This window comes from Brassica napus, chromosome A6, assembly GCF_020379485.1.
Source record: "Brassica napus cultivar Da-Ae chromosome A6, Da-Ae, whole genome shotgun sequence".
NCBI lineage: Eukaryota > Viridiplantae > Streptophyta > Magnoliopsida > Brassicales > Brassicaceae > Brassica > Brassica napus.
The window spans coordinates 13,977,145-14,049,233 of record NC_063439.1 but is presented as its reverse complement, the minus strand read 5'-3'; the positions used below and the strand labels follow the sequence as shown (position 1 = coordinate 14,049,233).

At 38.0% G+C, this 72,089-nt stretch overlaps 1 protein-coding gene and 1 long non-coding RNA gene across 2 annotated transcripts; one reads left to right on the top strand and one right to left on the bottom strand.

Moving 5' to 3' along the window:
• Positions 1 to 15,235: 15,235 nt before the first annotated feature.
• LOC106385349 (aspartic proteinase 39-like) lies at positions 15,236 to 18,499 on the bottom strand. Its single transcript, XM_013825282.3, has 10 exons — positions 18,107 to 18,499; positions 17,675 to 17,804; positions 17,351 to 17,592; positions 16,952 to 17,176; positions 16,470 to 16,623; positions 16,328 to 16,398; positions 16,156 to 16,246; positions 16,017 to 16,092; positions 15,822 to 15,893; positions 15,236 to 15,727 (listed from the first exon to the last, which is right to left on the bottom strand). Exons 1-10 carry the CDS (start codon positions 18,319 to 18,321, stop codon positions 15,585 to 15,587), a joined length of 1,419 nt encoding a protein of 472 aa, XP_013680736.2. The 5' UTR covers positions 18,322 to 18,499; the 3' UTR covers positions 15,236 to 15,584.
• Positions 18,500 to 46,312: 27,813 nt separating this feature from the next.
• LOC125575762 lies at positions 46,313 to 51,049 on the top strand. Its single transcript, XR_007314337.1, has 2 exons — positions 46,313 to 49,571; positions 49,694 to 51,049. It is a non-coding gene; the product is annotated as an uncharacterized LOC125575762 (long non-coding RNA).
• Positions 51,050 to 72,089: the final 21,040 nt, after the last annotated feature.

Here is a 72,089-nt window from a genome sequence, read left to right as displayed (position 1 = left end):
GCACAATTCTTGTCAACTGCGGTCTACATACTTTTTCTAACAATCCTGTATCTGTAGACTATCACTTCTCAACCTTTTCTATCTGGCTCTCCCCCATAACAACAACATGAAATTTGGAACGTGAGGTGATGTGCCATACGTGAATGTAACATCTCCAGTCTGGTCAATTTTAACTTGATTAACCGTGCAATAATCAAACAAGAACATGCACGATCAATCACGCCAACATGATTCGGACCAGAGGTGCTACTCTCAAATAAACACACTCACCCATTCCAAGAATGATTTCACTTACAATATTCTTTACACTTCTGATCTATCAAATACGCTCTTCATAATATTCTAACTACTACTAGAACTCGGCAAGAACCACTTGGTGAGATCCCTAGGCTATTGCAGCAAATCCAGGTTCAACAAGAATAGTGAACATGTTACTTTTAGATGTCAACCATCCTTTCAATGCCTTAACCACATCTTCATCTTTCTTGATTATCAGACTGTCTTCTACTCTGCACCTTTTCATCTTTTACAATTTAAACAATCAAGTTACTAGAGTACACTTCTTCACCTTTTTCCCAAAAGGTTTTCAACTTGCCAAACTGTTATGAGGGATGCTCAAACACTTGGTAGAGTATCATTGTAGGCCATCAGTGACGGGTCTTCTTCCTAATACTTCTTTCCTCGACATCCTAATTGAGCTCGGTAACTAGATAGCAAATCTCACTCTGCAATCGCAAATGCATCGGATGTCGAAACTCAACACGAGTCCGAAGCTGACTCTACAACTCAACCGGAACATCCGGAAAATAGCGTTGACCCGGCCATGATCGACACGGTCAAGGCGATCAGCGCAACGTCTACCGCCGAGTAAAAACGCTCGCGGCATGAAACAGAACTACGAGATGGCTTGATCCTCGAAAGGGGTACGTAGGCAGCTCGTCGAAAGACGAGTTCAGCTATTAACCTCTCTAAAAAGGGGGGGGGGGGGAGTGGGTGCGTATACTCGTATACTCCCACTTAAAAAAAATAAAAACTAAATTCATTATTATAATCGAGTTTTTAGAAACTTCAAAAACTTTTACTACAATCTACGTTCCTCCTTTTTATCGAAAACGTTTACGCTTCAGTTAAACGCAAAAACTTTCAGGACACTCCTGGAAACGTTAAGACTCTTGTCTGCGGCCTCATCCGGCCCAAAATCGCAAAATTATCATCTTTCAACACTTAAAGATACACGTATAATCCTCGAAACAACTGCGAGACATCGCAAAGTTGAAATTTGAAGATAATACGAACAAATTGTCCGAACGCGACGACCAAAACCTTACACCCCGTTCGTCGATTGGCCCCGACAAACACGCCAGCCGTTTTATTCAAACACAATTCGATCACTCTTTTTGATCTTCAAAACGTCCAACACAAGGACGAAAGCGCGCTACAACAAAAATCCGAAATTTTGGTTTAGCACTTCCAGTTGGCTTAAAAATTGCCTCTGAGAAGATGCTCGATTCGTACCATACAAGTCATATAAGCCGAGAACGTATCACGGACTTTAAATCGGTACGAGTCAGGAAGAAATAGCAACAGAAAAAACGATAGTCGGCTAGTCACCGCACAAACCTTAAACCGAAAGTAAACCTAGGTCTTGCCCTAAACCCAACGCTCTGGTCTCTAACAATTCAAGGCATGATATCTAAAAATTGATACGAGATCTTAAAACCATGTCTCGCCGTTCGTTTCTAAACGTTCACAAAATTCTGCATCTTTTACGAACAGACGAAAGAACGCTACACTATGAGTTAGGTATGAGACGACAACTCATATTCCTTTCTCTCGACAATTTAAAAACATACGCAAACTGAAATTCTTGAAACATCCATCATATATATAACCGCGTAAAGCGGTAAGGGATTCAAAGCCACCAACGGCCAGTCCCGATAAGCAATAAAAACGGCCAAAACAGGCCCATACAATCTCTGAAATGAAGGCCACATTCGGCCACAAACATAGAATGGAAAGACAAGCATCTCCCTCTGAATAATCACTCCACCTCTCATGGCCCAAAGTCAAAGTTCCCGGACAACGAAGCACCGAACGCATCCGCAGGACGATCCACTTCCTCGCCACCATCACGAAACCCGGTCGGAACCTCTTCAGTATCAGGGGAAACCGTGATGGAATCCCAGAACCCTTGGATCCTCTCGTCGATCGAGGGAATGAGCACCTCAGCGTGGGCACGTTCGTTCATGCCGCTCTTCATCAAGCTTATTTCCTTCTCAAACACATAGTCATCGGCATGCGTCCTCCAAAGACTTCCGACTGAACCGCGACACTCACGGAAATCGCCCACCGAGGTAAAGGCATCCTTGAGGTTCCCATTCGCGACCTGGAACTGAGAGGCACGAGTCTTCATCACCTCGACAATTTCCCTTTTTTCCTTCCTTTCCGCCTTACGGATAGCCCGCGCATGATCGCGAGCAAGTTGCGCTTCTCGCTCCAACACCTCGCCTTGCACGCGAGCGAGATCTCATTCCGCTTTCTCCGCTTTAAAACGATAGACCATAGCTTCCCTATGGCTCGCCTCAATGGCCGAGCCAAGCAAGTTTAGGCCCTGCGAAACCAATTAACGCGTTATAAGCAGAAAAAGAAACACCTAGGCAATCACAAATATATTCGAAAAAATCATACCCCGTTGATAATACGAGACCCTTCCGCGACAACCTTCGGCCTCCCTGTTTCATTCGTTGGTGGAGGAGCATCGAAGCCCGAGGGTAGACCAGCGAAGAAATCGTCGAAGTCCGGAATAGGAATCTCGCTAGAACCGCTTCCATCGCCATAAGCAAGGCTTGGATCCCATCCCGGAAGCATAGAATCATCCATCAAAAACTCTATGTCGCCAAGATCGATATCCTTCCCCTTTGAAGAGTTCCACCCCGTCGCAGCAGCGGGGGCAGCGTCGGGACTCTGATCATCGGGCTCGGAGTCGTTCCCCGCTTCTGCAGGATCGGGACACACAAACCTTAGCGCCTTCCGAACTCGATTCGGCGTAAAGGAAGCCCAGAAAAACGGACCATTCCTAAGAAGGTCCCTCACTTCAATGATATCCTCGGGGAACGGGGCCAGCGGGTTGATAAAGGGACGATCGTTCGGCAACCTCCGGAGTACTGGGATACAACTCTCTTCGACAGACGCAGCGTCTATACGAACAAAGAAGAAAAATTTCTTCCACGAGTTGAAGTTGGAGCTGAACCTCTTAACCACCGACATGAAGCTCCGAGGGACCAGCCTATACTTGTCCTTATCCTTAACAAGCTGTAGCCTCAAAAGCGCTTCAAAGTGATCAACGGAAAGGGAGAGACCATGCTCATAGCTCAGACTCAGGATTCCAATAAGGTGCTGAATGGCAAGAGGATTCAGCTGGTTTATCGCCACCTCGAAACGATCCAATACTCGGACGACGATTTTGGGAATCGGGAACCACAGGCGACAACGCACTACGAACACTTCGTAGCAAGTAAAGTAACCCTCCGGGGGGTTATCAGCACGTTCACCTCGACGAGGAACCCAGAACTCCACCGTACTCGGGATGCGGTAGAACGATCGCATGATCTCGAGGAACTCGCCGGTACTCCTGCTCGGTGCCCCTTCCTCGATCCCACGATGGGTCAGGACCGGGAACGACTTCTCTTTGGGAGGAGTCATCGAACCGTAATGCGCAACCCACCACGCCTCATTCTCGGCGGGATCTACCGAGTGAGACATGAACTCCATCTTCGGAACAAGGAGCTCTTCATGAGCACTCGCGGACGAAGATCCTTTTCTCGCAATCTTTTTCTTGCTCGACATTTTATACGTCTCTTTTGGGAAAATAGAGGGAAAGGATGGAGGGAAAGAAAGAAAGTTTTTCTTAAGAGAAATCTTAGAGAAAACAAGAAAGTGAAAAAAATTGTGAAACAAGTTACCTCCCTTCTTATAGGCATGAGAATTTACTATTCAAGCTCGGACTTTCGGATATTAATTCCATCCAACACGCCTAACTTGCCAAACATGCCTAACCGCACGCTAGGACCCTACAATGCATGGTCCTAACAGACTGGGGGCTAACTGTTGGGGTTAAAAACGGTCATAACAGAATTAACACCCGAAAACCCTCGGAAATCGTATTTCTGAAAAGATAGTAAAAGAAAAATATGATCTTCGTACAAAAATAACCAATACGAAGTTTTTACGAAGAAGTATCCTTGAAAGCTCAAAGTGGACAAACCAAGCTCGGTCATTGCGGAACTACCGTACATGCACGCTATCCGGTCGCTACATAGCAACCAAGTCCGAGCCAAAGCTCGGTCGCTACGTAGCGACCGAGCGTCCGTCCCGCTCGGTTGCTACGTAGCGACCGAGCGTCCGTCCCGCTCGGTCGCTACGTAGCGACTGAGCGTCCATCCCGCTCGGTCGCTACGTAGCAATCGAGCTCGAGCCAAAGCTCAGTCGCTACATAGCGACCGAGCGTCCGTCCCGCTTGGTCGCTACGTAGCGACCGAGCTTCGCCGAGCTCAGTCGCTACGTAGCGACCGAGCTTCGCCGAGCTCAGTCGCTACGTAGCGACCGAGCTCGAGCCAAAGCTTGGTTTCCACGTAGCGACCGAGCGTCCGTCCCGCTCGGTCACTACGTAGCGACCAAGCGTCTGTTCCGCTCAATCGCTACAAAGCGACAGAGCCCTTCCGAAACCTTCGATGCTATCTCCCGAAGACCGTAGCGAGCTCGGTTCATGTTTTCCACTATTCTAAAATCATCGATCAAACTTTGCGGATTTAAACCGCGGAAAGTTCGTTCTTTATCAAAAGAAGTCGCAGTAAATGCTTCGAGTCGGAAGACGGCCCAAAGGGACCTAAAACACGACTCAAGGCCCATTCTAAGATTTCTGAACCAAAAACCCGTAAACCGTAGCACGGTTTATGCTTGGCGCGCAAGGAAAGATAAATGTAAAGTTTCCGCGGATAAATACGAAATTTTGAGGATAATTACGAGGATCGGAAAAAATGGAATATCTCCATTTTATGCTATGACGGCTTAAGGGCAGAAGAGTAAAAGCGTAAACCGACCTTGGAGAAAGTATATAAGGAGTCCTAGGCGAGAGGCATGGGGAGAGACTTTTTTCAGAAAAAACTTAGCACTTAGAGCATTTAGGCAATTTTCCGTTTTTGTTATTTCGAGCTGCGACTCAATTAGGTTTAGCCGTCTTAGGGTTGCTAGAACTAGGAATCTCGCCGACAGCTCTCGAGCCCAGGCTTATACCTTGTTGTAAACGCTCATACGCAAATTCGGAATAAGATCTTCTTTGCTCTCTTTTCGATTTCTTATACTTTATCGTTGTTATTCTCATGTTCTGATTGCTTGACGTGTGGTAATTAGCAGATATCCGGGTCCTCTGGGAAATTAGGGTTTTCCTAGTTTCTTTATTTAAACGGAAATCGACAGTGCGAATTTCGGTTCCCACACTCATCCTCAAACAAAATTACTATCGACTTAGAAATCAACCTTGCTTGCAACCCACTCGATTCTGAGTCAGATTCTCCCGGAGGAAGAAGTTTGAATCGAGGGGTGCATGCGATAGATATAAAATCTCAAATAGACATTGGTAAGATGATATAGTAAATTATCTCGCTTCTGACACAGAGCCAGAATCATTTGAAGGATATACAAAGAAAAAGTTTCTGCGAGAAATCCAGAGATACTATTGGGATGTGCCATACCTCTACAAGCATTGTTAAGATGGGATATATAGACGGCGCGTCGCGGAAATCGAGTTCCAGATATTTTATTCCACTGCTATGGGTCCGACTATGCTAGACCCTTCGCAACCTTTAAGACAATATAAAATATTCTACATGCAGGTTTTTGGTGGCCAACAATATTTCACGATGCTCATGCATATATTGCACACGGCGACAGATGCCAACAAAGAGGAAAAATCAGCAAAAGCCACGAAATGAACACAAAATTTCATCCTGGAAGTAGAAGTCTTTAATTGCTGGGGCATCGATTTCATGGGCCCCTTTCCCTCTTCGTATGAGGACAAATACATACTGGTTGCTGTAGATTACGTCCAAATGAGATGAATCCGTAGCTTCCCCGACAAATGATGCAACAGTAGTTATCAAAGTTTTCATGAGCATTATTTTTCCAAGATTTGGAATTTCTCAAGTAGTAATAAGCGATGGTGGCACCCATTTTATAAATAAATATTTCGATAGATTGCTCAAAAAGCACAATTTTCACCATCGGGTGGCCACACCTTACCAACCATAGATAAGTGGACAAATGGAAGTTTCCAATCGCCAAATCAAAGAAATCTTAGAAAAACTATAGGAACCACTAGAAAAAAACTGGTCTAAAAATTTAGATCACGCGCTTTGGGCCTATAGAACAGAGTTCAAAACACCACTAGGTACCACATAATTCCATTTACTGTATGGGAAAGCTTGTCACCTGTTAGTTGAGTTAGAACATAAAGCAGTTTGGGCAGTAAAAGTGACCAACTTCGACATTAAACCAGCTGCTGAGAGGAGACTGAAAATTCAAACCTGTATAAGGAAAGGACGAAAGCCTATCATGATAAGAAGCTCATCTCCAGACACTTCGAGCCGAATGACCAAGTGCTCCTATATAACTCCCGACTGACACTATTTCCTGGGAAACTCCGTTCTCGCTGGTCACGACCCTTCACAGTTAAAGAAGTTAACCCTTACGGAGCTGTTACTCTGATCAGCAATGAAGGAAATTAATTCATGGTGAATGGAACAAGAGTTAAACATTATTGGGTCAAAGTTCTTATACCGAACAGTCAAACTCTAGTTGCATCTGAAAGTAAAGCTCAAGACTTAAAATAAGCGCTGAGTGGGAGGCAACCCACCACTAGTTTTAATATTTTAGGATTAGATTTCAATTTACAATAAAATAAAATAATAACTAAAATAAATTTTTGGAAAATCGATCGACACCAGGTCTCGAGTAGCGGACTATAAAACTTAACATTTAACAAAAAAATAAAAATCTTTAGAAACCCAAAAACCCTTAGAAACAATCGCATGTCGATTTCTCTCCTGTCCCTTGACCGATTTCGGTGATTCTTTCGCCTAACCAACTTGTTTTTCACTCATCTATCTGTTAGCTCACTATAACAACCAGATTTCAAGGTATGAGCTCTAAATTTTCTACATTTTGCATACTTTAGGGTGGATATGAAAATTGAGATAAGAATAATGATTGTGTGTGCTTTAGAACGAATTAGGTTGATAGAACGATAAAAGAAAGATTTTCAAGAGCTCTTATTAATATATATACTTTACATTATTGGAATTTCTATGTTTGGGTTTGATATCACTCAAATTATCCTAAAGAGTGTTACTCTCATCAAAAGAGATTCAGATGTAGTACTTAGGGATCAAATCCACAGAGACTCTAGGATTACTCAACAGACTTAAATAATTAGAAATGAAGATAGACTAAAAGGTTTTAATACTTTTAAAAGAAGTAAATGATAAATCAAAAATAATAGTGATTCAATACATTGAATTGAAGTGGTTTCAAGAATGGGAAAGCAGCTAGATTCAGGTAATTCTCAGGTATGAAATGTATGCACTTAGTTTAGACTAAAGGGTTTGATGGTTTTTGAACTAAACAATGATTTAACCGGATAGGTTATCTTCGCTAGATCTCGGATATCAACTGTCGTATTTTGATCTCGAGAGAGTGTCGATCGATGTGACTTGAAGTACATCGACCGATACACCTTTGTAACGATCGACCAACAGAACGATAGTTGCGTCGATCGATAGTTATTCTAACGAGCCTTGCGAACAGGTTTAACTTGTTCTCTAACCTTCTCAGACCAACTGTCGTTGCGCCTGAGTTGGTTAGATCACGCAAGTGGGTTCAGGTATTGAGGGGAAACGGTTAGTTGGACTCAATTAATCCTAAGATCTAAAATGAAGGTGATCAATCTCAATTTTAGCATTAAGTTCACAAGCAATGAAAGAACAATCAAAACACCTTTTATATAGTCATATTAGCAGTACATAATTTCAACCATGGTGAGAAACCTAAATCTAACAATTGGTTTACTCAAACATATTCATGAGAGACAAAGTCATGATGGTGTGAAATAAACTTAAATGAAACATAGAACACAAATAGATAGAGTAATAGAAATAAAGGAGTTCAAGATCTTCTCTGTTTTGCAGTCTCAGATCTATCTCTCCAATCCTAAGCTCTCCTAATGGTAGCCAAAATGCTCCTTTTCCAAAGTAGGTCTTTTTGCAAGTGTCTCCTAAAAATGATACAAAACCCTAGTACATATAGCCTAACAGACGGCTAGGGACTTAAGTTGCAAATAATAGATCTTCTGGGAAATGAAATCTTTTAATTTGCGATTTCATTCGTGTGACTGGGCATCGATCGATGCACATGTATGTATGTCGATCGATGGTAAGTGATTATGATCGACCGATGTTGCTCTTCAAGCGTCGATCGATTTTCCTTGCGTAAAAGCATTCCAAAATGTCCCAAAAGTATCTTTTCCTTCCATCAGGTGAATAAACCTGTATTTGCTTTGAAAAGACTCTAAAACATAATTAATACATCTTAAAACCTTTATATACCATGTATAAAAATGGGTGAAAATCATGGTATATCAGGGTTTTTGCAGGTTTCGCGAACAACCATCATTTGACGAAACAACATCAACGTCGATCGAGGAGTTTGATACACTGACGATCGATGTCAACATTATTTATCGATCGACATCGACCACTACATCATTGTCCGCGCTGATCTCGTGTTTTCTTGTTCCACCGAAGCAACTTAGCGCTTTGAGAGAGAGCTTGGCGCAATGCAACGTTCGTCGTGACACCACCATAAGGCCTAAAGTGTTACCTCTATGTCCCATACACCGGGGCTGGTGTGATTGGTCCTTCATCATCAGCATCACTAGGACGAGCTGCTCGAGAAGAACTGGCCCTGGTCTTCTTCTTGCGCGGTTTCGTGATGTTCTCAAGTGCACCAAAATCTGCTGGAATTAGCTCATGAGCAGCTGGGGTGAAAGCCACATGCTGAGGATCAGATAACGTCGTCAACCTCTCACAAGGGAGGAATATCTGTAACGGTTCAGGCTCTTCATCACGTGACCAGAAAGGATAAGCATACTGATCTCCTGATTGTCCGGCAAGGAAATGAGTCTTCTTCAAGTAAGGAAGATCAATGGAGGCTGGAGCATGATCCTGAGGTCCAAAATCAATCCCCAATGCTTCCAAGATAGGGGTAATGAGGCTCCCAATAAACAGCTTTGGTTTTTCATTCGGAGTGGTCCTAGCCAAATCTTGATAGTGCTCAAAGAGTTTTGGCCACATGGCCATCAGATCATACGACCTTTACCCTGAGCTGGTCAGACAGTTCATGGCCATGGTACATGTTTACTACACACACGAGAGGGTGAAGAGAGCCAATGAAGGGACTCTGACTTTCTTCATCTGAGGCATCAGATACAGGCTCCCTCTCACTACACTCTGTGATATCTACCGGTTTGAGAACCCTGAGTACTGACGCTGCATCGTTCCCGATTTTCCTGAGCAGTCACAATTTTGGGGACTATTGTGTTCAGGATACTTCGATTCAGGCACAGCCACCCAGACCGACATCTGTCACCCAACTCTGCGCTATTTCAGCAAGGTACTTGCCAACACACTGTTGTGCAAGATGGAACCAAACAAGGTGCAAATGCAGGAGCTCACATTGCTTTACTATGCGATGCAGGATTTCTTTGACTTGGGTGATCTGTAGGGACCAGCAGATGAAAAGTGGCTCAACCTTAGCGCTGTTTTTGCTGAGCATTTGGTTAAGCTGAAGATGAAGCCATTCATAGGGACGGGTACAAAGAAAGAGACAGTGGGGAGTATGCTTACACTGATTTTCATGCACCTCAGGATTCCTTTGGATCAGGCCACGGTCATCAGAGACCGAAGCTTCATGGATGCTTTCGTACTTGACAAGCACGCAATGGCTCAAGGAGGGTTGTATTTGGAGCTTCAGGGATGCCGCAGGTAAACGCTCGCTACAGTTGCCTCAGCTGATAGCTACAGATTTTTAGGGAGTGCTCACCAGGCTCGAGTTCCATCCAGAACCGCTTCTCCTTCGCGACCCAGCCAACAGACCTCGCAGACGTGCCATGCTCCGAGCTGCCAGAGCACCACACGAGCACCGAGAGGGCCCACTCCCTGATTTCCCGATCATGCAAGACATACCCATGCGCGATCATGGCAATTTCCAGCGTATTATAGTTGACGCTCTCCATGCCAAATGGGCTAGAGTGTCAAGATGCCGTTGTACGAGCAGAGGGAGCGTCAGAGCGAGATCACCATCAGCTGCATGACCCTCACGCCAGCCAGAGGATTACACCGCTGAGGACTAGTCTTCATCTTTCTATCCATTAGGTGCTCGTGTTTCATTTTTATTTTTATTTTTTAAAATATTAGGATTTATGCTCGAACCTATTTTATTATGCTATGACTTGAGACTATTTTCTGATTATGACGTGTTTGTATTGTCTAACAGAGCTAAACTTGCTGACTGATCTGATGAGTTAGGCTATGTGACACATATCTTAGGTGCTGCCTTCGCGTCACGATCAACACCAAGGTCGTGGTGGCGTTCGACACGGTGGCGATCGACGCTCGAGACAGAAAGGTAGGAAACTTCTTCTCATTGTCTGGTATTTAATTAGTACTTATAATTTATTCCCTAACCAATCTTAGACCAGATAACACTGAGGACAATGTTGTTTAAGTCTGGGGGATGTAGTTGCTTATATCATGTTTTATTTTGAGTCTTACAAAAAATAAATAAAAAAATAAAAAAATTACAAAGAGTTTTTAATAAAAGGTTTTATTGAGTTAAGAGAGAGATTATGATCTTCTACAATTTAATTACTACTCTAACCACTCTCTAGCACCATTTAGGTTTATTAACTGCGAGATGTATTAGATGGAAACACTGCAGTGTATCACGTGTTACTCACGTCCACACTTACTGATAATGCCTCGAGAAACCAAAGCTGACTTCCAACCTTAATCTACTCTACTTGCTTAATTTGGGACTTGGTATACATTGGATCGGAATCCTAATGCAAGTCTGGAAGGTATTAGTCTTAGTATCCCTGGTTCTCTTTCCACCTCTCATTGGCATCCATATTTAAAAAAGATTGAAATGATTTTTTGCGGTTTAGAGGGGTAGGAATGTTTTCTGCGACCCCATTATTCTACTCTAATAGAATGATCACACATTGTTTGGAAGCGAGGGTATCGCTGACCCCACTATTCGCCTACAACTTTGCCTAGTAATACTATATGTATTAAAAATAAAAACGGATTCAGAAAAGAGAGAAGATAGAGGGGAAACCATAAAGGGTTACATGTAGGTCCAGATACTTGCTTGAGTTGATTCCATGTGTTCCTTGATCGATACTCCCAGGATGTAGCCTACACATTTACATTATGCAGGAATGAGGTCAGTAGAGGAGTATGTCAGCCGCTATCAGTGGAGTTATTTGATATATGGTTATCGTGACTAAGCTACAGTGTAGTACATTGAATCATCCAAGGTTAGTAATGATTCATTTCCACCTATCATATTTGCAGAAGTGAGAGTAGCTTGAGGACAAGCAAAAGGATGAGTCTAGGGGAGTTGATATGCCATGGATTTTACGCACTTTTACCCATGATTTATATATGTATTTAGAGTCTTTTATATGCATTTTGGAATTTTTTTAGAGTATTTACAGGTTCAGATACCCATTAGAATAAAGTGGTGATTTTGTGGCATTTTGGAGCTTTTATGAAAGGATTGCTGAAAATATGAAGACGGAGTCGATTATTGAAGAAAAATATCGATCGACGGATCACTATCAACGTCGATTGATGGTGAGCCATCCGCGAAGTTTACTGATGATTTAAGGAAATTACGAATTTTACCTAGAAGTTCAAAGATTTGCACTATGAGTCATTGGCCGCTTGTTAGGCTATTTAATAGGATTTTTTATGTTTTACCTAGATACAGACTTTTAGAGAGAGGATACTTTTGGAGGCAGACATCTCTACACTTAGAGAAGAGAGCTTAGGATTAAAAAGAGAAATCTGAACTTTATACCAGAGAAGATCTTGAACTCCCTTTATTTCTTAGTCTACTTTGTTTGCTTTTCATCTTTATTTTATTTAAGTATTATTCAGACCATCATAATGTTTCTATATGTTTGAGCAGTCTTATTGTTAGATTTAGGGTTTTCTATAAATACTAGAAAGACTATAAATAAACTTCTAGTCTAGGGTTTTCTATAACCTAAGAACCCTATATATTAATTCTGGAGCATTACAACTTTTAAGTGTAGCTACGTGTCATCACTATGATGATTCTCAGAATTCTTAAAAAAATAAGTTGGTCCATTTATATATAGCTTATACTTCTTATTAAATTAACTATCAAATTGATTAGTAGTGTATAAAATAATATTCTCCTTTCTTTTCTTAAATAAAATATATGGAATTACCTAATATGATTAACATATATATGACAATTAATAATTTTGAATAATAAAGATTTGATAATACTTTTTGTATGGGTCCTTTTTGTATCCTCCATCATTTTTTAAAAAATTATATTACTAAAAATTAAACAATCACATTAACCATATAATAAAAAATCTAGATTTTTTTCATATATGTTATATTTTTATTTTTTCAAATGACTATAAATTACTAAAACTGTTAAAAGTATTGCAATAGAACCTTTGTGAACAATGGTTTGCTTTTTTGTTATAAAAAGGAGAAATTCCCACAAATACCACATTCATAGTACCACTTTTCATGTTTACAATAACTACTTTTACTCTCACTTTTAATGAAGGGTAAAAGAAACTTATAGCCCTAAGATTAACTAATCTAGACTTAGGGCTTAGAGTTGAGTGGTGAGGTAGGGTTTTAAAATGTGAAATTTAGGATTCTAATAAATATATAAATAAATACTTAAAAAAAAATTAAAAATAGTTTCAAACATAATTTTTTATTTTCAAAAAAGAAATTTTGAAAAAAAAATTCCAATAAAAATTATTAAAAAAGTTTGAATTTGAAAAAGTATCATTTGAAAACATATTTTATTAATTAAATAATAATTTATTATAGAGAAATTCTCTAGGATAGCCCTTTTTAAGTTTTTGTCAAAAAAATAGCCTTCAATGAGAAAAATGACTAAAAGAAATTTTATTAAAGAGTAAAAATACATTTATACCCTAAGGTTAGCTAATCTAGACTTAGGGTTTAGAGTGAAGGGGTGGGGTTTTGAGGATAGGGTTTCAAATTTTTAAAAATATAAAATAAATATTGAAATTTTCAAAATAAAAAGAGGCTATTTTGGTCATTTTCTTTATTGAAGGCTATTTTTATGACAAAAAATTAAAAAGGGTTATTCGAAAGAATTGCCCTTCGTTATATATACAGAGAACAATGATATAATAGTCTTTTTCCCTTAATGAAGAAGGTATTTTTGAAAATGTCCATTTAGTGCTGGTAAATATGAAAAGTGGTATCATAAAAGTGGTAAACATGAAATTTCCCCTATAAAAAGATACAAATGATCATAAAATCATATGAACATGAAGTATCATTTAATAGGTATTCATATTAAATATATATACTTTAATATCACTTAAATTAACTATATACCATATAAAAATACGTATATGTTAATTTTGAAATTTCACTGAAAAGGTATTACGACCTGAATATTTTAATTTTGTACTTTGCATCATATTTTTAAAATGATTATAAATTACTTAAACAATAAAAAATCTCACACTGAGAATTTTGATTAATGGTTTTACTTTTTGTTACAAAAATATATAATTTTAATAAAATCATATGAGTAGAAATAAGAAGTTTCAATTAAATATTCATATTAAAATATACTATGTATCTATGTAAATATCATTTAAATTTAATTATATATTATATAAAATAAATAGAATGATTGTTTTGATTTATTTACTTAAATCTATGTGCTTACTCTGTTTAATTGTATACATAATTTTTATTCGCTTCTCAACTATTCATATATTTATTATTTGATAATACATAAATGAACATAAAATATATAATAATAGGTAAAAATAATTTGTATACATAATGATCATTTTCCGCGATGAGCGGATCTCTGTTGATGTATTACAGTTGGAAGTTTCTCTCAATCGATCGAAGCTCATATTTTCCGAAAAAGCTTATGTGAAATTAAAACAAAGACAAAACATATGTGAATTAAAGAAACGCTATCTTAAGCACACATATTATAGATCTAAACAAAAAAATGCCTGTGGAGAGTCAAAAAGTCTTAAATCGACCAAAACCCTAAGTACCTTTTCGATTGTAAGTCAGCACTTTCAATGTTTTTTCCTTTATATATATGGTAAAAGAGTAGACCATAGATGGATTTTTCTTATGTATTGTTTCAGCCCCAACGTTTAATTAATAGGGCTATTTCGAAACCAGTTCATCAACATGTTGGCCCGATACGCATCACATTATAGTATATGTCCACAAATGGTAACACTTTTTAGACTTATGACACGATGTAACATACAGCGATCATTAGTAAATAAAACTCACCCCGCACATCCGCGCAGGTTATCAACTAGTATAAAATAAAAGTAAAATAGCAATTTAGTAGAAAAAATAGAAAACTATTAAAATCCTAAAACTTAATTGTATTATCTCTTTTTCTTGTTGTCAAAGCATAATGCTGATGCGTCACTTTATCGTATTATCTCTTTTCTCGTTGTCAAAACTATTAAAGATAATGTTCTAGTGATAAAGTATTTCCAAAGAGACGATATTAGTGATGATCTAACTCACACCCAAAAGCTAGCTAAAGAGTGAAGGATTGTCCATACACTTATATATTGCCCAAAGACCACAATCACCACCAGTGTGGGATGTTAATAGCCCCTCTCGAGATGTGGGTGGAAACAGTCCAAGGGAAACAGCTCAAGCCCAACATCTCGAAAATACCACAGCAATATGGACCACCTGTATATGCTACATAGGTAGGAAACTGTTATGTGGAAAATCATATGCTGAACTTTTACCATGTACTCTGATACCATATTAGTGTTGGGCCTAACTCACACTTAAAAATTAGCTCAAGGGTGAAGGATTGTCTATACATTTATATATTGCCCAAAGACCACAACCACCACCAATGTAGGATGTAAATAGACGACAACACTTGGAGGGAGATTCATATCAGATTGCATTGTTTCTGGCAGTTGTCTATATTATTGTACAGTTCTTGAGGAACACTCTATAATTACCCCTCTCTCATATATGTGTACCAAATCATGTAGATCTCTATATATTATTGTATATGTTCTGTATAAAAACAGAAACAAGAAAAATAGATGTGTTGTGTGTGTTGAGAAGACTTTTTAACATTATACATCTTCTTACGGCATCCATCACCAAAACAATGCTCATATAATTATGAGTGGTGAGCTAATTAAAAGCCACTGCGACGAATGTTGACAAAATTGCAAGAAGCTTTCCGATCAGCAACAGAGGAGGAGCTGATGAGAGATTGTCTGCTCCGACCGAGAATACTCCTCCTGATCCGTCTTTTACTTTGATACTTGATGAACCTTATAGCATAAACCCATTTTTTTACATGAGCAAAGAACAGAATGAAGAGTGAGTTTGGTTTGTTTTGTTTTGTTCGGTTCTGGAGATACTTACAATTATGATCTGTCCATCCAATCACCTCGTTCTCCAGATCGTATACAACTAACTTGTTCGAGAGCACCATATCTACAAAATGATAAGTCAATAATTACGCTACTTGCGTTGTATGTAACACAATAGAGACTAAAAAAACCACTTATTGTATTGTCTAGCATATTCAATTTTATGCGTGCCGTTTGGAAATTTTACCTCCCAAGAGAATCACTTCTGATCTATCCTCAGTTGTCATTCCACCAACTTGCCAACCAAAGCAATACATTTCTGACTGTTGGCAAATGGACAATCAGAGTTACGTTCCTAATCCAACATTAATGCTGCTGTTACTTACCTCAAGTGAGAAAAGATAATCATGGGGATAAACGGTCAGTTTGAGAGAGTCCTCAAAATGAAAGTTTACTGGTGGGAAGGCCTGATTCACACTGCAAATTATAGGAAGAATATAGCATATAAACACAAGAGGTTCAAGCTAGTCCCAGAGCAGCTTATCTAGTTCGTCTTACTCTTTAGTGAAGGTGAAACATTGGAAGGTTTCTTCTACTATGTGAAGCTTCACTGATTGACGAGAAGTAATCTACACAGCAAAAAAATCATTTTATGATGCACAAACTATAAATCAATACTGCTATGAGTAGAGAAAATTACAGTTTCTATTAGGGAATCGTATAGAGCCTGTGGTAAGTAAGCCAAAGTTGTACCACTGTCGATAATGGTCCCTCCTTTCCTGACAATACTTGGTGGAAGATCAAGAGAAGCACCATCCACATCCATTTCCATCAACATAACATTGTAATGCATCCTAAAAATTGTTGAGCAGCGCATATTGTTATTACAAGATTCATGATTCAGTAGCATCCTAATAGATATAACCATGTCTTAGTCTTGAGATTGACTAAAGGTTACATCTCAGTGGAAACTCCGCACCATTGATTCACTTCTGAAGATATTTCTAACTGATTTTGGAGTCAAACAAGAATCATCTGGACATACCAGACAGGTATGAAATTGTAGCATAGATTGAAAAAAAGCTATTCAATCGAAAGGATATATTATTATGGACATTCTCCTACTCTAAGCTTATTGCGTGAAAAGAACAAAAGAAGAATGCTTGAGAAGGCATCACGTACTGATTAGGTACCATAGGGGTCGTTTTAACTGCTGGAGAGTCCACTACACCAATAGCAAAAATCCCACCTCCTTTGACATTATCCAAGCAATGGGAAAAAACTCTTTTCGCATCACCAGCGGCAGCAAGTTGTGAAAGGACAGAGGTATTTGCTTGTCCAAATCCCATAACGCCATCAACTGCTGACTCGGATTTCCCAAGTTGTCCAGACTGATCACTCCCACACCTGTCTCAAAAGAAGAGTCTTCATGAGACGGCAAAAGAGGAATTAAAATATTCATACTTTCTTACAATGCAAGTACCAATTCTGAACGGACATGAGCATAGGTGTCAACATGAAACATAAAAAGTATTGTTCCAAATGTTAATGTACCATAGAATCAAGATATTAATTTCTCACCCAAATACAACTTCTTGCGCAAGTGGTCCGGTTAGAAGATTTCCAGTAACTTGGTCGAGTGATAAGTTGTCTCTTATAAAGTTCCCCTCACTTGTACTTTGGTCCGCATAGACAATATGATAGCTACATCCAAGATCGGGTTGACAGCTGTCCGAATTCGATATAAAAGAGCAAAAATCATCGTCACAGCCAACCTTCTTAGAGGTCGAGGAAGCGTTCACGTCATATAATGATAAACTAAACTGCATTGCCAAAAAAAAAGGATGATCGAGGCTTAGAGTTGTCTTAACGATAGACATTTATTTTTATAAAATGAAGTATTACACCCAAATTCGTTTTGGATGGACATTTTGGACAGGGAGAGCAGTTGATCCATAGTATATCACTTCCTGTATCAACTTGAACATGATATTCCTTTGGTGGCGTTCCGAGCTTGATTTTAGTGAAGTATAATCTGAAACAATATCAACCAAACGGAAACTTTCTCACTGTCTTCCTAGATGATTCAATTTCATACATCAACTATGTCCTAGAGAAGAAAAAAAAAAAGAGTACAAAACGAATCATGCAACTTTTTTTCTTTTTTTTTTTTTGAATAATGTAACTTCGCGTCGAGATCATAAAAATTATAGATTTTAGGAATCATGTGCGTCCTAGTGGAAACGTTTACAGGTTCATTAGATACAACATTTTCGCTGTAAAGATAGATCCTCAGAAATCGAGAGAGGGACGAATGAGAGGGAGAAAGAACAAAACCCGACAGAATCTACGCGGCTGTCCCCGCCCAGAGGAAGATCAACGGACGCGAGCATGCGAGAGTGGCGTCGTGTATCATGAGACTTGAAGTGAGCAAGATTCTTCCCCTTCCCTGCGAATTTGTGTTGTACCTCAAACACGAAATGGCATGACGCAATTTCAGTCACAATTATGAAAACTGCCACCGCAACACAAAACTTTATCCTCGATTCCATCGCTACAACGTCCAGATTTTTTCTCTCCAGGCAGAAAAACTTGTAGACTATTTTGAATTATAATATTAAACTCTGGTGATTTTTGTTCATATTCAGACAAGGGGAGGATACAGTTAACGGCAAAGGAAACACAGAGACGCGTTTCCAAAGGCGTATTTAGCAAATTGCCAAATGTGATGTTTGAAGGTTTAAAAGGAAACAGCTAAATCTTTTTCATTGATTTCAAACCAATCCTTTTTCGTTCATCTTAAACCAATGCTTAGATTAGTAAAGAAAATAGTGTTTTTGTGTTTCCGTGGGTTCATCGGCCAATAATAATTTGATACCTTGTATTTAAGTATTTTTTTTTGGTAGGAGGTAGGAGACATGTGTCTCCTACTTTTTATTCAAAAACTGAAAACAAATTACAAGCAAATTCGCCGAGGTCTAGACACCTCATGACAATCCTCCAACGAAACAGAAACAACACTCTCTCGAACAACCTCAAATAAATGAAAACCAAAAAGGTAAAGAAAAAGTTAGCTAATCCATCTGCTAGATGATTAGCCTCCCTATATATGTGAGAAATTTTGACTGTCCAGTCTCTTGATATGAAGCCATAGCACAGACGTACTAGGAACGACAGAGGATTCGAATCTTGGATCCATGTCTTGAGAAAGCCCACAACGCTTTCAGAATCAACTTCCACTTCCACTCTACGAATCCCACGATCCCAAGCTATAAACAGTTCATAGTATTCTCCCCACAACTCCGCTAAAGCGGCTGAACAAATGCCAATGTTGAGCGCAAAACCTCCCTGCCACATCCCGCTCTCATCTCTTACAACCCCACCCGCCGTACACTACAAGAAAACAAAGAGATTCTGATGGCCAAAATCGTCGGAAGTTCGTCGGAAAAGGCCTATTCCGACGCATTTCTGACGAAGGCGTTCGTCGGTATCATTTCGTCGGAAAAAAAGAATTCGTCGGAATTTCGTCAGAATTTCCGACGACTTTCTGACGAATACCGAGAAATAACATTCTGACGAACTTCCGACAATATTCCGATGCGGACACACGAGACTAGAGTTCATCGGAAAAACTATATACCGACGGAGACGGATCCTCCGAAGATTCCGACGAACTAAGTTCTCGGTAAATACCGACGGAGTCTGATTCGTCGGTAAATACCGACGGAATATGACTCGTCGGTAAATACCGACGGATTACGATTCGTCGGTAAATTCCGACGACTCACCATTCGTCGGTATGTTCCGACGAATCATAGTCCGTCGGTATTTACCGACGAGTCATACTCCGTCGGTATTTACCGAGAACTTAGTTCGTCGGAAAATGTCAATTTTAATAATACGAATTAATTTTGCATTTTTATATATATTTTTTATATGAAAAATTAATTAATAAATAAATAAAATCTGAAATTTAAAACTAATAATATTATAGAATTTAAATTCATACAAACCGAAATAGAAAAAAAACATTCAGAAAATTTAAAATTCATGCAAAACGAAAGAAAAAAACATTCAGACAGTTTTAAAAAGCTGAAAAAAACTAAGAACTCGAAGACATCAAACGATCTAGCTTCTGCATTATCTCGGCGTTGAACTTCTTCTGGGATGCCAGCTCAGCAAGGATAGTGGCATTCTCCGAACGGATAGTGGCATTCTCCGAAAGGATAGTGGTGTTCTGCTCCTCCAATGCCCCAATCCGTTCATCTTTGTCATGTAGCTCCTCGAGAATCATGGGATCGGCATACGGAGCTTGCGAAGAAGACGCCGGATACGAAGAAGCACGGCGGGCCAACCCAACTAAACGGCCTCCTTTCCTTTTAGGAACCGCCTACAAAAATATTTAAAGTTAGTAAATATAGACAAATTAGTAATCGACATTATAAAAAAATATATTAATAAAAAAAATTACCTTTTCAACCATCTCATTTATTTGCAATAGGGACAAGTTGGTTGAAGCTCCCGTAGAATCGCCGTCATCAGAGAGAGGCTGAGATTGAGTTGCTATTTCAGCTTCCACCAAATCAACGACACCTTTGATCACGGGATCCTGAATTTGAATTTTAATCTATATCCGTTCTAGGTTCTTCTAACCTAATATCAGGCTGAAGTTCACTAACAGGCTGAGGTTCGCTAGTACTACCATATTCATAACCAGTTTCCCCATGAAGGTACCAAACTTTATAATTACGTGAAAACCCTTTCATATACAAATGAGTCCAAACATCAAATTCTTTTATAACCTTATTATTATTGCAAGTAGAGCAGGGACATCTTAACATACCACTTTTTGCATCCGGTTGCTGTTGAACAAGCCTCATGAATTCTCCAATTCCTTGAACGTATTCTTCCGTAAGCAAATTAGTGTTGGGATCCAAATGAGGTTTATCCATCCACGAACGATAATAAGCTCCTGAAGACATGATTTTCACGGAATTGTTATGACTAAAGAGAAAGAAGAGAGAATGAGGTGTGAATGAGATGAATGAGGAGGGGTTGCATTTATAGGAAATTGCTTACGGATATCCGACGACTTTCCGACGGAATACCGACAGATATTAAGCATTCCGTCGGAATTCCGTCAGTATTTTCCAATCTCGAACGGCTATAAAACGGTCATATTTATTTGTCGGCAACGGTCACTTGGTTCGTCGGAAATTCGTCGGAAAATACCGACGGAATACCGACGACCGTAACGGTTATATCTTTTCATCGGCATATCGTCGGAAATTTGACGGAATATTCCGACGACTTTTCGACGACTACAACGGTTATATTGTTTATCGGAATATCGTCGAAAAGTCGTCGGAATATTCCGACGACCCATGTTTTCTCGGAAATTCGTCGGAATTAGCCGACGGAATTCCGACGACTTCAGATTTTTTGTTTTCGTCGGAAATCGGTCAGAATTCCGTCCAAAGTGTCCGACGGCTGTGTCGTCCGTCGGAATCTCCGTCGGAATTCGGCGTGTTTTCTTGTAGTGGTAGCAAAACCGGGATTCCCTCTAGATGCTCCATCAGTATTCAGTTTAAACCAACCATTAACGGGCCTCAACCATGAGATATGTTTCTTCACACGTTCCCGGACCACCACGTGCTTTCTAAGCTTCACATTAGCACTTATCACTTCCTGAGCTTTATCTTTAAGGAATTGAACTCTATCTCGACATTTTCCTTCCTCGCCAAAGACGTAGCCGCATCTCCATTTCCAGCACCACCAAACGGTTAGAGCAAAAAGCATAGGCCATAAGTGTGACACCTCCGATCGTAGATGACCGGAAATGACACGGTCGATGTTCCTCGATGGTCGATCCGAGGATCTCAGAATACTTCCGATCACCTTAGACCGACAACCAAAGAACACCAACGCTCGTATTGAATATCACGCCAGGCTTTTCAACCCGAAAAAGCAATATCCGATAGTTAGTTCGTCTGTACTTTAAAAACGTTCTTTATATATCATTTAAAAGCATCTTACAAAATTTGTTATAAAATAACCTCGAGCTTTTCGGTCAACAAATCTTATACATAAGAAATATCAAAACGCCTTTGCAAGGATAATAAAACTACCGCTGGCTAATGCTGTTCCTTTCTGTCCTAGAGTAAGGTCTCCCGTCTACTAGTTACCTGCATCACAAATGAGTCATGAGTAACTAGTTTACTCAGTGAGCCTAGTCCCGCACCCCAACGTATATTAGTAATATCTCGAGCAATCAACTCCATTTGTATGCAGTGGAAATATATTCCATAACAAATAAAAATACATATATAAGGCCTATCATTCCATCGATGTGAATCTTATCTTAAACATCATCTCCACGACACCGCCATTCACTCATACTTATAATATTTATATATAGACTAAACCCGGAAAACCACCAAGGCTAACCGAGCCTAGAGGGGAAATAAATATAACTACCATCTCCATTAGATATTCCAAGATCAAACATCTAACGCTGCATCCAGTTACACGGCCTCCAGGGTGCGACCCCATCATCGTGTCTCGTATCGCAGGAACAATTCACGGTAATGCGGGAATTCGGGAGAGTGAGTATACAATAAGACTTCACATGATTTATACTTATATATTTAATACTATACATATGTATTAGTACTTGAGAACAAGTACTAAGGCTTGGAATAAACCTCTATGATCACTCATAAATATTTTATAAGTGTTTACACTAAGTAAACACCTCACCAATTCAATATTTGTTCAAGAGACAAAGCCTATCAATCATCTACATTCAGTATTGATCAACCATCTATCTAGACTCACCTTTGATTCCATGAGATTGGCTAGGGAAGACTAAACTCGAGCTCAACTAATAACACTCCATTTCACTCCTGATTCAGAACGTGTGGATACATGATCAGTAGGTCGATTCCAACATAAACTCTACTCAGCTTAGTTCAAATCAGTTCAGTTCTGTTGAAGGATAATTCAGTTCAGCTAAGCCTTTAAAAAAATATCTAAGCGACATAACTGAACCAAGATCAATCCACATACAGGCTTAAAAACTAATCTAGACAGGAAGCTTAACAAATCAGTCCACTTGTTCCGAACAAAACTTCTCTGAACTAGTAGCTATGGCTTACCGATTTCCTCAAGTTTTAAGATGAACTTGGTTGATATAAACTTCAAGCTGAACACACGTCTAACCTGATCAGGACAAGATATCCATGATAGGTTCAAGATCAGAAACAGACAAAATCGTTTTGTTTACCTAACAAGAACTGAAGCTCAAGCAAAACTGATCTCATCAAACCCATATGTTCTTACGGATAAAATCAAAGGCTAAAGAACTTGGGTGATTCTAAACTCTTGGACGCCAAACCTTCAGCTCTTAACCACACCAGAACACACTGGATAAAGTCACAGGATAGTGAGAAAGGTTCGTCCTTGCTCAATTCTCTTCTCTGAATTTTTTCTGAATTTTCAACTAATTTTCCTCACAGATTTTTCTCTCTTATTTCTCTCTTTCTCTCTGAACTTTTCTCTGGTTTTCTGTCTGTTTCAGGACGTCCAGAGGAGAGAAGAGGGTATTTTATATCATAAGAAGTTGCTTCAGATGAGAGTTTGCTCCCACAAAAGACAAAGATGAGGTTAGACAGCTGGTGACATGCTTCAGCACACCAAGCAGCACAAGCAGCTGAACATTTCCCTTCCATCAAGAAATATACAAGCAGCTGAAGCAAACAACTTGTGACCAGCATGTGACTTCTAATGATCAACCAGGTAAGCAAGTAGGTGCATGTCATGTCACCTAATTACTGAGGAAGCAAGTAGGCTAGAAGGTGCAAGGCATGTGATTGTTCAGAAATAATTTTAAGAGTTTTGTCGATATTTTACAGACTGTTTCGACTAAATATTTTTCATCCTTCGAATCTCGTCCTGCTCTGAATAAACTCGCCCAGCATGAATAAAAATCGACAATAATAATTAACAATCTACCAGAACCATCAGGAGATGGTCTTTCGACCAAAAGACTGCTCCGTCAAGAGATTAATTCACCGTGTCGATTTTTATTTAAATTCTGTATCGACTAATCTTAAAACTGATCTTAAAGAATTTTCTCGACCAAAATTCTATCTGCTCGTGAGGGTTATTACAATAAGTCTCTCTGTTCCGACTCTTCCTCCCTAGATTCTCAAACATCCATTCCATAAGAGTTTGGTTAAAGAATCTTGGTTGTTTAGATAGTGGGACCGTTCGCGTCCATAACCCTGAAGCTGCAAGACAATCGCGAAGAACATGAAGAATAGTTTCCTCACCGCCTTTACACAATGGACACACACTATTCTCACTCATGTGTCGACGTTTGCATTCCATATTTGTCATGATAGCTTGGTGAGCTACCAGCCATAAGAAGACTCGGACCCGTTCTGGAGCAATAACACGCCCCACCTGATTATAAAACTCCTCCATATTCGGTCTCAGCTCAGCATCTCTAGTCAAAAAAGCATAAGCTGACGTCACCGTAAAAGATCCATCTTTGCTTCCTCCCCACGACATTCTATCTCTTGCTCCAGTGACATCATCCACTACTACTGAGGCCAGTCGTAGACAATTATCCATTAACATATATGGTTCAATTGTTTGAAGTGACCAACCATTACCACTCTGCCAAAGATCACGAACCCTTAGCTCTAATATTTCTTCCGGGACATCTACCACACTAGACTCAGCTAATGATTCATTCAGCAGCCAATTGTCTTTCCAAAAATGGACCCGGCGACCTCTCCAATAACCCAAGATAACCCTGGCACTACAACCTCCCGGAGACTCAGCACCAAACTCCTCCAGGTCGGGGACCAATTTCCCCGGACTATCAACCATGATGGATCTTTTACCTCACCTACTTTGAATTTATGTCGCAGTATCTTAACCCTTAAGCCCTCCTGCGTATTCAGTAACCTCCAGCACAACTTTGCTAACAGAGCAATATTCATTTCTTTGGCTAACCGTATTCCAAGTCCCACTTTAGTCTTCGGTTTACAGATTTTCTCCCAAGAAACTAGGTGTTGTTTTCTGTTGCCCTCACTACTTCCCCAGATAAAGGATCGTGCAATCTTGTCTAATTGATCCAAAGGAGCTATCGAGAGGGCTATTGTACTCATAGTATGTATTGGGATAGATGAGAGAACAGACTTAGTAAGCGTTATTCTCCCCGCTAAGCTCAAGAATCTCCTCTTCCATCCAGCAAGTTTGGAAGAAACCTTCTCAGTTACTTCCCCAAAAGTCTCCTTGTTAATCCTCTTCTGCAAGATAGGCATGCCTAAGTATTTGCCCAACTCTTTAGTTCCTTTTATACCACTCTCACTGCTTATCAAGTTTGCTAAATCCCGATGCACGTTCTCAGAGAAAAAGATTAGAGACTTCTCCAGACTAACTTTCTGTCCAGAGGCTCCACAAAGACTCTCAAGAACTTTGCGAATAACCTTAATCTGCGATACTGAGGCTTCTGCAAACAGGATCTGATCATCCGCAAAACAAACATGTGATAATGATGGTCCACCCCTAGAGAGCTTGATCGTTCACCACTCCTTATTGGCAACAGAAAGCTCAATTTGATGACACAATCTCCTCATACAAAGAACAAATAAGTATGGTGACAGTGGATCACCCTGTCAAAGTCCACGTTGAGGTGTGAACGCTTCTGTCTTCTCTCCATTCCACAATAAACGCATTCACGGGTTCATAACGCATTGCATAATCCATCGAATCCATATCTCAGGTAGCTTCGCTGCCCTGAGTGTATCTTCTAAAAAATTCCATCTGATTCGGTCATATGCTTTCTCAAGGTCTAGCTTAAGGAACCTCGTATTTAAGTATTGGCAGATGAATTTGTATAAAGTTAGTGAGTTTTAAGAGTTAATTGATTTTAAAAGTTACGCGGATTGTGAAAATTTATAGAAATTAACTTGTAAAATTTTAATAGTAACTTTTTGTGGAATTTGCGAAATATGACTCAAAACATGATTTTAACTCCAAAAATATCTCAAACTTGAATCAGATACAAAAATAATCCAAAATGCTAGTGAAATTACAACAAACTCTTATGCCCAAACAAAAAACTATAACTCATTTTTACGAATATAACCCCGTAAAGTCTTATGAGATTTTGTAAATCTTCTGAGGTTTTGTAAGTCTTTAAGAGGACTTCCAAGAAGTCTTCTAATATAGTAGATCTTAAAAATAATTTATAAATTTTGTAAAAATAATTTGATAGGAGAAAAATTGAAATCATGTAATTATAAACAATTGTAAGTGATATAAATTAAAATATAATAAAATTGAATTGTTTTCAACATAGATGATTGAAAATAGTGAGTCATGATATTCTTTGGTTTAGGATTTGACAACATATGTTGTAGTATTATATGTATTCTTAGGGCTAGATTTTGGAGCTTAACATTTTTTACAAAATTAAATTTTGACATATATGTGTTTAGTTTTGTGTATATTAAACACCTTTTAAGTTTAATGAAGTGTTTGTTTCTATTTAATTAGTTATTTGAGTTTAGAATTTATATTTAGGATTTAGACGACTTCCACGAAGTCTTCTGGTGATTAGTATTTTATCAGTTAGAAGACTTTCAGGAACGTCTTCTAACTCCCGCTAAAAATATTTTAGTTTTTAAAAGACTTTCAAGTAAGTCGTCTAGGAAGTCTTCTATTAGAAGACTTACTTGAAAGTCTTCTTTATCGAAAAAAATTAACCTTATTAGAATTTTTGTCTTTCCTTTATAAAGAAAATTTACACATTCTTTCTCTTCCTCTCAAATGGCTGCAACAAAAATGTAATGTTTCTCATTCTAAAACTCTCAAACCTCTCTCTAATCTCTTTGAACTTAAAAACACCAAACTTTATATCAATTTATAGTTATTTGATGTCCTCTAACTGATTTATTTTGTTTTTGCAGGTTTTTCATTACATGGTTCTCATCTTCCGTTCCTTTAAAAGTAGATCTATAGATCATATTTTCTTATTTGCTAACCTATTGTTGCTTAAAGCTCTTACCTTTTGAAAACTCTTTTGGTTGTTTTAAGCTCTTACCTTATTTTTGAAGTTTTTCTATGTTTTGAAGCCATTTGAATGCTTTCGGATATGAAGATTTGTCAGATCTGAGACATACGTGGAAGACTTCCAGGGACGTTTTTTCGGAAGTCTTCTAACATTTAGTGCACGAGAAAAATTCCTGGAAGTATTCTGGAAGACTTCTGGCGGAGTCTTCTTCTATGTCTCCTGTTTCATTTCAAATTTGAGAAGAAAGATGAACTTTTTATTGGAATATAGTTTAGGTATGATGATATTGCGCATATATCTTATAATAAGTATGCAGACAATCATGGTTTCAACGTAAGAAAACAAAGGACAACGAAAAAAACAAAGATAAAAAGGTAACAATGATTCTTTATGTATGCTAAAAATAGGGGGTTGGGAGGGAACCTATGTTCAAGAGATCTTATACTCGACTTATGACAAGGTGTTGTTGTAAAGCTCATATGGCTTGCTACCTTCAGAGTAGTGGAAGCTATAAGATTGTGTCTTTCGACCTGAATCATAAACATGACTTAGTGAGTACACCTATGAAACATTTTCTGAAGGGAAATCAAGCAGTCACTATCTTTCAAACAACATGCTGATGATGCCGAGATGTAAAGAATTTCAGCAAAAGCAACCGTTTAAATTATGAGCAAGGAAGTTGGGGGGAGAGAAAATATGTGGTTTTCGCATAAAGGCTATGACAATTACATATACTGTAAGCGGATGGCAGCAATGGTAAAGAAAGATGCTGAAGAAGTTTTAGAATACTTTCAGAAAACGAAAAAATATAATACATCATCTTTTTTATTCAATGCAACTTGATGAGGACAATATGATCACTAATATCTTATGGGCGGATGATCGGTCTATAAGCGATTACAATCTCTTTGGATATGTTGTTTACCTTGACACAACTTATAAGACCAATGATTAGGATAGACCGTTTGCTCCATTTGTGGGGGTAAATCATCATAAGCAAACTGTTGTGTTCGGGAGCTGCTCTCTTACATAATGAAACCAGTAAGTCTTTTAAGTGATTTTTGGAGACTTTTCTTGGAGCAATGTTTAAAAAATAACCAAAAACAATTCTTACAGACTAATATGCAGTAATGGCGAATGCAATAGTGAAACTGTTTCCAGAAACAAAATATAGATTAGGTGTCTGGCATATTTACCAAAATATTGCAAAAAGTTTGAGTCGTGTATTTCACAGACCAAACCAGTTTGCCATGGACCAGACCAAACCAGTTTACCTTGAGGAAGATGATTGGTTATTGGCATGAACTGATATGCTCAATAAGCATAAGTTGACAGAGAATAATTGGTTAAAGAATTTGTTTGAGATAAAAGAGAAATGGGTAATGGTATATGGTTGTCATACTTTTACAACCGATATGGTGAGCACACAGCGCATCGAAAGTATGAATAATATTATGAAAAGATACTTGAAGTGCAATTTTGACTTGTTGATGTTCTTGAAACATTCGACTAACAGCAATTGACGTGTTTAATCAAAATTCATCAGTTTAAACTTTACAGTGAGTGTGTTGAATTTCGAGGGATCAAACATGGATTAATAAGAGTTGAAACCTTTCAACTTATTGAATGCAGAGAATGTTGGACCTACAAAAGCAAATTTCAAAATGTGAGGGAAAGAAATTGATGAGAGAGTGGATCAAATGACAAAACTTTATCCCTTTAAAAACATGTTCCCTATTCATTGTTTATTATAAATCTTGAAGATTTTTATTCCCTAAAATTATTAGAACTCAAATAATTTTGTAGTAATCATTTTTTTTAACTAAAATTTATATCAAAATTTGATTTTTATGGTCTATAAATAGAGACTAGATTCACTTCATTTGGATACAAAAAAACATCAATTTCAAATAAATTTTCTATTAGTCTCCAATAATTTTGTTTTTTTTTAACTTTTTTATTGTTATATGGATCACAATAATAATCATTTTAACACTCAAATTTTGAGTAATTTCCCTCTTAACTATCTAAATCTCAACAACTATCAGTTTCAAAACCATTATTCAAACACACCCCAAAATATACTAAATTATTGTTTTGCGCCAAATTTCTTTATGCCATAATCTGTTCCAAGTTATCCTTCATATTATGGATCGATGATGCCATATCTATCTCAAAAAGCTCATATTTCTTCAACTTCAATGTGTAATGAAGTTGTTCCAAATATTGGAACAACAAAATTTCCTAAAGTTTCTACACAAATCGGTCTTGGTGGTACGAGCGGTGTCAATGAAGGCACTCGAAAGGAAAACGAAGACGATTCAACTCATGTTCGCCAGAAAATCCCAAAATAGACCACTGATCAAAATTTGGTGCTAATTCCTGGGTGGATTAAATATGGAAGTGACAGTGTTGTTGGCAAGAACCAAAAAATAAAGCATATTGGGGAAAATTTGTTGAGTACTATAATGATTATTGCTCATTTGATCCTCCGCGAGATGGATTTTCGTGCAGAAACAATTACAACTATAGGAACAAAAAGTTGAGAAAATGGGTTGGTGCGTACGATAATGCTAAACGTATGCAACAAAGTGAGTTGTCGGAGATTGATGTCTTCAAAAAAGCGCATGAAATATATTCAGGTGGTAAGAATGAAATTTTTTTAATTAATGTCAAAATAACTTGTTGTCCATGATTAACCACATCATGGTTGTCAAGTAGGAAAAAAATAGTGGCTCAAGTAGTGGATATAAGAGATCCCGCGAGAATGATGCAAGTAACTCCAATTCTATCGGATCTAGTGCTCATCCAATGGGAAGAGATTGAACAAAAAAAAGTAAAAAAGGGGTGCAACTTTGGAAATGATCAACGGAGATTGGAATGAATTCAAAAAATTCAAAAAACAAGAATTGGAACGATTGAACACCATAGAGAAGAAACAAGAGAAAGCAAACTAATTGATGAAAAAAGACATAAGCTACAAAGATGAAGTTGTTCGTGAATCTAAGTGAAAAGAGCATCTCGATAACAAGAACAAACAACTGACGGAGATGTTATGTTTTCTGTTTGTATTTTTCTTTTTTTTTCAAAAATATGTTTCTATCTCTATATGCTTTAGTAATGTGTATTTCAGCTTTAATGATGTGTGTTTGTTATTTTCTTTTAATAATGTGTGTTTTTCTTTTCTACTTTAATAATATGTGTTTGTTTTGCTTTACTTTAATAATGTGTATGTTCTTTTCTACTTTTACAATTTTGTTTGTATTCAATCCGTGAGTTTCAGTTTTTTGTTGGAGAATCCAATATTATCTATTATCTATGTCAAATTAATATTTATTTGAAATCAAAAAATTTCAGCCCCTCAATTTCTTATAAATGGAGACTCCTTATTCTATAGATCTACCAACAAAAAAAATCTTAGCTTACCAAAAATATCAATAGATCCATCAGAATTTTCTTTGGATATCAATAGATCCCTCAATTTCTTATAAATGGAGACTCCTTATTCTATAGATGTACCAACAAAAAAATCTTAGCTTACCAAAAATTTCAATAGATCCATCAGAATTTTCTTTGGATATTAAAGTTTACAAAAAAAAGTCTGAAATTGATGAGAGGTATATTGTTAATCGGTTTAGAGAGCGCTGAAATAAAATTGATGAAGATCAGGCGTCTCGTAAGAGAAAATACTTCCAAAGATATCATGTAGCGGTAAAACAAATATTTATTGATGATTACTTTAAGAATCAAACAACTTATGATGATGCAATATTTCGTCGGCAATTCTGGATTCAAAAACATGTTTTCTACGGATCAGTGAAGACCTATCAAGTAGTGACAACTATTTAACCCAATGAGTTGATGTATCCAATAAAGAAGGCATATCTCATTTGACAAAATGTACCATCGTCATTCGAATGCTAGCATATGGTATTGCGCCCGCTGCTATATGAGTAAGAGTATCTCAGAGCATTGAATATATCAAAATAGGAGGTATTACAGCGTTGGAGAGCTTGCGTTGATTTTATTAAAGAATCATACAACTATGTGAGTAAGAGTATCTCAGAGCTCCAACTCAAAAGGACCTACAAAGAATTCTTCATGTTAGTGAAATTCGGGAGTTTCCTAGGATTCTCGGGAGTATTGATTGCATGCATTGAGAATGAAAAAATTGTCGAACGGCGTGAGAAGGTCAATACTAGGAGAGATAAGAGAACCACCATTTTTTGGTATGCATTTTTTGGATGCCAGCGCTCATTAAACAATATGAACGTATTAGATAGTTCGCTGGTGTTTGATGATGTTGAACAAAGAAATATTCTCACAATGAACTTTTTGTGATCCAACGTCCGTATGACATGACATACGATGTAGCTTATGGTATCTATCCTTCTTATCTAACTTTTGTTAAATAAGATTTTCTCAAAGTGAACCAGACAAGTTACTTGCAAAACATCAAAAAGGATGTCGGAAGGATATCAAACGTGTATTTGGAGTGTTGCATGCTTGATTCAAAATCATTCGTTAACCAGCTCGCATGTGGGACACACCCGATTTTCCTATCATCATGCGGTTATGTATCATATTGCATAATATGACTGTTGAGGATGAGCAAGGTACATATGCTCAACAGTGGACCAGATATGATCAATATGGGCCACTGGTTCAATTACACCACATCCATTTTTGACTGAGGTGTTACCTTATTTGCAAATTTTGTGCGTGTTAGATCTGAATTACGTGATTCAAATGTACGTCAGAATTGCAAGCAGATCTAGTCAAACACAGATGGACAAAATTCGGAATGTTCCATGATTAAAAAGACTTTAAATTATTGTGTATGATTTAAGAGTTATATTGTTTTTGAATTGAGTTTATTGTACCGAACAAGTTATGTGTTTTATTTGTTGTTTTGTGTATTATATCGTGATTATTTGAAATTTCATAATTTTATTTGTTTTAATAATATTAAATTATGTATTATATTTTTCTTAAGAAATTGTTAATAATATAAATAAAATTATTAAAAACTATTAACAGCAATGTCATGTAAATCATTTAAGATAATTACAATAAAAATTATTACTTAATATGTAGTTATTAAATTATAAAATATAAAAAGAAGATAAATTAGAAATAGTGGGATAGGTTGTTAAATTTTATTAAGCAAAACTATTGGGGAGGTTAAAATGAAGTGAGTGTTGATTAATTAGCTAGAAGAGAGAGAAGATAATGTGGAGTGTTTAAAAGACAAAAAGAGGTTGTCGAATAATTTTATCATTGTGGATTGTCTTTTGAGAAAGTGTTAGATGATAAGCGATATTAAAAATTAGTTGATGACTTCGGTATGATGCATACTTCATCGGTATTATTTGCTTATGTAGAGATGTTGCAGCAAGCAGAAGAAGTGTATACACTATAAGTGTTTACTTTGTTGTAAAAAGAATACACAATCATCGGTGATTATGTTGTAAAAAAGACCAGTAAATCTGAGTTGGTGGATGAATACAATATATATTATCATGGTGCTACGCGAGAAAATTTGGTTAAGTATGATGCTGCAAACCAAACGATAGATTTTAGTTGCATGATGTTTTTATTTTCTGGGATCTTATGTCGTCATGCATTGAAAGTGTTCGACAAAAAGAATGTTAGAAGAGTTCCACCAATTTACATTCTGAATCGATGGAATAAAGAGGCAAAATCATGAACCGTATTAACCGTATCTTTTATCATTCAGAGATACGTAATGAAGAAGTGAAGCAATCGATTGGAAAGTGATATATAGTCATATTTTTTCGTACTTTCCGTGATACTGCATATGTTGCTGCTGAACATATAGAATTGACATTGTGTACAGATAAATATGTGATTGAGTTACTTAAATAGTGGAGGAAAAGAAAAAGGAACTTGAGAGAGCCAATAAATGGATGCCCCATAGTTCATATGCTAAACTAGTGGAAGAAGAAGAAAAATAAGAGGAGGTCGTTCCAGATGTACATGGAATAAAAAGGAAAAATCCTCTTTGGGCGACCAAAGAACCAAAAATACAAACCCCATGGTTGATTTAAAGATGTTCTAAAAAATAAAGGTACATCAAAATTATCAAGTAAAGCTAGAGCAAAAAAATAGTTATCATTTCAGGTATTTGATATATATTATTAGTTTTTGGTTTATGTGAATTTTTCATTGAAATATGACTTAATCAATATATGTATAGACTAATCATTGTATTAATTGATAAATAATGCTCCAGGAATCAACTCATATTCCCGACACGCAGTTATATTTTGCTACCATTGGTACGATATTACATAATGAGCCATTTTCTCTCGAGTGCCCTAGGTAAAAATTTCATTATGTCTAGAATTTATAATCTAGATATATGTCAATATTTAAAATTTGCTAAATGATTCAGCAACTAACTCTTTCAATACCTAGTTATCTGTTGTTGCCACCAATACGACATTACATAGTGGGTTATTTTTCTCGCAATTACTCCAGATAATAATTCATTCTATCTGTCATTTATAATTTAGTTATATGTCATTTAAGAAAAAATAGATATCTTTTTATTTTGTAGGACTTTTGACAAGAATTATGGCAATGGTTCATTGAAAGACTTCGACAATAATTATGGCGATGGTTCATAGGGTCCCATTTATTTTTTTGTATTTTTGAATAAAAGATGTTTTGGACAAGCCCGCCATCGGATGTTATATTTTTGACGAATGTATACATGTGGTCATTTTCAAAAACTCTGCATATTCTTTGAGCTCTAATTGCAAAGAGGCTTACATTTTCGACTAATGTATTCAATACTCTAGCGATTACAAAGATTTTGCAAAAGGATTAATGGCCGGGTTTATCCAGAAAATTGGAGATTTTAGGATCGACTGGTTTAAAGCAGCATAGAGATGATGATCAGAAGAAAGGGTATTGATAGTTACTTAGTTGCCAAGTATGGTAACAAGTGGGCCATTACAAGAACTGTTGTTGATAATTCGTGATCGAACGAGCAATATTCTTTCAAAGTTTACAACAAATGTCGGAATCTACAATAATCTATAAATCTTTAGTCAAAATCATAGTAACGGTGTAGATGACCATGAAGAAGGACAGAGTATCATGGTCAGCTCAAAGCAAAATTTGTGAAGCTTAGAACACAACTGTTAGAGCCTCCAAAAGTAAAGTTCAACTTCTTATAATTATAGATGTATACAAACTTGCGCTCCTTATAGATGAATTTCTTGTAGATGAATCATAGTATCAGATTCTTCATTTCTATTTTTTCGAACTCTCTCCCATATACCAAACATGGTTTTAGTGGTGGCGAAGTTGGGGTTGAAGTTACAACATATGGTCATGGACGTGTTTCACTTATTGGCTTTCCAAGGCCCATCTTTAATCTCTCTACTCACAAGTATATGTATTATTTCAGTTATGGAGTCTTTACTTTGGTTTTTATTTGTCGCTGTAATTTGGCATTGTTGGAAAGTCCACGTTGTTGGCGATGTTAACTGGCACACACTCTGAAGCAGCCTCATATGAATTCAGAACGCTTACATGAATCCATGGAGTCATTCACGACAGTTAATGACACCAGGATTCAATTGCTTCATCGTCTTAGTATTATTGAAGGGGCTTCACAAGGAAAAGGAAGCGGGAGCCATGTTTAAATCCATTTCATTCTTAACTTTTATCATCCCAAATCCTTTGTATCATTTTCTTCTTGAACCAAAGGTAGACTGAAACTGTTTTTTCTCAGGTTATTGCTGTTGCAAAGTCTTCTAACCTTGTGTTGATGGTTCTTGATGCCTCCAAAGTAAGAGTTTTAGTTCTAAATGATTTTTATTTGTCTCTGTTTCTTGATCTCTATTTGTTTTTTTTTTTTGGAGTTAAGGTCACATGCAGATTCTGACTAAGGAACTTGAAGCGGTGGGTTCAAGTTTAAACAAAAGACCTCCACAGATAAAAAGCGCTCATCATCTTCATGTCTCTCTTTATATGTTATTAACTATAAACCCTAAAGAACAAAAAAAACAGAGTGATGCCTCTATTTTAACGATCGCTTTGTAGTTGTACCCTTGCATGAGATATGTATTTTCTTTAGCACACTTGTGAAAATCGATTTTGGTTCTCTAATGCGGCGATTTTCAAATAGCAGGAAGAAGAAAAAAAGCCATGGATGAACGTGGCTTGATTTGGCTGGTCCAAGGTGAATTCAAAATTGGATTTGAAAGCAAGGAATTGGAGACTCGAAAATCACAAACACATCTCCGTCTCTTCTCTGTAACTGATGAAGAAGAAGCAGCATCTAATCCCACAGCATTAACAACTTTGACTTACTTTTTTTTTCTAGTAGATAATAATATTTCTGATTATTTTTTACCTTTTAAGAAAAAAAACTGAATACGAGGTGGCAAATTATTATTGGCTGGTGAACTTACACAAGAAAAACTCAAAAAATATAGCAAGACCCAAACTTCTACATTGCTATGATCTAATAGAACGAGTTGTCTAGTGGAGGAATAGGACCCCACCACATCCCAGACCTGGGTTCGATTACCGGCGGCTGCAATACATTTACAAGAAAAAAGTTTCTATATACCCTTTCTTTTCTCTTTCCGCTGTACCTAATTCTATCCCAAAACGTGTACCCTTTATTTTATACTTCACCGTCGCTGATCTCGATATCGGCGGCGGCCCTCAACCGCCTTTATTGCTAAAAGAAACCCAAAATATAAGCCTTAGATTCGTTTCCCCACTGGAGCAACCAAAACCTCCAACAATTTAGCAAAAGTCTCAACGCCTGATTGCTCTTCAACCGTCAAATAAAAAAAACAAATAAGAAAATAATTTTGAGGTACAATTCAAAAGTTAAATTGAAAAATAGATTGGCTATGAAAATCAATTTTTTCCTAAAATTTTATATTTAGTGCTTTGAAAGTTATTGATATAAATCTACATCAATAGATTCTATAGTTAAAACACAAGAACTTACAGATTATATTCTAAAGCAAAACAATTAATTTTACAGCTTCTACCAGTCAAACACTTCATGATGTTCTTATGTTGCGAAGACTAAAAATCTCTACTATATATTATTTTATATATGTCGTTCTCTGCTAAATATTATCTTTTTAAATATTATTTGTTTTCATGAGGTTCATGTTTTTGATCATCGAGTTTCCAACAATGAAGATAGAAGACATTTGATCAAAAAAAAGAGAAAGATAGAAGACATTATAGATATTAGATACTAAGCGTTGGTTATATATTTGTGTATGTTGATAAGTGAATTCTCCTATTGACCTCGATTAAGGGAAAAATACTACATGTTAATCAACATCTTTTAGGGTACAATCAAAATAGACTATTAAATATAAATCAAATGATATTTTGTTAAAAATAATAATTAAGATTTGGGTTGTGATTTTTCATCCAGTTAGTTATTTATGACATTTTTGTATTAAAATAATATTGAACACGCATATTACTTATTAAAATGTTATTCAATTAGAGGAATTATAATTTTACCATAAATTTGATACATTCCTAAATTTACTTTTTAAAATAACGATTTTCATAAATGCCTTAAATATATGATGAAAATAAGACTAAACTAATTTTCTTAAATCATTTATAAATGTTTAAGAATCATTTAGTAAATACAAAATAATAATTAGTAAACTCTAAACTCAAATTCTATAATATTTTTGCTTGAAAGTAATATTAAAAATGTATCTATCTAACTTATGGTATCTTAAGAATTTTCTCATTAAATTTGGATATTCTTTCCTAAAGTTTTTTTCATTTTTTATTAAAGTTCTTAAAATCTTCTGTATCGTTTACAAATTTTGTCAGAATATTTTTTAAAAAATTCCTGGTTTTGTTTGCTCAAAGTTTGGAACATAAAATTATTTTTTTTCCCGCCATCATATAATTTCTGTTATTATAAGATGTTCATAATTTTAAAATAATAAAATGAGTAACGCATATTTAGGTACTAAAGATGAGAAATGTAGTTTGGCCTTCTTTTCTTGACAAAAAAAGCAGTTTGGTCTTCTTCTTTTTCGTATTACGCTTACCTCTTATCTATTTTGATGCATAACTTTTTTATATTACAATTTTTCTTTTAAAGTTCTAATAATATCAATGAAATAATAGAAGTAAATCTTCTTGATGGTGTTATTAGCACACTATTTTTCCTGCATTGTTTTGAATTAGTTTTAGAATATGTTATATAATTCAAATTGGTTTTAAATTTCTATATATTATGAGATTCATGATTGTGAATCTGTGATTACCAGGTTTTCTTTATCGGGCTTAAGTCCTCAACAATTTTCTAAACACAGTTTTTATTCATCTTGTATAGAAAGGCGGACAAATATGGTAGTAATATAAAAGAATCACCAAAGCTTCATTATCACTGTATGTTTATTTTTTTAAACACATCATTATCACTATATGTATATATTTAGTTTATAGTGTTTATTTGCTTAGATGTATATCCATAAAATAATTCATAATCAAATACCGTGTGAATAGCTTGAATATAATTTAAGTTTGTTCATATCCAATTTATTTTGTTGTATGAACTTAGTTTAAGCTTCATTTTAAGTGTAATTATCTTCTTTTTTTTTACTATTGATGTAAAAACTTCATTATGACACACTTTTATTGGTAACAGATTTGATCTACTTTATTTATTTCAACACAAATTGACATGCAGTCAAAATATTTCAAATGTACACACCAATATAAAAAAACATTTTTTAAAAGATTCTTGCTTTCGTATTAACCACAACTACGACCTTTTGATACACTTGCTTAGTTTCCATTCCCTCCTACTTAACTACTATATATACTTGCAAGTTTTCCATTCACTCCTACTCAATTACTATGCAAGTTGACTAACAAAAACATTACTATCCATCAATATATTAAAAGGTCCGAGTATTTTTTTTTTCTGTCTTCACCAAAACTTGGATCACCTATGTTCTTAGATTATACAGATGACGCAAATGATGCGCAAGAATTATCTTCAGTTGACGGACACCATCTTCCACAATGACCTGAGCAACAAAAGCTCCCAAATCAAAGAGTACCTGCACTGTCAGCATGTGTCCCTTCAGAGCCGCTACATGAAGAGGTGTTATTCCTCTATCTGAGGCTCTATTTATCACTTCATGAAGAATACTGCACACATTTGAAAGACATCTTCAGTTAATCTTGTCAACTGAAGTCATATAGCTTTAACTCTTTCAAGACACTATTAAACCTTTGATCAAATCCAGAAACTGAGGATTTGTTAGTCTTCACCAGGCTCAAGCAATTGGGCACACTTGGTATATACTCGGAAAGCAATATCCTGCTAAACTAAGGATGACCATTTTGAGCCGCAAGATACAAAGAATACAACCGTTTAGCTAATATGATATGTCATTCTATCAACATGATTAATACAACACAACAACCATGAGAATAAAAGTTTATCAAATTCTTACATTAGCAATAAAACGAATGAGAATCAAACGACCTCCCAATAACCATGTTGGCAAGCTTGCATCAAATTCGATTTTAGAGAGCTATTACATGTCCATTCCATAGATTGATATCAACTCCTGATTCTACCAACACATAAACTATTTATGGATAAAAACAACCGATATTACACTACAAGAAAATGTTACATATATAGCATCCGTAAAAGGCTATTACAGAATAGCATAGCGTTATGGCGAACGCTGTGTCTACCCCCACAATCTTTTCTCTGGACTTTATATAACATTTTATATATGCTATGTTAATTAATGCTTCGATAGCGATTTATTAGTTGTGAAATTGTAAAACTTAAGAGAACATATAATAATTGCTATCACAAAATTATTAAAAAATTAAAAAAAAATTCAAATAAAATTATTTAAAAAATTTTATATATCAAATTTGTTTACATATTTATGACAGTTAAATCAAACTAGACCAAACTAAATCAAAATTAAAAAATTTAAGATAAACCTTAACCAAAAACAATTAAACCTAAACAACAAAATTAAACCACCGCCCCCATCTAAACCCTAAACACCATGTTCTCTCCGCCGCGCCACCACAACTACGACAACGTCTTGCACCACCGCTGCCAAGACCACGCCTTCACCACATCCATAGTCAAGCCTCTTGTGCATCCTCTAATTTACTTTAACAAAAAAAAAACAAATCAAAATCAGATTCAAAGGTGATAAAGAGAGAGGGAGAGAGAGACGCCAGATCGGTTCTCTCTATTTCAACCTTAACGAGATGAAGAGAGAGACCTTGTTCTTGTGAGTTTCAGATATGTGATTCATCTTCATGAATGAAAGAGAGAGTTGAAAGGAGAAGAAAGAGAAGACATGAGAAGAATCGTACATTGAGAGGGATGAGAAGAGCTCGTTGTAAGATCATTTGATGGGGTCACATATGTTAAGGAATAAATATGATAGGGTCATTAATCAATTAGCCTATTTAAGTGGTCACTAATAAGGTAAAGGCTTGGGCATCTATCTATCTATATTATTAAAACTGAAGTACCTTTTGATAATGTTTGGAAAAATGGATAGTAGAATAAATGAAAATTGTTTGGAAACATGGATAGCAAATTAAGTATTTTATTTATTTACACATTTGGCCTTTGCATTTACAATAAATTAAGTACTTTCTTTTGTATTTCTTTTTATTTACAGATTCTACCATTACATTTATAATAAATTTAAATTAATTAATTACAATGATTGTTGTTACTTTGTGGTGAAATTAAAAACACAAACTGAAGTATATAGTATATATTATATAAAACAACTTTTAAGAACAATATTACCTTATTTAATTTAGTCAAATATAAAAAATTTTGAGAGTTCAATTTTCAAGAAAACAAAATATCAAAAAATTAATAACAATTCATAGAAAACTAATGTAAAAATCAAAATTTTTAGTATGTTGTTTCATTTTAAAGTAAATTAACAAAAAAAAAACATATTAATATATGAATAGTATAATTACATCAAACTGTATCAATTTATAAATTTTTTAATAGAGTATTATGTACAAATAATAAAAATTTGTATTATAAAATAATATATTGTACTCTATATGTAAATTACAAAACATAAAAAATATATATGGATTTTTTTAATAAAACCAACGATGGTTATTGTCCCCAAGGCAACTTCAGCCGAAATTAAATCAAATACCTTCACGGGGGTACATGTCAAGTTCTAGTAAGTATTATGAAATATTTATATGTGGAAATTAATTTTAGTTCAATGAAGGGCTGAACTGGAAATTAATTCTCTATATAAAGAAGGTTATTGTCCCCAAGGCAACCCTAGCGGAAAATAAGGAACTCTCTATATCCCATCAATAGAGAACTAAAGTCACATAGGGTTTGCTTTGGAAGATCCATTCTCTAACTTCAGATCCTAGAGCAATGGATACATCAGGTATGCTTCCGCCTAATATTTGTTCAAACAGAGAATCATATGGTTATAGGATTTATGTTAATGAATCATATAGAAATAAATCTAAAAATTGGTATCAGAGCACCATGATGATTTTCTGTTTTGATCTAAAGTAAATTCGATTTTTTTTCAAAGAATAATATAAATTTGGATTTAATTATTATGTGAAAATATTGGTTTGTTGAATCTGATTTTTCTCTAACGTTTAAGATGAATAAAGTATTCTGGGATTTGTGTTAGATCTGAATTTCTTGGCATGTTTGGATCTAGATCTTTGTTTATTGTCTAGTGAAAAACGTGTTTAAATTTGGATTAAAATAAATTTTATTGATTTAGTTCTCGAAAATTATTGTTCATAAGGTCATGGTTTTCTGAAATTTTGTTGAAAAAAATCGGAAATTTGGTGGAACATTTTTTTCCAGATCTGGTCTCAGATCCTTTTTTGGTTGTTGACGGCCGAGAAAATCTGTTTGAGGGTATTTTTAAAATCCTAGGTTAGAGACTAATTCGTGGTGGGCACATTCTGTTATTTTGGCCCATATCTATTTTCTGATTTAATTAATTATTCTGGCTCATTTTCTTATGTTTTAAATGAGATGGGCCAGTTTGGAACAAACTTTAAGTCATGCCTGTCTAGCTTTTAATTAAGTTACAGAACGCATAAGGTGGGATTCGAACCCAGATATTGTGTGAAAGCTAGCGCCTACTTTAGTGTCTATAACCACTTTCCCGCTTAAGTATTCTTTCATAAAGAGCCCACATACCTTTAGTTATTTGTCTGCTCAAGAATAAAATTCAGTTTTAAATTAATTAATAAATTTGATTATGCGTCTTTAATAATTTAAATGTTTAAATAAATCAAAATGTCGACCCGAAAGGAAAACCTCTTGATGATATTTTTCAAAAGAATTATTAAAGGAAGTATGTATGAAATTCATGGCGAATATTTAATCGGTCCAAAGGAAGGTTGTATTTGGCTCGTTTACATATATATGTGTGTCCAATAATCATGCGGATGTCAAATCGGCCCAAAGGAAGGTTTGATGTTTGGCCGAATTGTACATAAAACTGTGATGGTAAATACGTGACGATTATATGGTTTTTTAACATGTGAATGATAAATCGGCCCAAAAGAAGGTTTATTGTTTATCATGAATTATTTTCAGTATTTGATCGTTGCAACAAGAGTACCACTAGTAGTCGATATTACTGTCCAAAGACTTGATATTGATGTTACATTTGGTATCTTGGATGGGAAGTATAATCAGTTAAAGTTTATTATTGATGTCTTCGGATAGTGAGTTAATTTGGATTTTGTTCTCTTTTCAGCTACTTTTTCTGCCAACTTAGGATCCATTCCAACACTTACGGGTTCTAATTTTTCCGAATGGAAAAATAATGTTAAGATTGTTCTTGGGTGTATGGATCTTGAACTTGCGCTAAGGATGGACAAACCTGCTTCTCCTACGGATGACAACACTCCGGAATATAAGGCTGTTCATGAGAAGTGGGAGCGTTCAATCGCATGGGTTTGATGATCGTTAAGGACACCATTCCAAAAACCTGTAGAGGTGGTGAGGAGGACAATAACCTCAAAAAATTCTTGCCGAAATGGATTGGCGCTTCACAAGAAGCGATAAGGCGGAAAAAAGCATGCTTTTGCATCGCTTTAGTACGATGAGGTACCATGGAAATGGAAAAATAAGGGAGTAGATTATGGAAATGTCCAACATTGTTTCAAAACTCAAGGCACTTAAGACCGAGCTTCCAGCTAAATTGCTCATATACCTTGTCTTGAACTCTCTTCCTCCTCAGTTCAGTCAGCTGAAATTAAGTTATAACACACAGAAGAAGAAATGGTCTCTTAACGAGCTCATTGCGTATTGTGTGCAATAGGAAGAGAGAATGAAAGAAAAGAGGATTGAAAGTGCTCATATGGTTTACACCTCTAAGGGACATGGCAAAAGAAAAAAATTTGATCCTGTTAAGGATGATGCTCCTAAGGGTCCTATCCAAAAGAAACATGCTAAGGTTGAAGATACATGTTTCTTTTGTAGGAAGGGTGTACACATAAAGAAGGACTGCCCTAAGTATCACGCTTGGCGTGCTAAGAAAGGTATGTTCCTTGCTTTGGTCTGTTCGGAAACAAACTTAGTTGAAGTACCTAGAAACACTTGGTGGTTAGACTCCGGTGCTACCACTGACATCAGTATTTAGCTTCAGGGTTGCCTGAGCTACCGAACCCGACTGATGCTGAAAGACGCATTCATGTGGATAATGGGAGTCCAGTGCATGTGGAGGCAATCACACATTTTAGACTGTATTTTGTTTCTGGTCATTTTCTTGATTTGAAAGACACTTTTGTTGTACCGTCTTTTAGACGTAATTTGGTATCTGGCCCTTGGTTAGACAACTCTGGTAATTCTTGTTTAACTGAGAAAGACGCCTGTAAAATTTTGAAAAATCACAGTCTTTATATGCTTGAAATTTTAAACTCTAAGGATGAAAGTTTAAGTGTTGAATCAAGAGGTACTAAACGAAAGTTTGAGGATGCAAATTCAGGAATTCTTTGGCACCAACGCCTATGTCACATCTCTAGAAATAGAGTTGAGCATCTTGTTTCAGAAGGTATATTGAGTTCCGTAAAGTTCACGGATTGTGATATATGTGTGGATTGCATTAAAAGAAAACAGACCAAGCATAAAAAATTAGGTGCGTATAGAGCTACGGCAATCCTTGAGTTGATACATACAGACATTTGTGGACCATTCCTTACCGCTTCATGGAACGGTCAACGATACTTTATATCATTCATTGACGATTATTCTCGATATGCATACCTATTTCTTATTCATGAGAAATCAGAATCTCTGGACGTGATGAAATTTTTTTTAAATTGAGGTTGAGAACCAACTCGGCCGAAGGATAAAGTCTATCAGATCTGATCGTGGTGGTGAATATTATGGTCGGTATGATGGTTCAGGTGAACAACGTCCGTGACCGTTTGCCAGATACCTAGAGGTGTGTGGTATTGTGCTTCAGTACACCATGCCAGGATCTCCTAGCATAAATGGTGTGTCTAAGAGAAGGAATAACACTCTTAAGAACATGGTGAAGAGTATGATTAGTCATTCCTCCTTACCTGAATCACTCTGGGGAGAGGCACTAAAGACTGCAGCATACATTCCTAATAAGGTACCAACTAAAGCAACTGCTAAAACCCCTTATGAGCTTTGGACTGGTCGTAAGCCTAGTCTAATACACCTTCAAATATGGGGATGTTCAGCTGAGGAAATGCCTTATAAGCCGTATGAAAATAAACTATAAGGTTGTTTTAGTTTCAAAATTCTTTTTTTAATAAAGGATTTGAGGTTGTTTTAATTTCAAAATTTTGAACTTAAATTTTTTTTTTATATTCCAAATAACTTCATTAATAAATACATTAGGAATATTTAAACAAGTATATAATTAAAATTGGTTTAAATATATTAATATTTTGATTTAAAAACGTATATATATTATATACTTTGTATGACATATGCATGATTTAGTATCAGATTATAAATCTATCTATATTATTAAAACTGAAGTACCTTTTGATAATGTTTGGAAAAATGGATAGTAGAATAAATGAAAATTGTTTGGAAACATGGATAGCAAATTAAGTATTTTATTTATTTACACATTTGGCCTTTGCATTTACAATAAATTAAGTACTTTCTTTTGTATTTCTTTTTATTTACAGATTCTACCATTACATTTATAATAAATTTAAATTAATTAATTACAATGATTGTTGTTACTTTGTGGTGAAATTAAAAACACAAACTGAAGTATATAGTATATATTATATAAAACAACTTTTAAGAACAATATTACCTTATTTAATTTAGTCAAATATAAAAAATTTTGAGAGTTCAATTTTCAAGAAAACAAAATATCAAAAAATTAATAACAATTCATAGAAAACTAATGTAAAAATCAAAATTTTTAGTATGTTGTTTCATTTTAAAGTAAATTAACAAAAAAAAAACATATTAATATATGAATAGTATAATTACATCAAACTGTATCAATTTATAAATTTTTTAATAGAGTATTATGTACAAATAATAAAAATTTGTATTATAAAATAATATATTGTACTCTATATGTAAATTACAAAACATAAAAAATATATATGGATTTTTTTAATAAAACCAACGATGGTTATTGTCCCCAAGGCAACTTCAGCCGAAATTAAATCAAATACCTTCACGGGGGTACATGTCAAGTTCTAGTAAGTATTATGAAATATTTATATGTGGAAATTAATTTTAGTTCAATGAAGGGCTGAACTGGAAATTAATTCTCTATATAAAGAAGGTTATTGTCCCCAAGGCAACCCTAGCGGAAAATAAGGAACTCTCTATATCCCATCAATAGAGAACTAAAGTCACATAGGGTTTGCTTTGGAAGATCCATTCTCTAACTTCAGATCCTAGAGCAATGGATACATCAGGTATGCTTCCGCCTAATATTTGTTCAAACAGAGAATCATATGGTTATAGGATTTATGTTAATGAATCATATAGAAATAAATCTAAAAATTGGTATCAGAGCACCATGATGATTTTCTGTTTTGATCTAAAGTAAATTCGATTTTTTTTCAAAGAATAATATAAATTTGGATTTAATTATTATGTGAAAATATTGGTTTGTTGAATCTGATTTTTCTCTAACGTTTAAGATGAATAAAGTATTCTGGGATTTGTGTTAGATCTGAATTTCTTGGCATGTTTGGATCTAGATCTTTGTTTATTGTCTAGTGAAAAACGTGTTTAAATTTGGATTAAAATAAATTTTATTGATTTAGTTCTCGAAAATTATTGTTCATAAGGTCATGGTTTTCTGAAATTTTGTTGAAAAAAATCGGAAATTTGGTGGAACATTTTTTTCCAGATCTGGTCTCAGATCCTTTTTTGGTTGTTGACGGCCGAGAAAATCTGTTTGAGGGTATTTTTAAAATCCTAGGTTAGAGACTAATTCGTGGTGGGCACATTCTGTTATTTTGGCCCATATCTATTTTCTGATTTAATTAATTATTCTGGCTCATTTTCTTATGTTTTAAATGAGATGGGCCAGTTTGGAACAAACTTTAAGTCATGCCTGTCTAGCTTTTAATTAAGTTACAGAACGCATAAGGTGGGATTCGAACCCAGATATTGTGTGAAAGCTAGCGCCTACTTTAGTGTCTATAACCACTTTCCCGCTTAAGTATTCTTTCATAAAGAGCCCACATACCTTTAGTTATTTGTCTGCTCAAGAATAAAATTCAGTTTTAAATTAATTAATAAATTTGATTATGCGTCTTTAATAATTTAAATGTTTAAATAAATCAAAATGTCGACCCGAAAGGAAAACCTCTTGATGATATTTTTCAAAAGAATTATTAAAGGAAGTATGTATGAAATTCATGGCGAATATTTAATCGGTCCAAAGGAAGGTTGTATTTGGCTCGTTTACATATATATGTGTGTCCAATAATCATGCGGATGTCAAATCGGCCCAAAGGAAGGTTTGATGTTTGGCCGAATTGTACATAAAACTGTGATGGTAAATACGTGACGATTATATGGTTTTTTAACATGTGAATGATAAATCGGCCCAAAAGAAGGTTTATTGTTTATCATGAATTATTTTCAGTATTTGATCGTTGCAACAAGAGTACCACTAGTAGTCGATATTACTGTCCAAAGACTTGATATTGATGTTACATTTGGTATCTTGGATGGGAAGTATAATCAGTTAAAGTTTATTATTGATGTCTTCGGATAGTGAGTTAATTTGGATTTTGTTCTCTTTTCAGCTACTTTTTCTGCCAACTTAGGATCCATTCCAACACTTACGGGTTCTAAATTTTCCGAATGGAAAAATAATGTTAAGATTGTTCTTGGGTGTATGGATCTTGAACTTGCGCTAAGGATGGACAAACCTGCTTCTCCTACGGATGACAACACTCCGGAATATAAGGCTGTTCATGAGAAGTGGGAGCGTTCAATCGCATGGGTTTGATGATCGTTAAGGACACCATTCCAAAAACCTGTAGAGGTGGTGAGGAGGACAATAACCTCAAAAAATTCTTGCCGAAATGGATTGGCGCTTCACAAGAAGCGATAAGGCGGAAAAAAGCATGCTTTTGCATCGCTTTAGTACGATGAGGTACCATGGAAATGGAAAAATAAGGGAGTAGATTATGGAAATGTCCAACATTGTTTCAAAACTCAAGGCACTTAAGACCGAGCTTCCAGCTAAATTGCTCATATACCTTGTCTTGAACTCTCTTCCTCCTCAGTTCAGTCAGCTGAAATTAAGTTATAACACACAGAAGAAGAAATGGTCTCTTAACGAGCTCATTGCGTATTGTGTGCAATAGGAAGAGAGAATGAAAGAAAAGAGGATTGAAAGTGCTCATATGGTTTACACCTCTAAGGGACATGGCAAAAGAAAAAAATTTGATCCTGTTAAGGATGATGCTCCTAAGGGTCCTATCCAAAAGAAACATGCTAAGGTTGAAGATACATGTTTCTTTTGTAGGAAGGGTGTACACATAAAGAAGGACTGCCCTAAGTATCACGCTTGGCGTGCTAAGAAAGGTATGTTCCTTGCTTTGGTCTGTTCGGAAACAAACTTAGTTGAAGTACCTAGAAACACTTGGTGGTTAGACTCCGGTGCTACCACTGACATCAGTATTTAGCTTCAGGGTTGCCTGAGCTACCGAACCCGACTGATGCTGAAAGACGCATTCATGTGGATAATGGGAGTCCAGTGCATGTGGAGGCAATCACACATTTTAGACTGTATTTTGTTTCTGGTCATTTTCTTGATTTGAAAGACACTTTTGTTGTACCGTCTTTTAGACGTAATTTGGTATCTGGCCCTTGGTTAGACAACTCTGGTAATTCTTGTTTAACTGAGAAAGACGCCTGTAAAATTTTGAAAAATCACAGTCTTTATATGCTTGAAATTTTAAACTCTAAGGATGAAAGTTTAAGTGTTGAATCAAGAGGTACTAAACGAAAGTTTGAGGATGCAAATTCAGGAATTCTTTGGCACCAACGCCTATGTCACATCTCTAGAAATAGAGTTGAGCATCTTGTTTCAGAAGGTATATTGAGTTCCGTAAAGTTCACGGATTGTGATATATGTGTGGATTGCATTAAAAGAAAACAGACCAAGCATAAAAAATTAGGTGCGTATAGAGCTACGGCAATCCTTGAGTTGATACATACAGACATTTGTGGACCATTCCTTACCGCTTCATGGAACGGTCAACGATACTTTATATCATTCATTGACGATTATTCTCGATATGCATACCTATTTCTTATTCATGAGAAATCAGAATCTCTGGACGTGATGAAATTTTTTTTAAATTGAGGTTGAGAACCAACTCGGCCGAAGGATAAAGTCTATCAGATCTGATCGTGGTGGTGAATATTATGGTCGGTATGATGGTTCAGGTGAACAACGTCCGTGACCGTTTGCCAGATACCTAGAGGTGTGTGGTATTGTGCTTCAGTACACCATGCCAGGATCTCCTAGCATAAATGGTGTGTCTAAGAGAAGGAATAACACTCTTAAGAACATGGTGAAGAGTATGATTAGTCATTCCTCCTTACCTGAATCACTCTGGGGAGAGGCACTAAAGACTGCAGCATACATTCCTAATAAGGTACCAACTAAAGCAACTGCTAAAACCCCTTATGAGCTTTGGACTGGTCGTAAGCCTAGTCTAATACACCTTCAAATATGGGGATGTTCAGCTGAGGAAATGCCTTATAAGCCGTATGAAAATAAACTATAAGGTTGTTTTAGTTTCAAAATTCTTTTTTTAATAAAGGATTTGAGGTTGTTTTAATTTCAAAATTTTGAACTTAAATTTTTTTTTTATATTCCAAATAACTTCATTAATAAATACATTAGGAATATTTAAACAAGTATATAATTAAAATTGGTTTAAATATATTAATATTTTGATTTAAAAACGTATATATATTATATACTTTGTATGACATATGCATGATTTAGTATCAGATTATAAATTTTCATTATAATATATGAAAACATGATTCTTATTAATACAAATCTGACATAGTATAGGAATACAACAGCAAAATTATACATTAATGTTTTTCCAGAAAATATATACGTTAATGGAATACGTAAATATGTGCTTACTCATGTTTGCATACCTACACATAGGAGAAGCGTGCATATCATCCATTGTCAATGAAGATACACTAGGTGCATAGTTTTAATTAATGGCCCACTATAGTATGTGATGCAACCATGGTTGAGCCAGATGACTATGAAACAAAGGATAAGTCGTGCATATCATCCATTGTGTAGAAGAAGCCGTGCATATCATCCATTGTCAATGAAGATACGCTATGTGCATAGTTTTAATTAATGGCCCACTATAGTATGTGATGCAACTAGCTATGGTTGAACCAGATGACTATGAAACAAAGGATAAGTCTGGATGGCTGAATGCAAAGCTTGAAGATGAACCAGAGGCTGGATTGGAGCATGCTGGGCTTATTTCTCACTCAAGTGACAATGAAGAACATGTCAAACAAGTTGGAAAAGATGTGATCAGACTCATGGATGACTTAGGCCTCTTTCTCAGCCTAAAAGAAGATCAATATCCAAGTAGAGGATCCATTCTCTCTTTCTGAATGGACAGCCACGAAATTCAAGTCAAGAAGTTAGCCACAAAAATTATTATTGAGTTTTCAAGAGAGTTTTAGTTTTAATTAAGTTTTTTTCTTATTTCTGCAATTTAGGACTTTTCGTTTTCGTTCTTCTTCTCTACTTAAACTCTCTTTTATTTCAGAACAAAACATTCACCTTTTTTTAAAAAGAATTTCTCCAAATTTGTGAATCCTTTGTTCATCTTTGAACATCGATTGCTAGGAGTTCATTCTCTGCAAGCAAAACTTGTCTTTGATCGCTAGAGTTCATTCTCTTGATCTTAGACACATCTACACAAGTTCTAATCATTCCATAGATCAGATCTGAAGATCATCCCATCAAACCACCTATCATCAACAAAATCACCCATATCTCTCTCAAATCATCAGATCATCCTTCAAAAAAATCAGGGACAAAAGGATCTCCTTATCAGGGATTCATCAAGTGATATCAGAGCAGATCTGAAGGCTCTTGATCTAGGGTTTGATTCTAAACTTTTCAACTTCTCTTCTTTGTTTTTGGGAATCTGTTTTCTATTCTCTGCAATTTTCTCTGCAATTTTACTCAGAAATCTCTTATCTTTCTATCTGTATAATCTGCAAGAGGGCCAACCAGATTAAGAAAAAAAAGTTAAAGAGGAATTCAATTTGGCTGAAGAGAAAACCAGCCGGCTGAAGAGAAATCCAGCCCTGGTGGTAATGCCTCTTGCAAACGCAAATCTTGCAATCTGTTTATCTCTTTCTTCTGTTTTGGGGTTGAGGTCTGTTCTCTGAAGCTTGATATTTGTTTGTTTCTGAGCTACTGGATTCACGGAGAAAAGTCAGAAAAAAATCACAGAAAAATCAGAGAGAAACAAAAGAGAAAAGTGAGGCTTAGGCTATATGTTATTGTGCTAATTTTTCTTGTTGAGATTGTAACAGGTAACCATGGCTGGAGATGTCAGTAAAAGAAAGGAGGCACCAACTGTGAAATTAAATTAAATTTCAGATGGAAGAAATGATATCTGAAATCATGAGTAGAATGAAAAAGTCTGATCTTTTACAAAAGAAACATGCTGATGATTTCTTTGATAATGTTTCTCAGGTTCAGAAGGAAGCTAAGATCAAAAGGAGGAGCCATGACGTATCCAGTGTTTCCAGACGTCCTGAGAGAAACCCACAGCCTGACCAATTCAGTTCCTCCACCAAGAGTTTGCTAGAAAAGAGACAGTACTTGTTAAGTAAAGAAAAATCGGGTTTTAACAAATCTGATTTGTTGCAGGAAAGGTCACGACCAAGGAGGCTGCTGGACACGCATATTAGGAGGAGCAGAGGGCAATCTAAACAGTCCGAAGAAACAAAACCTCTCCATAGTCGTGATGATCAGGAGTTGCTGAGGGGAGCTCTTAAGCGGATGAGTAGTCCCCAAAACATTACTGATACGTATAACCAGATATTCAAGGATTTAGAGAAGGAAAAAAGAACAGAGCACACGACCTTCCTCAAAGGCTACTGACCCAAGAAATTGTAGCAAGCAGGAACAGATTATCCAAGAGCTGAAAACAGAGCCATCGAAGGTAATAAAAGAAACTGAGACAGAAAATGAGTTTTCTCTTTTCTCTTCTCAATCTGAACTTCTTGTAAATAAAACCTGTGATGAACTAACTTGTTTTGATCCGGTGCATCCGAGTAGCCTTGTTTCAGTGTCTCAGGTCTTAGAAGAAAACTCAGCAGAAGAAGCACAAAAGAGTTCACCACCAGAAGAAGTGCTGGAGAAGCCAAACAACATTGAAGCTGAAACAGATGCTAAGTCATTCTCTCTGAACTCTCAAGAGCACTGTAAGGATCTTGATATGGTTAATTTTGTTCCTGAAATGTTTGTTATGGTTAGTTCCAGTGATGTAAAACGTTTTGGTCTTGAAAAAGTGAAAAAATTTTGTGTCTCAAACTCTGTTATTGATAACATGATTCATTCTTTTAAGAAACTTGAACAAGATAAATTTTCTGAAGAAAAATGTTTTTCCTGTGATAGTGAAATGAATCCTGGTCTTGTTTTAAGTTTTGATCAGTTTATGGAACACAACAAAAGCCTGGATCACCCTGAAAAGACACTAGAGCTTATTCTGCAACAAACTGTTTTCTGTTCTAGAAAATCGTTTGATTCATTTGTCTTCAAGGAAAATAACTTTGTTCTGAATTATTCTAAGCATAAAATATCCACTGGTTATTTGTTTTCTTCCTCACATGTCTTGAAAGAGTTTATGGTTAGGAATTTTCAGAAACCAAAACCACTTAGAGATGAAACCGATTTTATTTGTGATTTTGTTTTTAAACTTGGTATCTTATGTTCTGAATCTGATAAAGCTTGGCATGTTTTGAGATCATGCTTGAGAATTGTGTTGTTTTAAGCTTTTATGATATTCTGGTTTACAATACTTTCTTTGATAAGCAAGCTGAGCCTTGGTTGTGGGAACCGAAATTTATACTGTCGATTTCTGTTTAAATAAGGAAAGTAGGAGAGCCCAAATTTCCAAGAGGTCCCGGATATCTGCTAATACTACACGCTAAGCAATAAGAACACGAAATAACAACGACAAAGTATATAAGATCGTAAAAAGAGAGCAAAGTATGTCTTATTCCGAATCTGCGTTTGAGCGTTACAACAAGGTATAAGCCTGGGCTCGAGAGATGTCGGCGAGATTCCTAGTTCTAGCAACCCTAAGACGGCTAAACCTAATTGAGTCGCAGCTCGATTAACAAAAAACAGAAAATTGCCTAAACTGCTCTAAGTGCTTAGTTTGCTGTAAAAAAGCTCCCCCTTCATGCCTCTCGCCTAGGACTCCTTATATACTCGCTCCTAGGTCAGTTTACGCTTTTCCCCTTCTGCCCTTAGACCGTCATAGCATAAAAATGGAGATATTCCGTTTTCCCGATCTTCGTATTTATCCTCAAAATTTTGTATTTATCCGCGGAAACTTGACATTTATCTTTCCTTGCGAACCAAGCATAAACTGTCCCACGGTTTACGGGCTGTTGATTAAGAAATCATAAAGTGGGCCTCGAGTCACGTCTTAGGCCCCTTTGGGCCGTCTTTTGACTCGAAGCGTTCATTACGGTTCTTTCGATAAAGAATAAACTTTCCGCGGTTTTTACCGTAAAGTTTGATCGATGACTTCGAATGGTAGGAAATCCTGAAATGGGTTCGCTACGGTCTTCGGGAGATAGCATCGAAGGGTCGACGAGAACGCATGGATTCGTGTCGTATCAATGGGACGGACGCTCGGTCGCTACGCAGCGACCAAACTTGGCACGAGCTCGGTCGTGTCGTAGCGACCGAGCTTGGCTCGAGCTCGTTCGCTACGTAGCGACTGAGCAGGATGGACGCTCGGTCACTACGTAGCGACCGAGCTTGGCTCGAGCTTGGTCGCTACGTAGCGACCGAGCGGGACGGATGCTCGGTCGCTACATAGCGACCGAGATCGGTTCGAGTTTGGTTGCTTCGCATTGACTGGGCAGTGTGCATGTGCGATAGTTGCGTAGTGACTAAGCTAGGTTTGTCCGTGTTTCGATCGTCATATTCGAACCTATCCGCAGATGGCTTAGATACGTTTTCGTATCCGTGGGACAGCTTGTGTTTGATTCAAACGGGATTTGGACATATGTCGCGACATTCTTTTGACCAAGCACAATTTGTGGCCGAAAGATACTCATATTTGTATTTTGCGGAGATTTGGATGTTAACTTCGTCGTAAGCATTTTCGACCCCAACAGTTAGCCCCCCAGCCCGTTAGAATTGCGGATTTCTAGGGAGATTCTAGCGTGCGGTATAGAGAGTTCGGACGAGATTGGTATATTTAGGCGAAGTTTGTGTCCGAAAGTCCGCAAGTAAATAGTAAGTTCTCATGCCTATAAGAAGGGAGGCAACTTCTTCATAATCTTTTCACTTGCTTATTCTCATAAAGAGTTCTCTTGAAAAAATTTATCTTTTCTCTCTATCCTTTTCTTCTTGATTCTATTTAAAACATACGAAATGTCGAGGAAAAGGACTTCGAAGAAAGGATCCTCGTCCGCAAACGTTCACGAAGAGCTCCTTGTACCGAAGATCGAATTCGTGCCTCATTCGGTAGACCCGGCCGAGAACGAGGCATGGTGGGTTGCGTGTTATGGTTCGATCACACCTCCCAAAGAGAAGTTGTTCCCCGTTATGAACCATCGTTTGGTCGAAGAAGGTGCACCAAGTAGGAGCACTAACAAATTTCTTGGGATCATGCGGTCGTTCTACCAAATTCTGGATACGGTGGAATTCCGGTTCCTCGTCAAGGATAGCACGCTAGTAGTCCCCCGGAGGGTTACTTTACTTGTTACGAAGCATTCGTAGTGCGCTGTCGCTTATGGTACCCGATTCCCGAAATTATCGTCCGTGTGTTGGATCGCTTTAAGGTGGCGATAAGTCAGCTGAACCCCCTTAGCATCCAGCACCTCATCGGAGTCCTGATTCTGAGCTACGAACATGGTCTCTCCCTTACCGTCGACCACTTTGAAGCACTTTTCAGGTTGCAGATTGTCAAGAATACGGACAAGTATAGGCTGTTCCCTTGGAACTTCATGTCAGTGGTCAAGGGGTTTCTTTCCAACTTCAACTTATGAACGAGGTTTTTCTTCTTTGTTCTTATAGACGCTGCGTCTGTCGAAAAGAATTGTATCCCATTGTTCTGGAGGTTGCCGAACGATCGTCCCTTCATCAATCCGCTTGCTCTGTTTCCGGAGGATATAATCGCAGTGAGGGATCTTCTTAGGAACGGTCCGTTTTTCTGGACTTCCTTTACGCCGAAGAGAGTTTGAAAGGCGTTGAGGTTTCCGCATCCCGGTCTTGCTTCGGTCGCAGAGACAGGAAGCGACTCCGAGCCTGATGAACAAGGTCCCGACGCTGCTCTCACGGTTACCACGGGGTTGAACTCTTCGAGGGGGAAAGATATTGACCTTGGTGACATAGAGTTTTCAGTGGATGATTCTATGCTTCCAGGATGGGATCCAGACCTTGCTTACGGTGATGGAAGCAGTACGAGCGAGATCCCTATTTCGGACTTTGATGATTTTTTTGCCGGTCTACCCTCGGGTTTCGATGCTCCCCGGCCTAAGAATGAATCGGGGAGGCTGAAAGTCGTCGCGGAAGGGTCTCGTATCATCAACGGGGTTCGTTTTCAAGAACTTTGGCGACTGTCTTAAGTATTCCTTTTCTCGCTTAAAACGTGTTACTTGGTTCTGCAGGGTCTGAACTTGCTTGGATCGGCCCTTGAGGCGAGCCATAGGGAGGCCATGGTCTATCGCTTTAAAGCGGAGAAAGCGGAGAGGGATCTTGCTCGCATGCAAGACGAGATGTTGGAGCGAGATGCACAACTCGCTCGTGATCACGCGAGGGCCGTTCGTAAGGCAGAACGGAAGGGTAAGAGGGAGATCGACGAGGTGATGAAGAACCGTGCCTCTCAATTCCAGATCGAGCACGGGAATCTCAAGGATGCTTTCACATTGGTGGGTGATTACCGTGAGTGTCGCTGTTCAGTCGGGAGTCTTTGGAAGACGCAGGCAGACGACTACGTTTTCGAGAAGGAGAAGAGGTTAATGAAGGGCGGCATGAAGGACGATGCTCACGCTGAGGCGCTCATTCCTCCGATCGACAGGAGGATTCAGGGATTCTGGGATCCCATCCCGGTTTCTCCCGATACCGTAGAGACCACGACCGAGTTTCCCGGTATTGCGAGGAGGTGGATCGTCTCGCGGATGCGTTTGGAGCTTTGTTGTCTGGGAACTTTTACTTTGATCCTTGAGAGGTGGAGTGATCGTCCAACGGGAGGAGGTTGTTTATTTATCCTGCGTTTGTGGCCGAGTATGGCTTTTATTTGTCTTTTTCTGCCGAGTGTGGCTTCTATTTCAAGACATTGCATGAGCCTGTTTTGGCTGTTTTATCATTTACCGGGACTGGCCGTTGGTGGCTTCGAATCCCTTCCGCTTATGCGGTTTTTATATATAATGGGCGTTTATTTCGAATTGTTTTGTTTTGAGCAGGTTTGAAGTAAACATGAGTTGTCGTCTCATATTTAATTCCGTTGAGACGTTCAATCTGTCGGTTTGTTCGTGACTTTTCGTAAAGATTATTTATTCTTACAACTTTCGGGAATGTTGAGATGTGAACGGAGATACATGATTTAGGATCTTGTATCGTTTAGATATCATGTCTTGAGATGTCTGAGACCAATGCGATAGGTTTAGGGCAAGACCTAGGTTTACTCTCGGTTTAAGGTTTGTGCGGTGACTAGCCGGTTATCGATTTTCCTGTTGTGATTTCTACATGATTCGTACCGATTTAAAGTCCACGATAGGTTCTCGGCTTTTATGACTTGTATGGTATAAATCGAGCATCTTTCCAGAGACAATTTTTAAGCCAACTGGAAGTGCTAGACCAAAATTTCGGATTCTTTTTGTAGCGCGCTTTTGTCTTTGTGTTGGACGTTCGAGGATCAAAAGAGTGAACGAGTTGCGTTTGTGTAAGACGGCTGGCGTGTTCGTCGGGGCCAATCGACGAACGGGGTGTCGGGTTGTTATGGTCGCGTTTGGACAATTTGTTCGCATCGTCTCGAATTTTAACTTGGCGACGTCTCGCAGTTGTTTCGAAGACTATACGTATATTTTGGTGCTGAAGAATGATTGCTTTGCGATTTTGGGCCGGATAAGGCCGCTGACAACAGTCTTAACGTTTGTAGGTTTTCTAATCGTGTCCTGAGACTTTTGTGTTAATTGGAGCGCAAGTGTTTTAATAAAAGGGACAACGCATATTGTAGTAAAAATTTATGTTTTTTTAAAATTAAAAGTCGATTACAATGATGCATATTTTCCAATGTGGGAGTATACGAGTATACGTACCCAATCCCCCCCCCCCTTTTTAGAGAGGGGGATAGCTGAACTCGTCTTTTGACGAGCTGCCTACGTACCTCGTTCGAGGATCAAGCCATCTCGTAGTTCTGATTTATGCCGCGAGTATTCTTACTCGGCGGTTGTCGCCGTGCTGACCGCCTTGATGTGGTGACCGTGGCTGGGCTAGCGCTTTGATCCGGGTGTTCTATAGTGTCGGCTTCGGAGTCGTGTTGAATTTCGACGTTTGAAGCGTTCACGTCGGCAGACGATGTTGAATTGTCTTTCTTTGAAGTGTTCTCGGCCGAAGGTTGAGCTATCTTCGTGTGCTTGCGAGTTATCATTGCGGAAGTTACAATTTGCCTAAACTTATGCTCCGCGAGGAAGCATAGCCGCAACTGTTTCTGACATCCCCAGATAGCTGCGACTCCGTTCGGAGTTGGGAATTTGACACCGAGGTGGTATGTGATATACCTTTGATTTGACCCGTTTTCATCCATGGTATATAGGTGTTTTACTAGATATATATCTATGTTTTCTACTCTTCTAGGTATGTTTTCAGGTTCAGGTGCTTTTCGGAGTAAAGCTATGACTTTGGAGCATTTTGGAGCTTAAAGGACATTTCACCCGAGCTGACCATGTAGAGGTCGACGAGAGGAAGAACAATCGATCGATGCGCATCCAGTGCTGTCGATCGACACCAAGATATGCCTCGAGAGATGAAGATTAATATCGATCGATGTACACAAGTACCATCGATCGATGTCGAGACATTGGACACGCGACATTTTGGATCCAACAGACTTAAAACCCAAGGCCAAGCCAAATTACGAAAATACCCTGACGAGTTTTTAACCTAGTAGATTATATACTGCCTAAGTGTTTTGACGGCAGAAGAAAGCTTTTTGTTATAGTTTTACTTTGAGAGAGAAGATAGAGTTTGGGAGAGAAGATCACTTGTGATTGGAACTCCTTGTTTTCATTTCTTTTCATCTATACTATGAATTTCCATTTCTTCATTGTTATGAATTGCTTTGCTATGTCTGAGTAGTTCACTTATTAGATCCAGGGTTCAGATAGGTTTGTGGGATTAGCCCCAAACTATAGATCTGCCTTGTTGTGATATTCATGATAGATTTGTATTCATTGCTTGTTTTAGCCTTGCTAACTAGAACTTGATCATAGGATTGCATACTCAAGCACCCTTGTTATCCCATCCTGACATCTATCTAAAATATTAGGACTGCTAGAGAGGGCTAACCGCCAAATTAGTATCTTAATAGGGCATATCATACTCGCGCATAGGCCTGGCTAGAACCCGTCGATCGATGTCCTCAACTGACTATCGGTCGACGTAGGAAAAAGTGTATCGGTCGACGTCCCAATAGGACCATCGATCGACACTCTTTCGTTGTCGACATACTAACTGTTGAGACACAAGATCTAGCTTGTTAACCAGTGAAACATGCGACAGCTGATCACTGAGTTAAGCGGTTGAGCTCTAACATATCATGCATGAAACAAATAGGCATCTATAGATATTATAATCTCCAAAACCTGAATAGTGGCCCTGCATCTAATATAATTTCCAACCAAGTTACATTTATTATTTACTTCGCTTGTTACTATTGCTTTTTCATTTAAACATTTACAACTCTTATAATTAATAAACACTAGATTTAATTGTTCTCTAGCTCCTTGTGGATTCGATCCCTAAGTACTACATCTGAACCTCTTTTGATGAGAGTAACACTCCTTAGGGTAATTTGAGTGGTATCAGTATGTCGATGGAACGGCTTGCATGGCGTTGAGCCATGGGGTTCCCATGATCACGTTGTAGATGGCAGGATGATCGACCACCGCGGAATCGACGATTTTGGTGATTTCCTTGGCCATGACTTGCAGCTGGATTGATCGAGCGTCATCGACACTTCGCCCGAAAAACCCGTGAGTGGTTTTGGCGTTGGAGTTACTTCTCCGAGTTTGATGCTCATCCGATTGAGAGTGTCGCGGAAGATAACATTGACCGTGCTTCCTGTGTCAATGAGTACTCTTCCGACTTCCAGATCTCGTATGACGAGATCTACGACGAGCGGATCGCAGTGAGGTTGATCGATACTGCCGGCTTCCTCCTTTGTAAAGGTGATTGAGCTATTTTGACCGTCTCGGGGAGGAGACCATGTAGGCCAGTTTGCACTCGACTCTGCCTTCCGCTGGTAAGCCTTGATGGCCGAAATCGTATCGTTGCAGTATTGCGATCCTCCGATGATCATGTTGACTCTACGACGATTGTTATCGTTTCCTTTGTCATCCAGCCTTCTACCGTGTTTTTCCCCTGATTGGTTTCTTTGAGGGTATTTCTCTGCGGGCGGATTTCTGTCCGTCTTCAGGGGGCGATCGGTCTCGAGGATGAGATCTTTCACGCTGGTCACTTCCGAGAACTCTCTAGCTAGTAGCTTTGCGGCCAGCCTTGCTCCCAAGACTTTGCAGTTAGTCGTGTAGTGTCCTCGGGACTGGTGGAACTCGCAGAAGGTGTTTTCGTCATATCTTTGATTGCGAGTCCATGTATTACCCGTGGTTCGGCCTTGGTCCGAACTGATTGCATAATTGTGTGCTCCTTGGAGCTCTTCCCCCTCGTGATGGACGTACTTGTCGTTACGAGAGTTCTTCTTCTTCGTTTATGGGTCCACGTCTTTCGAGGATGGTCTCGTCGACTTATGTTTTTGCGACAAGACTTTCGTTTCCTCTTTGATTATGATGTAGTCCGTCGCCTTGTGGAGGGCGTCCTGGATCGTCCGCGGTTTGTCGAGGGTTATCCATTTTCTGAATTTCGACTTGTACCAGAGCGTCTTTCTGAGCGCGTCAATTGCCACCTTGTCGCTTATCCTGCTGACCCTGGACATTTACCAGCTTAAATCGGCTGTTGAACTCGCTGAGGGGTTCGTCCTCCCTCTGGGATAGGCTCTAGAGATCGACATCAGAAGTTTCTCAATCTATGAACATAGAGTATTGTTTGAGAAATTCCGATGCGAGCTGTCGGAAACTCCCGATAGAGTTTCGCTTAAGACGTGCGAACCATTCAAGGGCTGCTCCTTCCAGATTCTCGACGAATAGGCGGCAATAGCCGGCGTCTTTTTCGCCGTCCTTTAGTCTTGCTCTTCCCATCGTGATGTGGAAAGCCTGAAGGTGTGCCTTCGGATAGGTTGTACCATCATACTTTGGCACTTTAATTTTCCCCGGGTCAGATACCCTCATGTCAGAGATGCGAGTGGTGAAGGGGGTCTTCTGAGCCCCTTCCAGCAGCCTGTCGATCTCAGGGGCAGCGCTGGTAGCGTGATGGATCTGGGATTTCACGGCTCTTACTTCTGTCGCAGTTTTGGTGATATAGTCGCGAAGATCGCGGATATCCGACGTCTCGTCAGCAGATTTCCGAGCCTGTTGGCTTTTACTGCGAGTGAGCTCGGTTTGCTTTTCAGCCAGCTCTTCTTGCTCGTTCGAATAGAGGATTTCCTCCTCTTCCGTCATTGGCTTGTCGAACGGAGAGCTTTTCCGAGTAGATCGGCTTCTGGTCCTTCTTGGATGTCTGTCGACGTCCTCCTCGGTATCGTTGGAGACATCGCTGGGATCCAAGTCGACGTGCTCGATTTCATTATCCTCTGAATCCTTCGCGGGAGGCGGAAGACTCTCAGGGTTCCCCTTTTCGATGGGAGATTTTGCGCTAGGGTTTTAACCCGAAGGTTGTTCCCGCGCGGTTCCAGGCCTATCGAGTTGGGTTGCGAAGTCAAGTCTTTTCCCGCGGACTTTAGTGGTTCTGCGGAGACGGATTGCTCGAGTCCTTGCCGTTAAGGTTTCAACTTGTTTGGTCAAGGTGCTCACGAGCTTACCCTGTTCTCCCGACCTTTTTTCGTAGGTGGCGAACATCTTTTTAAACTCCTCGAGCGCCGCGGCGTTGGCTGGTGCGTTGGCCGCGGATTCGTCCGCTGCTGGAGTGTGGAGATCAGTGCTGCTGCCTCCGTTAAGAGGAGTTTGCACGTTGTCCGCGTCGTCAGTTGACATGTCTGGTTGAGCGTAATGTGGTTGCGAGTTAGATTGATCCGTACCCCTCCCTCCTTCTAGCGCCAAACTGTGGGAACCGAAATTTGCACTATCGATTTCCGTTTAAATAAGGAAAGTAGGAGATCCTTAATTTCCCAGAGGTCCCGAATATCCGCTAATACCACACGCTAAGCAATCAGAACACGAAATAACAATGACAAAGTATATAAGATCGTAAAAAAAGAGCAAAGTAAGTCTTATTCCGAATCTGCGTTTGAGCTTTACAACAAGGTATAAGCCTGGGCTCGAGAGCTGTCGGCGAGATTCCTAGTTCTAGCAACCCTAAGATGGCTAAACCTAATTGAGTCGCAGCTCGAATAACAAAAAACGGAAAATTGCCTAAACTGCTCTAACTGCTAAGTTTGCTATAAAAAAGCTCCCCCTCCATGCCTCTCGCCTAGGACTTCTTATGTACTCGCTCCTAGGTCGGTTTACGCTTTTCTCCTTCTGCCTGTAAGCCGTCATAGCATAAAAATGGAGATATTCCATTTTCCCAATCTTTGTATTTATCCTCAAAATTTTGTATTTATGCGCAAAAACTTGACATTTATCTTTCCTTGCGAACCAAGCGTAAACCATCCCACGGTTTACGGGCTGTTGATTAAGAAATCGTAAAGTGGGCCTCGAGTCACATCTTAGGTTCCTTTGGGCCGTCTTTTGACTCGAAGCGTTCGTTACGGTTCTTTCGATAAAGAATAAACTTTCTGCGGTTTTTACCCTAAAGTTTGATCGATGACTTCGAATGGTCAGAAATCATGAAATGGGTTCACTACGGTCTTCGGGAGATAGCATCGAAGGGTCGACGAGAACACATGGATTCGTGTCGTATCGATGTTTCAGAAGAGCTCGGTAACTACGTAGCGACCGAACAGAACGCACGCTCAGTCGCTATGTAGCGACCGAGCTTGGTCGCTACGTAGCGGCCGAGCGGGACGGATGCTCAGTCGCTACGTAGCGACCGAGCTCGGTTTGAGCTTGGTTGCTTCGCATTGACTGGGCAGTGTGCATGTGCGGTAGTTGCGTAGTGACTAAGCTAGGTTTGTCCGTGTTCCGATCGTCATATTCGAACCTATCCGCGGATGGCTTAGATTCGTTTATGAATCCGTGGGACAGCTTGTGTTTGATTCAAACGGGATTTGGATATATGTCGCGACATTCTTTTGACCAAGCACAATTTGTCGCGGAAAGATACTTATATTTTTATTTTTCATAGATTTGGATGTTAAATTCATCGTAACCGTTTTCGACTCCAACATCGGTTAAGTGATTCTCGGTTTGAACTTGATCTTTTGTGTTCTGAATATAAGGAACTTGTGACTGTTCTGAAATTGTTCCTTAAGAACCATGATATCTCATGCCTTGATACCATTATGGTGTACAATACTTACTTTGATATGCATCATCAAGGTCTGAAACATTTGTTGCATGATATAGGGAAAGAAATTTTGGTTTTTGATCTGAACAAGGGCATGTGTTGCATTGATAATTCTGGATATCTAGTCTTTGTTTGAGTGTCCAGGAACAAAAGGATCAGTCCCAAAGGAGCAGAAGCAGAGACCATGCTTATCAGCCAGAGATTTGGAGATGGAAGTACTTGAGGAAAATGACTTCCAATCTCAAAGGAACTTTCTAATCAAAACCTTACTTTGACGTTGTTTCCATGCTTATTTTCTTGATGATTTATCTCACTTCTTACTTGTTTCCTCTTGATGTAGGAGATACAGATTTGAGGACAAATCTTTTCAAAGGAGGACGGGTTGATGCAACCATGGTTGAGACAGATGACTATGAAACAAAGGATAAGCATGGATGGCTGAATAAAAAGCTTGAAGATGAACCAGAGGCTGGATTGGAGCATGCTGGACTTATTTCTCACTCAAGTGACAATGAAGAACATGTCAAACAAGCTGGAAAAGATGTGATCAGACTCATGGATAACTTAGGCCTCTTTCTCAGCCTAAAAGAAGATCAATATCCAAGTTGAAGATCCATTCTCTCTTTCTGAATGGACAGCCACCAAAATTCAAGTCAAGAAGTCAGCCAATATATTATTATTGAGTTTTCAAGAGAATTTTAGTTTTAATTAAGTTTTTTTTTTTCTGCAATTTTGGACTTTTCGTTTTCCTTCTTCTTCTCTACTTAAACTCTCTTTTGTTTCAGAAAAAAACATTCACCTTTTTTAAAAAAGAATCTCTCCAAATCTGTGAATCCTTTGTTCATTTTTGAACATCGATTGCTAGGAGTTCAATCTCTGCAAGCAAAACCTGTCTTTGATTGAAATCTGAGTTCATTATCTTGACCAAAGACACATCTAAACAAGATCTGATTTGAACAAAAAAAAAAAAAAAAAAAAAAAAAAAAAAAAAAAAACAAGATCTGATCAATCCATTGATCATTTCTGAAGTTCATCCCATCAAACCATCTATCACCAACGAAATCATCCCATTTTCACTCTCAAACCATCTTATCTTCCTTCAAAAGAATCAGGGACAAAAGGATCTCATCATAAGGGATTCATCAGTATGTGATAACCTACTACTGTGAAAATTGGTTTACATTAATCGTGAGCAATATTTGGTATTAAGTGGATATCCTGTTAACTTAGAATATTAAAAAATTTAGAAAAGAAATAGACAGTGGGTTGTCGAATCACAAATATAAAAGTATGGAACCTGTTTAGTCTTTGAATTATTAATCAGTTTTTATTTAGAAAAAAAATATTGAGTTATCAATCAGTTTGAATTATTTATAATGCTTCAAATATTATTACATCTCTTGTTGGACCATTATAAATTTAAATGACAACTTCCAAAAGTAGATAAAAAATAGGACCCTCAATTAATAGATTAGATATTTTAGGTTTAGAAAAATTAAGAAGCAATCTGAAAATCCGATTGCTCAGAAGCTCGAGAGTTTTGATTAATGGAGCCTGGATGTCTCTTTTCTCGCAGTCATATAAAAGCATTAAGGCCTCAGGGGTCTCTGGCCATGCTCGCTGTTGGGTACACCTCACGGCGCCTACTCCGGGAACAAGCGGCCATTTAAGTTCTTTAACTTTCTCGTGGATCACCCTGATTTTGCTGATACAGCCTCCACCACTTGGGGACAAACAGAGCCACTTTTCCACTCAAGATCAGCCTTGTACCTTTTCCACCGAAAGCTGAAATCACTGAAGCCGGTCTTGCGAGGTCTGAATCGTTGTAAGTTTGGGACCATTCCCCATCGCACAAAAGAGGCGTTTGAAAATATACGTGGAAAGCAGAAGCAAGCTTTGCTTACACCGAATGCAGAAACTTTTGAGGAACAATCTGAACCTACTCTGCACTGGAATCATTGGGTTGAGATTGAAGAGAAGTTCTATGGCGAAAAATCAAGTATCCACTAACTAAAGTATGGGGATCAAAACTCTGTGTTCTTTCACAAGATTGTGTAGAGCCGAACCTCTTTCAGTGCGATACGCAGTATTGTTTTAGAAACAAGAGAAATACTAACGGACCTCAAAAAAAAAAAAGGAGGCTGCGGCAGCACACTATAAGCTCTTTTTGAAAGCTGACCAATCTGATACTGATCCACCTCCTTTTCCTGCTGATTTATTATACTTTCGCTGCCCAGACCACACATCAGAGCTTTTAGTTCATCCCACATCTGAAGCAGAAATCAGAAATGTTATTGTTTCCATGCCTTCGAAAAAGGCCCCTGGCCCGGACGGTTTTCCGGTGGAGTTTTACCGGGTAGCATGGCCTACAATTCGACAGGATTTCATTATTGTTGTTCAATCATTCTTCTTGTATGGTTTCCTGCCACGAGGGGTAAATTGTACTATCGTCTCTCTCATACCAAAAACTGATGATGCAAAGACTATGAAAGGCTACAGACCGATATCGTACTGTAACATTCTGTATAAAGTCATCTCCAAGATTCTTGCAAACCGTGACAAAGTCCTCTTGCCAGACATGATTGAACAAAACTAGTGTGCCTTTGTCAAAGGTAGACTTCTCCTTGAGAATGTTCTACTGGCCACTGAACTTGTAAAAGATTATCACAAGGAGTTTGTCTCCCGCAGAGTGTTTTGAAACTTGATATCACCAAAGTTTTTGATACAGTTCGCTCGTCCTTCATTGTTGATTCTCTTGCTACGATGAACATCCCAGAGCAATTCATTCAGTGGATTCACATCTTTCTCTCTACTGCTGCTTTCTCAGTTGCTGTGAATGGGGAATTAGAAGGTTTCCTTGGTAGTGAGAGGGGCCTGCGCAAAGGTTGTTCTCTATCTCAATACCTCTTTGTGATTGCAGTAAATCTACTCTCGAGACTTCTTAATCTTTCAGCAGTCTCTGTTCAAATTGGCTACCATCCCGCCTGCAAAAAAAGTTAACCTAACGCACCTTAGCTTCGCGGACGATATCATGATCTTCACTGATGGGGCTCCTGAGTCAATCCGAGGTATATTTGAGGTTCTGAATGAGTTTGCAGCGCTCTCTGGCCTCAAGATAAATCCCACCAAATCGTCAATCTTCATGGCTGGTCGAACAAACCAAGGTTTTTTAGCTGAAATCAATCGACTACAAATACCAATAGAGTCACTACCTGTTCGCTACCTTCGTGATACTACTCAAATTACCCTAAGGAGTGTTACTCTCATCAAAAGAGGTTCAGATGTAGTACTTAGGGATCGAATCCACAAGGAGCTAGGGAACAATTAAATCTAGTGTTTATTAATTCTAAAGGTTGTAAATGTTTAAATGAAATAGCAATAGTAACAAGCGAGTAAATAATAAATGTAACTTGGTTGGAAATGATATTAGATGCAGGGCCACTATTCAGGTGTTGGAGATTATAATACCTATAGATGCCTAACGGTTGCATGCATGATATATTAAAGCTCAATCGCTTAACTCAGTGATCAGCTGCACATGTTTCACTGGTTAACAAACTAGATCTCGTGTCTCAACGGTTAATATGTCGACAACGAGAGAGTGTCGATCGATGGTCTATTAAGACGTCGACCGATACACCTTTGCCAACGTCGATCGATTGTCAGTTGAGGACATCGATCGACGGGTTCTAGCCAGGCCTATGCGCGAGTATGAAATGCCCTACTAAGATACTAAATTGGCGGTTAGCCCTCTCTAGCAGTCCTAGTATGATAGATAGATGTCAGGATGGGATAACAAAGCAATGAATACAAATCTATCTTGAATATCACAACAAGGCAGATCTATAGTTTGGGGCTAAACCCACAAACCTATTTGAACCCTGGATCTAATAATTGAACTACTCAGACATAGCAAAGCAATTCATAACAATAAAGGAATAGAAACTCATAGTATAGATGAAAAGAAATGAAAACAAGGAGTTCCAATCACAAGTGATCTTCTCTCCCAATGAAACTTGTAACAAAACTAAGTCTAGAAAGCTCTTCTGCCGTCAAAACACTTAGGCAGTATATATTCTACTAGGTTAAAAACTCGTCAGGGCATTTTGGTAATTTGGCTTGGCCTTGGGTTTTAAGTCTGCTGAATCCAAAATGTCATGTTTTTGGTGTCTCGACATTGATCGATGGTACTTGTGTACATCGATCGATATAAATCTTCATGTGTCGAGACATCTCCTGATATCGATCGCAAGCACTGATGCGCATCGATCGATTGTTCTTCCTCTCGTCGACCTCTACGTGGTCAGCTCGGGTGAAATGCCCTTTAAGCTCCAAAATGCTCCAAAGTCATAGGTTTACTCCGAAATGCACCTGAACCTGAAAACACACCTAGAAGAGTAGAAGACATAGATATATATATAGTAAAATACTTATATACCATGGATAAAAATGGATCAAATCCAAGGTATATCAACTCCCCGGACTTACCCTTTTGCTTGTCCTCAAGCAAAACATACAGGCAGTCTCTCTGAAAGAGGTTTGAAAATATTGGGGACTTAAGATTTTAAAGCCTAGAAATCTTTCCTCAACAATTTTGCAACCACATTTAAAAAGTCCTAATCACAAAAGCACACTATGCAATATCCTAGCTTAGCAACCATTTCTAACATAACACAACTCATCAATTCACGTCTGACATCCCCTCTACGGATTTCATTTCTTAGCATAAATATAAAGTGAATGCTTTACCTTGGGAGTATCGATCACAAGATGCAAAGATTTCAGACAGGTATCTGGAGCTGCAGGTAAAAGTTAGTTCCTAGTTTCTCTCTCTCTAAATTTCTCTCTTGAGTCAAAGTCTTCTTCCATTGCAGGATCAATGACAAAGATTGGACAAGCTTCCATGAATCAAAACTTAATGGTGGTTGCCACCAAGTTCTGTTCACTTCTTTTTGACCTATATCCAAGAGTTCTTTGCGAAAGCGAGCCTTAAAGATTGCCGCCTCCAAGTCCCGTTTCGAACTCTTTTATTGGAGTCTTTATGAATCAAGCCTTAATGGTTTTAGCCACCAAGTCCTGTTCAGACTCTTCCTAATTAAACAATAGATCTTATTTATATATATATATATATATATATATATATATATATATATTAAATAGACTCACTAACTAATCTAGGGTCGAAATTTAGAGAGAGAAAATATGATAAATAATTTAAACCAGGCGTTACCTTCCAGACCTGTCTGAAGAATCCAATCCCATGTATACCAAGCCCCAAGACAAGGGGTTATGTTAGGTTTAGTGTTGGAAATCAGCTTTGGTTACTTCATACGGTTCAAGGCAAGTGTGTAGTTGATAGGTTGATCCGCTTTAGCATCTTTAGTGCTATATGCAATCAGTAAATCTAAAATGGTGCTAAAGATTGGTTAGATATTCAAGTTTAAATCAATTTAAGATTATAGTCCTTATTTTAAATAGCCAAGCATAATTTATTAAAATTCCTTTTTTATATAAGAATAAAATAAATTATATCAGTAAATCTCCCCCCAGACTAAAATTACACTGTCCCAGTGTAACTCAGCCGGAGTTATGATGAAATAGTTCATGATGTCCGAAATGTAACAACTAAGGAAGATACATCTGACCGGATTAGATATCGATCGATGTGTAAGTGTTAGATCGATCGTCGTGTGGTTGTCTATGTCGAGCGATGTTGACGTCTCGTCGTCGGTCGATATTCAGGTCCTCCTACTTGGGTCTCCTAAATCTGAAAGAAATAAAACGAAAGTAAATAAATGCTAGCTAATAAAAGCAAAATAAAATACCTAATAGTGGGTTGCCTCCCACTCAGCGCTTGGTTATAGTCATTTAGCTTGACTGTGGTAGTGATTGGCTATTAGGTGGAGAAACAGCTGCTTGTTGGAAAGCAAGCATCCACGTCATCTCTGCACATTCTGGACCAAGATGCAATGAAGCTTCTTGTGGCCTCATCATTTCTTGTCCATTTGTCATCCATCTTCGCAAGTACATTGGAGATGTTCTGTAGCCTTTCTTGAACGTTGTCAATGCTGACATGGTGCCAGCCTATGTTGTCATAGGCGTATGCTGAAAGTTCTGTCAGTTCCTTTTGCATTGACTCTATCGTCTTGTGTATCAGTTGCTCGCCGATTGGTGTAGACTCGGCGTCGATCGATGCGATTATGTGTTCGTTGGTCGATCTCGGCGAGTTGCCATCGATCGATTTCGCTCGTGTCCTGTCGAGCGATGCTGATATCTGGTGTTGAGCTGCGAGTTGCCTCTGAATGGCTTTGACTTCTTTCTGTAGCCATTCTGCGTGGCTGTCTAGTCCACTAATTTTGTTGTCGAATGGAAAGTAGATGTCATCGCAGCGTTTGTCAAGTCGTTCCTCCATGGTGTCTAGAGCAGTGTAGATCTTGGATGTGATCTTGTCAACCTCTGCTGCTGTGTAAGGAAGTAACTCCACAGGTTTCTTGCGATCGCTCCAAGGCCCTCGTAGCCTATCGATCGATGCTGATTTTGCCTGCAAAAAACTTTGATTAGTAATGTTCTCAATATCCTTTTGGGCATGAAGTAATTGACTAGACAATTTGTTTAAATCTATCATGACTGGTGATATAAAGCGGTCATGCATGTCCTCGTAAGTCCTCAGCCTCTCATTCATGGCTGAGACTTTAGCGTCGAGCGATGTGAAGGTACACATGTCGATCGATGTGGCTGGTTCTTGGTCTTTCTTGCGAATGGTGTCCAGATCTTGCTGTAGTAGCTCGATTTTAGTGCTTAGCCAGTCCACATTGTTGTTGAGAGGGCAGTAAACGTCATTTATCCTCGTGTCGATGTATGAGACTTCCCATTCATCCCTGTGTTGTGTTGAACATTGCGGTTCTACAGGGATCTGGGCTGTAGGAAGACTGACGTCGATCGATGTTGCATGTGGTGCGTCGATCGATGCTGAGGTCGTAGCTTCCTTCTCAAGTTGCTGACGTAAACTCTCCATTTCTGTCTGCATTTCTGCCATACTTCTGAAAGGCTCATTGTAGCCTCTATCCAAAGCCTGATGTGTATCTTCTACCAATGTTGTGAGCTCCTCTCCCAGTTTCTCCTGAGCTCCACAAATACCAAACACTATCTCATCGATTTCATCTTTGGTGTAGAGTTCTGGTGCCAGTCTTGTGAGTGTGAATGAAGTGGCATGTTCTGGAAGACAGATGTGGCTCTCTTCAAAAAGAGATGCTCTTTCCAGTAATTTCCTGATGTCGTCCTTTGTGACAGGTATCATCTCACCAGCTACGCCTCGTGCGTATCCACACTCATCTCTGTAGACTCCATACTCGTCCCTTTGTTCCCAAGTGAACTTTCTGGCTCCGTACATGTCAAAAGCGCGGTTCCCAAATTCATATCGTCTGTCGATCGACGTCGGGTCATCTCTATCGATCGACGTTGGTGTTTTCCTGTCGATCGATGTCTCCGTTGTACTGTCGATCGATGCTTGCCCTTTTGGTTGGCGTGATAGATCTGGATTGATTTCTATTGTCGCGACTCCTACGTGATTGTTACTCTCATCAAAAGAGGTTCAGATGTAGTACTTAGGAATTGAATCCACAAGGACCTAGGGAACAATTAAATCTAGTGTTTATTAATTCTAAAGGTTGTAAATGTTTAAATGAAATAGCAATAGTAACAAGCGAGTAAATAATAAATGTAACTTGGTTGGAAATGATATTAGATGCAGGGCCACTATTCAGGTGTTGGAGATTATAATACCTATATATGCCTAATTGTTGCATGCATGATATATTAAAGCTATCGCTTAACTCAGTGATCAGCTGTCGCATGTTTCATTGGTTAATAGACTAGATCTCGTGTCTCAACGATTAGTATGTCGACAACGAGAGAGTGTCGATCGATGGTCTATTAAGACGTCGACCGATACACCTTTGCCAACGTCGATCGATTGTCAGTTGAGGACATCGATCGACGGGTTCTAGCCAGGCGTATGCGCGAGTATGAAATGCCCTACTAAGATACAAAATTGGCGGTTAGCCCTCTCTAGCAGTCCTAGTATGATAGATAGATGTCAGGATGGGATAACAAGGGTGCTTGAGTATGCAATCCTATGATCAAGTTCTAGTTAGCAAGGCTAAAACAAGCAATGAATACAAATCTATCATGAATATCACAACAAGGCAGATCTATAGTTTGGGGCTAATCCCACAAACCTATCTGAACCCTGGATCTAATAATTGAACTACTCAGACATAGCAAAGCAATTCATAACAATAAAGGAACAGAAACCCATAGTATAGATGAAAAAAAATGAAAACAAGGAGTTCTAATCACAAGTGATCTTCTCTCCCAATGAAACTTGTAACAAAACTAGGTCTAGAAAGCTCTTCTGTCGTCAAAACACTTAGGCAGTATATATTCTACTAGGTTAAAAACTCGTCAGGGCATTTTGGTAATTTGGCTTGGCCTTGTGTTTTAAGTCTGCTGAATCCAAAATGTCGTGTGTCTGGTGTCTCGACATCGATCGATGGTACTTGTGTACATTGATCGATATAAATCTTCATCTGTCGAGGCATCTCCTGATATCGATCGTCAGCACTGATGCGCATCGATCGATTGTTCTTCCTCTCGTCGACCTCTACGTGGTCAGCTCGGGTGAAATGTCCTTTAAGCTCCAAAATGCTCCAAAGTCATAGCTTTACTCCGAAATGCACCTGAACCTGAAAAAATACCAAGAAGAGTAGAAAACATAGATATATATATAGTAAAATACTTATATACCATGGTTAAAAATGAGTCAAATCCAAGGTATATCACTTCGCCTACCGCTTACAACCTAAACTATGACTCATGATGACTATGAACCTCCTTATCTACAAGAACAGATCGTGAATGCTTTAATGGTGTAGCAGATCACTCTCTTACGCGGGGTGTCCGCAGTTAATCAACACAGTCATTACTAGTATCATCAACTTCTGGTGTTCTGTTTTTCCCTTGCTCCAGCAATGCTTAGACACAATTGAGGGCATGTGTGTTGCAGGCTGGGATTCAGACTACACGGATGGCTTGACTGAGGTTTGGTTTTTGATCCGTTTGGACAGATCGGATGGACGGACGATCGGCTAGGCGGCTGCGATGGAGGATTAGACCGGCCAATTTGTACCTGAAACAAATGATGAACCTTTTTATGAGTTTTATGGATTTTATATGGAGAACAGAAAGTAAACTATATGACAAATGATGAACTAAAGCAAATATGATTTTTATGGATTTTTATGATTCAAAACTAAATGATATGGAAATTGAAAACAAATCAAATAAGAAGGACATAAAGATCGATGATGGGATATTTGTTGCTGGACGTGTGTCTCTCTCAACAAGGATCAGTGGATGGTTAGATGACTGAAGATGCAATCCGGATTGTTTTATATGTATCTCTTCCAAGCTGGATCGATGGTTGGAATGGATAGATGGATATGGATTGACTCTCTCAATCAATGGACGAACAGATGGTCTTGAATCACACATGGCTCTCTGGACGTGGCTTCTTTAGGACTTAGTGAATCACACACAAAGAACTAGAGAAATAACAACAAAGAATACACAACTTTGTTTAAAAGAAAACGATTTCTTATTACTTAAAAAAAAAATCAAGGGTGCCTTACAATGAACTATGACCTGAGCTTATATAGGCTCCACACTGGGACTACTATAAGGTTCCTATGACTCAAAAGGAAACAAAGTACACGAAAATTAAGTAGAAAAATCATAAGCTAGGCTCCTTGAAGATATCTAGCCGTTAGGCTTGATTTCAGCCTCTCCAAAAGGAAACTTGATTGACCCTTGTATCTAGATAGCTTCTGGATATGCCCATGATCTGGAAGCCTTCCTGAAATACTCCTTAGTCCACATATGAAAGAATATGGCTGTTGGTCTTCAAAGAGTTGTAGTGAAAACTCATTTACTCCTCCTAGTGTAAACATGGCCGAAAAAGGAAAGTTGTTGGCCATGAAGATTCACCTGTTCCTCTGTATGCTGGTCCATCTAAACTCTTGTGGAATGTCTTCTGGAATCCTTGGATCGTTGATATATCTTGGATTTGACCCATTTTTATCCATGGTATATAAGTATTTTACTCTATATATATATATATATATATATATATATATATCTATGTTTTCTACTATTCTAGGTATGTTTTCAGGTTCAGGTGCATTTCGGAGTAAAGCTATGACTTTGGAGCATTTTGGAGCTTAAAAGACATTTCACCCGAGCTGACCACTTAGAAGTCGACGAGAGGAAGAATAATCGATTGATGCGCATTAGTGCTGACGATCGATATCAGGAAATGCCTCGACAGATGAAGATTAATATCGATCGATGTACACAAGTACCGTCGATCGATGTCGAGACACCAGACGCGACATTTTGGATTCAGCAGACTTAAAAACCAACACCAAGCCAAATTACCAAAATGCCCTTACGAGTTTTTAACCTAGTAGAATATATACTGCATAGTGTTTTTGACGGCAAAAGAACAAAGCTTTTTCTAGACCTAGTTTTGTTACAAGTTTCATTCTGGGAGAGAAGATCACTTGTGATTGGAACTCCTTGTTTCTAT

Bases quoted from the DNA above. Each gene is read 5' to 3' on its own strand.
- LOC106385349 (XM_013825282.3), bottom strand. From the start codon at position 18,321: ATGGAATCGAGGATAAAGTTTTGTGTTGCGGTGGCAGTTTTCATAATT. The intron at 16,624-16,951 runs GTACGTGATGCC...AACAATTTTTAG, and splicing joins ACCCCTATGGTACCTAATCA to GATGCATTACAATGTTATGT. The intron at 15,728-15,821 runs GTAAGTATCTCC...TTATGCTATAAG, and splicing joins TGGATGGACAGATCATAATT to GTTCATCAAGTATCAAAGTA.